General features: G+C 37.7%; 1 protein-coding gene across 2 annotated transcripts; it reads left to right on the forward strand.

Moving 5' to 3' along the window:
- Window positions 1–2,606: 2,606 nt before the first annotated feature.
- On the forward strand, window positions 2,607–29,464 carry LOC141647307 (tRNA ligase 1). 2 transcript variants are annotated; one of them, XR_012545714.1, is made up of 28 exons: window positions 2,607–2,891; window positions 4,275–4,649; window positions 5,983–6,033; window positions 6,152–6,234; window positions 7,019–7,118; window positions 9,833–9,911; window positions 10,042–10,165; window positions 11,002–11,108; window positions 11,509–11,637; window positions 13,311–13,375; window positions 13,467–13,631; window positions 14,230–14,390; window positions 14,499–14,530; window positions 15,756–15,919; window positions 17,597–17,676; window positions 18,373–18,438; window positions 18,537–18,820; window positions 20,423–20,530; window positions 21,468–21,565; window positions 22,810–22,870; window positions 23,775–23,851; window positions 23,929–24,000; window positions 24,669–24,745; window positions 25,817–25,897; window positions 26,381–26,483; window positions 27,207–27,365; window positions 28,560–29,121; window positions 29,339–29,464. XR_012545714.1 is itself a non-coding variant. In XM_074455439.1 (27 exons), the coding sequence occupies exons 1-27, from the start codon at window positions 2,757–2,759 to the stop codon at window positions 28,950–28,952; spliced, it is 3,429 nt and encodes a 1,142-aa protein (XP_074311540.1). In that variant the 5' UTR covers window positions 2,616–2,756; the 3' UTR covers window positions 28,953–29,464. The 2 variants fall into 2 exon arrangements, 1 of the variants encoding a protein (XP_074311540.1); XM_074455439.1 differs by having other exon boundaries at window positions 2,616–2,891; window positions 28,560–29,464.
- Window positions 29,465–72,089: the final 42,625 nt, after the last annotated feature.

Below are 72,089 nucleotides of genomic sequence, written 5' to 3' on the forward strand. Positions count from 1 at the left end.
GCTACTTACTGATGAGAATAGTTTGATGACAAGGCTGTTAAAAGGTAAATATTTTCCTTCTACTTCTTTTCTGGAGGCAGGTTTGGGAACAAATCCGAGTTATTCGTGGAGGAGCATTTGGGAAGCACGGTCTGTGCTGTCGTTGGGGTTACGGCGAAGGGTGGGAGATGGGCTCTCCACGTCGGTGTGGCGGGATCCGTGGGTGAGGGGAACTAGTTCGGGGATGGTAATTTCGCCTAGGGGGGAGGCTGATGTGGGGCTGCGTGTGGTGGATCTTATGGAGGAAGGGGGAAGGGGGTGGAATAATGAGTTGGTCGAGTCCTTGTTTCTCCCGTTTGAGAGTGAGAGGATACTCAGGATGCGTGTTGGTGATCAGCTGGTTCGGGATGAATGGTTTTGGAGTGGGGAAAGGGATGGAGTATATACTGTTCGGTCGGCTTATAGACTTTTGGTTAAGCAAGATGGGGATGTGGAGGGACCTTCGAGTTTTCTATCTGCTAGCTGGCTTTGGAATAAGATTTGGAAAGCACCTGTTTTACCGAGGATTAAAGTGTTCATGTGGCAGCTGTGTAATGAGGCTATTGCTACTAGAGGCAATATCTCAGCGCGGGTGGGTTCGATTGGGGGTGAGTGTGTTCGATGTGGGGATTGTTTGGAATCTTGTTTGCATGTGATTCGCGGGTGTGGCTGGACTGGTGGCGTTTGGGAGGGGCTGGAGGTGGAGGTGCCGTCTTGGTTAGGATTTGCCAGGGTTAAGGACTGGGTGGAGGTAGCTTTGACGGATCTGGCGATACGGGAGCAGGTGGTTTTCATGACTGGGTGTTGGGCTATATGGGAGAGGAGGAATAAAGCAATATTTGAAGATGGAGATTGGAGGGCGGAATTAGTGGTTAAACGGGTTGGGGATTTGGTAGCCGAAATGGAGGAGAAGGGGAGTTCGGAGGTGGCGGTGGGAGTACGGGGAGTGGCGGCTGAGGTTGGTGGGTGGAGAAAGCCGGATGACGGAGTGGTGAAGGTGAACGTGGATGCGGCTGTGGTGGAGGGTGTGGGGATAGGGTTAGGTGCGGTATGTCGAAACGATAGGGGGGAGGTTGAGTGGTGTAGTGTGGAACAGGGGTCGGTGGCGATGGAACCAGAAGAGGCGGAAGCAGCTGCTATCTTGTATGGACTCAAGGAGGCTCGAAGGAGGAATAATCGAAAGGTTATTTTGGAAGGTGATTGCTCGAATGTTATCCATGATCTACAGCTGAAACGGAAGGGACGCAGTAGTATTTTTTTGATTTATATTGACATTTTTGCCTTATGTAGTTTTTTTGACCTTGTCTCGTTTAAGTGGTCGCGTAGAAGTTTTAATAAGGTCGCTTATGAGCTAGCTCATCTGAGGCCATGGACGGTAGGTTCTCGTAGATGGTTGGCGTCTTTTCCGTTGGACATTTCTGATGTAGTTCGTGCTGATTCTGATAATATATCTACTTAAACCCTTGTGGGTTTATATCAAAAAAAAAATTAAAAAAAATGTCTGGATCCGAATCTGAATGGAGGACCTAATTATGCCCCAAAAAACCAAATTGACTCCAGTACTTGGCCCTATTCATCTTAATCCGAGTGTTTATTATTGTATATAGACCGTCATTCCCAAATAACTTGATGATAACCCATCTAAACATGACAAGAATCGACCTAGTCTAAATTCTTTCAAAACTGAATTGACCCGACTTAATTGACACGTTTTGTCAAGTTTAGGTTTAGGGCTGTGTTTGGACGTTGGTTTTGATTTGTTTTCATTAATCCATTTTGCAATCATTTGAATCCGATTTTAGCTCTAGAAACTTATTCTAAATTTCATAATGCACCATCATGTAAAATATACTCCCTCCATATCACACCAACGGTAACATTGACTTTTTTACATTTGTCGAAGCACGTTTTGCAACGTGAATATCTTTAGTTACACATTATTAAAAATTATAAAAATTTGATATTCTTATACCATTCATGACGATAATTCAAACAAAATCTCACATAACTATATTTTGTCTTATAGATTAAGAATAATATCGAAGATTCCCGACGACCATGAATAGTGCTAAGATTTCTCAATGTTTTTTTTTGGTACATATGAGGTTAAGCCCGAAGATTATCAATGTTACCATTAGTGTGGTATGGAGGGAGTACAAAAATTTGAAAGGCTGTATTTTATTAATTTATTAAAAATAGTTTAACTCACAATAAACCATACTATTCCACCATTGTTACCTCTAACACCCGCTAAATATGATGATAAGTTCCGATAATGATTAAGTTTTATATTTATTTAAGCCTACTTTGCTCCTCCATTAACACACTGTCTCTAACCACCACTATTCCACCGCCATTAACACAACCAAAAGCATCACACAAAGCAGATATCAATCAATTAAGGAGATCGCCTAAAAGAGTCAGAACTACTATTGTTAATTGATTGCTCAAAATTTAATACAGTGTACATATGTACTTGATTATTAGCTCCAAACTCAAAAACTTAGTCCAAAACAACAAGATTATCATATGTGCTTAATTAATTAATAACCCTAATAAATTAGGGTGTAAGACGGTTTTCTCCTCGTATAATGGTCACTCTCTTCTAAACCAAGCAAGAACTCCGCATGAACGAACGAGCGCGGAGAACAAGCCATTAGCCACGCCACTACGCCAGGCCTCAAAAAATAAAACGCGACGACGGTAACTGAACAAACCACCTAAATAAATAGCGTTGGATGTCTGCCTTGCATAAGGTTTTATTGAATTCTTCGCCATTTTCCAGAACTTTCATCTACTTCTCCTCTCTCCCTCGCCATCCTTCGTTTATATCTTCTCCTCACTTCTCTACCATGCCGCGCAACAACAACAAGGTTTCATTCTTCATCTTTACCTTACTTTCTATTGTTAATTGTAACAATTTTTGCTTTTGTGATTTTTGTTTCGAATTTTTTGTTGCGTTTTCGCGTTTTTGATTAATTACGGCGGATTTTTGGTGCGGTTAATTTGTGATTACTCCGGCGAGTGCATTGTTGAGTTAGTACTCCGGCGTTTTTGAGGTTGTTATTTTTTAACCGGATTAAATCACCTCAACAATGCACTTAATTATCTGCCGTATTTACCACTTCAAAAAACGCAAAACGCCGGACGAGCACGCTTACATAAAAAAGATTGGCAGTCTTATTGGTGATTGATGAGGAGAACGTCGTGGATTCGTGACGTACTTATTGCTGATAGTGTGATTGTTCTTTGCTGGCTTCGTATCGTTTCCTTTTAGACGGTTTTAGAGGTTTTGTTTGTTAGGAAGTAGCAACTTGAGTCTGCCTGTCAATTTGAGAATAAAAACTTGAATGAGACGGTCTCAGACCAACTCATTAACCATATAACTAACCTAATTAGAGTCTTATGAAATGAAGTGCAATACCTAAAAAGAGTCGACGGTTTTATTGGTGATTGATGAGGAGAATGTTGTGGATTTGTAACATGGACTAAGTGCTGATAATGTATGCTTCTTGGCGGCTTCTTATCGTCCCTCTTAGGCGGTTTATAGAGGTTTTGTTTGTTAACAAGTAGCAACTTGAGCCTGCCTGCCAATTTGAGAACAAAAACTTGTATGAGACGGTCTTAGACCAATTCTTTAACCATGTAACTATGAGTCTTACATGTGAGAGCGACTCACTTAATACTCACAGTATTGAGTATTATTGTGTCACTACTGGTGAGCCTCTTAGACTGGCAAGACAAATCGCATTGTCTCTTTAGGGTATCACATTGGGTTTCACCTCCTAGATTGAAGTATTTTGTTGCTGGGGAGTTTGGACTTGAGTCTGTTCGTTGTTTAGGATTATATTGTGTGAATGCGGGTAGCAAACCTATAGACAGAGAAGTTGATGAAATATAGTGTCCTTCATAGTTAGTCGGATGGGCTTCCATGTTTTTGTATATTGGTTAACCTTCTGCCTTCTGCCTTCTGCCCTAAGTTGTCTAAGGTGGTTTCTGTGTGAGTTGTAATGAAGTAGTGTATACTTGAGCTAGTGGTAGGTTCACTTTGACTGTTGTTCTGTTTAAAGGTATGTCACAATGTGTGTGTAGACTATATCTTCATGTGAATATTCTTTAACTCTAATCAACAATGGTTTTACATCGAGTAGTAAATTGTCATATTTTTTTTTTTTTTTTTTTAATATTATTATGGATCGTAGATGTTTATCGAATAAATGTGTTATTTGTTTGCTTTGTAATTGAAATATATGAAGGGGAAGGGCACACATCACAAAGAGGAAAGGTGGAAAGTTAAGTCGACTACTGGTGGATCATCTTCGAGCACACAAGCTGACAACCTCAGTGCAGCTAGCGTAACTGAACAGAATGAAGTATCTGGACAGAGGGCAATATGGAGGCCTAAATCTCATATAACTTCTAGTGATGTCACACTTAGTCAAGTTGCAGCTGCAGTTGGAAGTAAACAAATAGCGAATGAAACTGCTAGTGAGAAGTCCAAGACATCTTTGAGCTCACTACCCAAAGATAAATTATTCGAGAATTTCAAGGTTGATAACACCACCTATTCACATGCTCAAATCAGAGCGACCTTTTATCCAAAATTCGAAAACGAGAAATCTGATCAGGAGGTACCCTTTCCATTACCTCTCTTGATTTTCAGTATTTTGTTTGATTATTTTGCATCACTAAATTTCATTCTGTTTATTTATATCCAAGTTCCGAACACAACCCTTTTTAAGTTATTAACGCGTGGAGAAAGCACTAAGGTCAAGGATTTTTCACAAATATGTCTCATTTAAAAGTACCCACAACCTTAGCTCATTGAAATGGAAACAGTTATAATTGGCAAAAACATACTTTTAAAGGTAAGAAACCCCTTAGTATTCATTCCGTCAACCATTTCTCCTGGAACAATGCATTGCAAAATTGTCTAGTTTGATTTTTGAAATAACAGTTTAAAAATGTATATTTTGTACTCCCTCCATTCAACTCCAAACACAACATTTCTGTTTTTGACACTATTCATAAATGAGTAGAAACTTTACGATTCATTGGGATCTATAAGAAAAAAATATGGTCATGTGAGATTTTGTTTGATTCACCTTTAAAAGTACAATAATAACACGAAATTTTTATATTTTTTCATAATGTAAAACTAAGGATATTAACGTTACAAATCGTGCATTGACAAACGTGTAAAAGGGAAATGTTGTGTTTGGAGTTGAATAGAGGGAGTATATAATTGTTACCCCTCCCATTTTTATTATATCTTCTCATTTCCTTTTACGCAGCGTCCAAGATGGGACTTTGACCGTTAAATTTCCACATGTATATTTAGTTTTTTTTTTTTTTTTTTTTTTTTTTTTATTGTTGAAAATAATATTTTCTGAAACATTTTTTGATGATAACTCTAGAAAATTTAGTTTTATTTATTTATGGTCAAAATTTGTTAACTTTTACCCTTAGAAAGGAAATGTGAAGAAATAAAAAATAGAGGGGTATTTGACCACCCAAGTCAAACAAGGACTATATGACTGAAATGGAGCAACCCGTGACCTTTCTCTAGGAAGTTCTCTGCTTTTTTCCTTGCATGACTTAATATTGCTCAACTCTTAACTAAATTGAAATTTCAGCAATTTTATGATTACTATTTAGTTGTTGTCGTAGCTGTGGTGCTATTCCAATGTATCCGATGACCCTGTCTTTGAGGGGATTCACATGACAATGTATTGGGATCTATATTATACACTGATTTGACAATTATTAGTCCACATAAAGCCATACTAACTCTGTTACACTATTAGATGTGATGTATTACGCTATCCTCCTTGTGATATCTATCGGGTCCCTTCCATTTTCCACGTTATTTGTTGTTTGCTCATCAAGACTGGGATTATCCCAACCAAAAATGCACTTTGTTTCAGGTTTTAACTAATTATTTGATTTGTCACTCATATGCAGATCAGAACAAGGATGATTGAAATGGTTTCCAAAGGTCTTGCCACCTTGGAGGTAGGCAATAGTTTTTTGCCTGTTATGTTGTCCGTGAGCCCTTGTGTTTTAACAACTGCTTGTTGGAGGTGAACCTTAAATTGATATTTGAGTATTATACAATGTTCCTTTTACACAGGTGTCCCTGAAACACTCTGGGTCTTTGTTCATGTATGCGGGACACAAAGGTGGAGCATATGCTAAGAACAGTTATGGGAATATGTATGTCTGCCTTTTTTGTTTTTGCCTCACCTATATTCCATGGCCTTCTTCCATTGCTAACTTTTCTATTTTCCTATCTTGTTATCGGGTTTTGCTTTATATGAGAATTGGTTGGCTTAGGTGCTGATTAAACTGGTAGGTCTCGGTCAAGTGACTTGACTGTCATAACTCACAAGGATGAGGGGATATATGTTGCGTGAATAGGTTAGAGTAAAATTGATTTTGTAATAAGCTATCGTATTCCCTCCACTCCTTTTGTCGGAAAATGATTTGGTAGTTATCGACAAAAGAATTTAAATTTTAGATAGTTGACAAAAAAAAACATTTTAGGTAGTTTTTCCAAAATGGTGTAAATTTTAGGTTTTGTTTGATAGAACTCTAATACAAATGGTAAAACATGTTGAATGAAAATTGCTCATTATAAGTATTCAACCCCGTCATCTTCAACTAAGAAATACTACCCACAACCACTTGACCAACAAATTTAATGTGCGTTACTATTCTAAATTGTACTTTGGAAAAATAGGGGGTGCAGCTGCATGCTCTGCACCCCTTCTTAAAATACTTATGGTATTAGAGCAATATGTTCTGGTGTCCGAGTCTACGAGAGCCATTATTTTTGTGTATGGTATGTTTTTACCTTGTATTATTTTTCTTGTATTAGAGCAATATCGTATGGAAGGCAGCTCTGGTGTGATGTGACATCATGCTAATAAATGGCAATGTTCTTTGGATATCCTTTTCCTTATTCTTATACTCATGTAAGAGGGTTATTTTGTTACAGATATACTGCAGTTGGTGTTTTTGTTCTTGGAAGGATGTTTCGTGAGGCTTGGGGAATTCAAGCAAAAAGAAAACAGGCAGAATTCAATGATTTTCTTGAGGTAAGGATTGCCACTTCTTGATTGATGTAGCCATAATAGATGTTCCGTACCAATTATACTCTCACCTTGTAAGTCTATTACTTTTTCATATGGCTTCAAGTGTCGTATGTAAGAGCATGTACAATAGGCTCTACAAAGAGCTCCTTAAGTGCTCTTTTTCCCTTACAATATTGAGCTCTCTTCTGTTTTCACGTGCTCTTCAAGAATAAAATGGAGAGGAGCTCTCTATGTGCTCTTGAGGAAGAGCAAAGGAGAGTTAGCTCTCCATTCAAAGTGGGCCATAACATGTTAGAATGCGAGAGCAAAAACTTGTTTTTTCAATCTTCCTATGTAATTATGAAATTGGGTTTTGCTTTCTAGAGAGAGGGAGTGTAAATGGAGTGCAAAACAAGTGCTCTCGTTTTTTTGCTCATGTACATGCTTTAACACCGTTTTGGAGAGTTAAACACGTTTTCTGAAGAAGCTTCAAGTGTCATACATAACAACTTTCAAAAAGTCGTATCATGTCCAAATTTCTAACTTCTTGAGCGTTGGATAAAAGGGACGCCTCAATAGTGAAGTGTCAAAGTAACATAGCTTGCAAGTGGTATTTGTATTTTGCACATGTATCTATGTCAATGTGATTTTTGAAACAGCAGCATAGCGAGCTACAACCTATTACTATGCTCGAATGACATTGGATGTGTGAAATATTGCTTTTAGTGTTTACCTGATGAAATATATTCCTAGAAAAGATTTTCGTAAAAGGAGATAGATAAAGGTTTAATGTAGAAGTTAGGTAGTTAGTGTTGGCATCTCTCTTTGTCGTTTTTTTTTTTTTTGCACATTTGCAGTTGGCTCTTTTGCGTTCTTTGTTTTTTCAAGATATGTGAGGGTGATATGCTGTCACAGAAGGAAAGAGTGTATTTAAAGCAAGTGTGTGAGCATAATAGTGAACATGTTTTATTTCTAGTATCTTAAAAGTGCTGCTATTCTTAAGGGTTGGACAAAGGTGGTATCATTGGTAAAGGTGATACGTGGGAGTTGGGACACAGTTTCAGGTCTTGATTCTGAATTTCAGACCTGAGCCAGGTCCATTAGACTTTTGAGCTGCATTACGAGCAATTATCTGCATTAATCAGCCTTAATTTTCATCTATAGGGCCTACTGGTCTAGTACATTTTTTCCTGTTCTTAATAACTTTTAAACAATTACGCATTGCTGTCACAGAAGTTGCAAAAGTTTATATACGTAATAACATTACCTATTGCCTCACTGCCTCAGGGCTTTGCTGTATGTTGAATGGGGGTCACTTGTCCACAGTCTTGTCCTTGGACTTAAAACAGAGTGTTTTTGGATGACCCCTAAAATTTGTGTCCTTAACTGCCTCGATTGAATCCTACATAGGACCTGCATTATCAGGATATTGGTAGTGATTTTATATTTAATTCATCAAGTGTGCCTTTTAGATAACACTTTTTCAAAACTCCTGCTTTTTATAATTATTTTCGAAACTCTCTATCTTGTATGAACATCTCCTCCAAATCTTCTACTAAAAGTCACTTTTGGGCCAACAAATTTTATTTTATTTTGGCAAATATCAATCATTAATGATCTGATTGTGGGTAGGAAGGGAAGACCATTCACGAATCATGATTGATAGTCACCGAAAATGCCTTTTTGTTTGGCTATAACTGACTTCTGTTTACAGAGTGCTGGAAAAAGCGGTTGTCTATTAAATCTGAAAAAGAAATATAAAATCAAATTTAAGACTGATGCGAGGCCCATGGCCACTTTGATTATAAAGCAAGTTGCATAAAGACTTCTGCTGGTGAATCAAGAAATTATTGATAGGAGCCAGAATGACCATGAACTGAATGAAAAGTTGGAGATTTAGAAAAACTTACAATTGCTGACTAGGAGAACTAGAGCCAAAACCATGGGACAAATAAGAAATTGAAATGGGTGAAAGATACTGATGCTAACAGTTATCTGTTCAATGCTGTGAGTGGTAGAGTCGAGCACAGTCTAGGTTTATCTGATCGAGGTTGAGGTGGGGGTGGGCGGAGCTTTTCATCTATAGAGGAAGCTGCTTCTTTTTATGTTCAATTTGTGTTCCAACTATCACACACTCTCTTTCTTTCTCCGTCTTTTATCTTTTCCTGGCTCTTTGATTGTTGCTAAGATCTGTTTCCGCACTGCAAGTTCGCTCATTGTTCTTAAGTTTTACACGGGAGAATTGTACACTGCCTTCTCTTTTCTTAAAGAGGTATGATTGTTTAGCGGTAAAATAAGTCAATACTAGTTGGGAGATTAATACACTTCGTTTAGTTATTGCAGTAATTGAGAGATTAATGCACTTGGTTTCACTTTCTTTAGTTATTACATTCTTCTTCTTCTTGTAATAGAGCTTGTGCAAACCAACCTGATGGAATTTATTACTTTGCCGCAGTGTTAAGATTATTGCTAATTTGATACATGCTATAATACCTTGTTTCGTTGATAGTCAGTAGCTTTTTCGTTGTTTGACTAATAGCTTATACTCTTAATTTTTGTCTAGTTTCTCTCAAAGTTTGGATAGTGGTAGGCTTGTATGTGTATAAAAACTGCCTCCTTCACCGAATCTTAACCTACCCTTCTCTTGTTAACTAGAAGCACAGATAGGTTCTAATAGCCGTCTTATTATTTGGCCATCCAATTTGACTTCTAATTTGAGTAATACCATATTCTGCCAGAGGAGCCGCATGTGTATTTCGATGGAGCTGGTAACTGCTGTATTAGGTGATCACGGGCAGCGTCCACGTAAAGATTATGGTGAGATACACTTTCTTTGTCTCCTTGTAACAGGTTTTTATCTCTGTTTATGTTGCATAGCTGAAGAATTTGTCCTTTTCTGGCTTTCTTGAACTATGTACATCCAACTACTGACTGAATGGTTTTGTAGTTGTTGTGACTGCTGTTACGGAGTTGGGAATCGGCAAGCCTAAGTTCTACTCTACTCCTGAGATATTTGCATTTTGCCAGAAATGGCGGTTGCCTACCAACCAAGTTTGGCTGTTGTCCACAAGGTACTGAAGACGCTTTTTCATGATTTCCAGTCCAAGTGGTTAAATGCACTTTCCGTCATGCATTGTCAGTTATAACTTTATGGTGAGAGTTAGCACTTATGGATTTTGTGTTTTAGTGCTCCTTTGTTTGCCTGTTCCTGGAGTCATAAAATGCACATCTTTATTTGCTAGAATACACAAATAATCGCCATCATTTTTTACCTAGAAGGTGAAATTCATTGGCACAAAAGAATGGACAAGGGTTATCATTGGCCATACTGTCAATAAGCTTGATATGCTTTGAGAATGAAGCATCTGATTATTCCTCTTTCTCAAGAATGTGATTCCACCTGGATCACTCTATCATGTGGGCCGTGTGGCTCACAGCTGCATCGTACTGCGTGCATCTAACTAAGCCCTTAATATTTTTCACTAATCCAGCTGGATTCCTTTGATTCTCTCTCACAAAAAATGGAGAGTAAAACTAAGTTAGCCAAGACATCCAAATTTTAAGCTTCATGGGTCCTCACTAACCATCGATGAACTTGTATTCATTCGGTTATTGCTGATACTTGTTTGTTAAGCATATTGAATGATTTCTGCTGGTGGGTGTGGCACCAGGAGCAACAATTGCCTTGTTAATTCTATAGTCTCATTCTTCGATCATCAATTTCCCCGTTTTTCAGCAAATATATCTAATTCCTAGACACATTTTATTAGATTGCATATTTGCAGGGGTTTTCATTTCCAATCCCCTCATTGTTCATATGTTTTCATTTCAACAGTACTATTTTACTGCTTTCATTATTGCTTTACTGGAGCTGACCTCATCTCTCATTTTAACACTTTTTTTGTAGGAAATCAGCAACATCATTTTTTGCAGCTTATGATACATTATGTGAAGAAGGAACAGCAATTACTGTATGCAAGGCACTGGATGAACTTGCAGATATCTGTATACCAGGTGCTCGTCTTTATTTCACTTCTCTGTATATTTTATTTCGCCTACTTTGGAAAGAGTAAGGCACATTCTTTCATTATTAGGATGGGACATTTGGGCCCTGATATTTGGCAGAATAAAAGACTGCCATTGTTAAGTTTTTAGTTGGTTCAAATGATGTCTAACCCCTTACCTATTCCTTTCAACTACCCTAAAGAAACCATCGGTTATGTGGACATGTTCTTATGCAATTATTGACTTTGGATTCAGAATTGTATCTTTTCCTTCTCTCCTCCACTTCTGTTGCTGTGTTGCGTTTTTTTTTTTTTTTTTTTTTTGATTTAAAATTGTATCTAGTTCACTGTTTTGTGTTACCTTTATTATTTTGAGATGATAGTTGAGAAATTCTGCCTGTTGGTTTCAGGATCTATCGACCACATTAAGGCACAGGGTGAAATTCTTGAAGGTCTTGTTGCTCGGATTGTGAGTCCAGAAAGTTCAAGACGTTTGCAGGGGGCTCTGAGGGACTATCCTTTGCCATCTGCAGATGGGGGTATATACTGAACTTTCTGTATCTGATATTAATGTTGAATTTAGATTTTTTATGATTTTTTCATATTTGAGCTTTGGTAACCCAATAGCTAATACTCGTTTGACATTCTCAATACTTATTTTTATTAGAAACAAGAAATTTGTTTGGGCCTTTGGGTATAGTTGTATAAAAGGAAATTGTTGGATCTATGCTTAAGAGCTTAAGCATTTGGCTGTTCTTTTGTGTACGTGGCGTCATCCCCTTGGTGTCATTTTGTACATGAGCATCACCCTGGCATCTTTTAACTGATTGGCTATTACTTGTCAGAAAAATTGTTGGATGCATGCTTCCAAGAGACCTTAACTATTTTATTTCTATCTAGAGGAATCATGGTATCACTATTGAAGCCCTTTTTTTAGTTTGGGAAGAAAGAACATAGTCCTTAAAATGTGTATTGGCGAACACAGTCTGCACAAGTTAACTCAATTGGGACCTTGGTCTAACTTTACTTTTAAGACTTGTGCAACTCTTCTTCATTTTGGACTGGAAGGTCCTAAATGCTCTCATTAGCCTCCTTATCGCCAAATGGAACCAAACTAAGGTTGATTGCTTGTTGGATTGATCGAACTGCTTTCTCTGTTAGGCCTCTCAACCGTCAAGTCCTTAGTGTGGGTGTTGTTTGTATTTGTAAGTTTTTATTGCTGCAAAAGCTGACACTTTCAGATTCTTTCAAATCTCCATTGTCTGGCAAACTAATTTTTGGAATTTTAGAGAGGCTCACATTTTGTATTATTGCACCATCATGTTATCAGCCGTGGGTCATCTAATAGATGATTACCACCTCTGTGTAGTATAGGCCATTCTCGAAACAGCTCATAAGTCTTATTCTATTTTTGAGCTGCCAACATCTAGTTATCAATCCATTTAATAGTATTGTCTCCGTCAGCAAAAAAACAATTTGCTGTTAATTATATTTTGGACCCTCCTCCAATGCATTTTAAGCCCTTTTTTCTCATCCTCAGTGACAGCTAGAGTTCTTCATGGACGGGACGTCTCATTAGAGCCACCCAGTACTGCCCACTATCAAAGCGGGCTTGACAATGTATTTTCCAAAATATACAAAGGCCCGGCCCACAAACCTGCATGTCCGTGGGCCAAAAAAATAATGTTATCCTGGCCGAAACTGGCATTTGATCATCTCCTGTGACAGTCTATCAGACGCCACACGGCCACACATCCGTGAGTCTGACTACAGGAAGCTTGTTCGCCACCCTTCCAGTGAGTAGGATTAGAAGTTAGAACTAGGAATGCAACCTGATAAACAAAGTTAACAGTTTATCTCTACTTGCAGCTTTTATCCAATATAGAGAAGATTTTTTTCGTCTAATTTTTAAAAAAAGAGCACTGGACCCAAGTCATTTGCAATTTTAGATGATAAAATATTTGAAGGTTAGAGTTGTGAGGACCTATTGCTCCCTAATAACTTACACTTCTATTCTGATTAGTTTTCTGTTAAAAGAAGAAAGTTTGCTGCTTTCTGCCTTTATCACAGTATGAATTTGTGCACATGGTTATGAACAAGTGCATTCTAATGTCAGAGAACATTGTTTCCTCGTAATTTCTTTTGATAGAATCAGGGAGTCTGTCATGTGAATATATTGTGTGGAGAGCTTGATGAATGTTTATGTTTCCAGCTGAGCTTGAGTTGGGACCAACATTGCGCGAAATTTGTGCGGCAAATAGGTCTGATGAGCAACAGGTAATTTGTCAGATTTATATGCAAAGTGCAGTGCTGCTTTGTGTTTATTGTTTCTAAAGACTGATAAAAAGGTTCTGAAATTATGATGCAGCAAATAAAAGCTCTTCTTAGTGAAACTGGGACCTCGTTTTGCCCTGATGTTGTGGATTGGTTGGGAAAAGAACCAGGTGATCAACATTCCAGAACTGCTGATAAATCTATTGTTACAAAATTTCTACAAGCTCACCCTGCGGATGACTCGACTCGCAAACTGCAGGTTTAGTTTGATATGTTATTATATTTCAGTGTATTTTTCATCCTCATCCTCCTCACCATCATTAGTAACTCAATTTCATGTTAATTGATCAATAATGATCTTGTTTACTCTGGAGGGGCCTTTATTTCATGTGAATGTGGTGAAATTGATTTATTTATCATGTTACTTACTGATTCACCTTAAAATGAGTTGGACTAGATTCTGGATGGATAAAAGCTAACAACCCTATCAAAGTTTCTGGCCTCTTCTGTAATTTTATTGGGGTTGAGTGAAGGAATCAAACGTTCTAGTATATTAGGAATGGTACTGGATCTGTTCTTTGGGGTTCTCAATAGTTATATAGAACTTAGGATTTGTTCTTCCTTTCAGTGACTTCAGCTCTGTTGACGTGTTTGTAACTATATTTTCTCTTTTGTAATTGAGAAAAGAAAAGAAAAATTCTTTTTGCTGAGGCGTTTAGGATTTAATTAATCTATCGAGTGCTCAATCATGGGATATTCTGGTGACTGCTTTTTTTTTTTCTTTTTTTTTCTGTGGTTATCTTGGATCAATCTGTTTAATGTCATTGGCATCTGCTTGTTCTTCGTACGTGTTACAGGAAATGATTCGCTTGATGAAAGAAAAGCGACTCCCTGCTGCCTTCAAATGCTACTATAACTTCCACAGAGTAGACAACATGTCAAAAGACAACATCCATTACAAAATGGTTATTCATGTGCACAGCGATTCGTGTTTTAGGCGGTATCAGAAAGAAATGAGGTTATAATGGCAACTTCTAAGCAGTGTTTTCATGATTCCTTTTGTTGCATTTATGAAATTTCTAGTAATTGTATATCCTAACAAGAGCAAATGGTTGTATCTCTTCAGGCACAATCCTGCTTTGTGGCCATTATACAGAGGTACTTTTTTTTGTTAAGTTTTTGGGTTTCATAATGTAGGAGGCATCTTTGTTTTTTCGCATTAAAAACATTGGGTAATCCCAGTATTTGACCGTGAACCAGTAATTTAAAAGAAATCTACTATATCTCCATTCTTAAACATGTAAAATGTTATGGCAGCTCCCTGCTATAACATTACTCCTGGTCTTTCTATGGACCTTCAATGGTAGAGTTTGATGTGGTCCTGCAAATTTCTTGAGAGTTTTCTCCTACTTTACGTTTCCATTTTTCAGATCAAGTTCGGTGAGAGTGGGATGAGACTTTCTTGCCTTTTAGGGTTACCAGATATCGGCCATCTTGTCTACGTCTTTATCGTATACATACCAATAGCTCGAGTGTCTTAAGTTCTTACTGAGGGGGGCCTAAACTTTGTTTTGAATTGGTTTATTACCGTGGATTCTTGATCCATATTCGGTTTGTGAATTGCTGATTTGCCTAGTGAGTTCTCGCGAACCCTGTTTATAAACATGATCAAGGGCTAAAGTCCCTGAAGTGGCTAACCTTTTTTTTTTTTCAACTAAAACTGTGGATAACTAGGTAATTAAACGCTGCCTAAGACTCTGTCACCATCTGTCTGTTTGTTGTGCTTTGAGGGTAAAAGACTAGCTACACACTTGTATCAGCAACTTGAGGTTGGTCTGTATTTATGGAGATAGACGTTTTTGGTGTCAAGGTGTACAAGGTTTCCATAAACATCCCTTAAACTGCAAACTAGATTTTTGTGGTTTTTTTTTCTGCAGATAGGATTAGATATTTGTGTGGGACTTTGATTTCGGTGAAGGTTCTGTGGGTGATCTTGCTTCAAAAGAATGCATGCATCTTTCTCACTGAAGCACTTGTGTAGTTGCTATTCTACAGTTTAGGGTGTCCTTGTATTGTATGTGGTCTGATGTTTTAATATGGTCTCTACCCCAATGCTTTCCACTGTAGTTATCATTGTCTGATCTTCATGCTATCTTTATTCCTCTTTGTTTAGAGGATCTCTAGTCTCTCTCTCATTATGGAATATTCTTTTTTCTTTTATCAGTTAAGTTTTTCATCTGATAAGATATAGAAGACTTTGTTTCTGGTTACTTGTGTTTAATATCCTTAGCTCTCTAGTTGCAAAAATGAATTAAAGACTATTTGAGATTTGCAAAACTATTCCACTAAGAGATCTAGTCATCTAACGGTAATTTTTTTTTAGGATTTTTTGTGGATGTAAATTTGTTCAAAGGAAGGGAGGAGAGAGGTTCAGATATTGAGGAACACATGAGTGCTTCTATGAACAGTTTAGATGCAGTTGGAGCAGACTCGCTTGCTGATGAAGATGCAAACTTAATGGTTAAACTCAAATTCCTCACATACAAGGTAAGAAAAAAACGCTCAGCATCCCTCATACATGCACACAATGCCCTTCAATACTACTCTGTATGTAGACCTGTCAAAAGATGACCCGACCCGGAAAACCGACCGAAAATAACCCGACCAAACCCGACCCGATAATGACCCGCACATTTAGGGTTAGGGTAAGACCCGACCCGTTGATGGAAAATTTTATTAAAATTTAGTATTTAAAGCAAATTATACTAATATAAAATGATTAAAAATATTCCAACTTTCAAAATATTAAATAAAGCATGCTTATATATGTTTTAAAGCATAGTTTTAGCACATGATTAATTAATCAAATGATTAGCAGATATATAGTCGCTACTCACTATTTGTCACGCACCGTATAACAACTTATCAGTTCAACATTTCACACAAAGTTGAAATATTACATATATTAGACAAAAAAAAATATTCTTACTATACCATGTATCAAAATATATAATTGAAAAAATTAACAAAAACCATGTCGTTAGAACTAAAATTAAAGAAAATAAGCATATTTAAAAAGGTGTTAATTTAACCGGTTTCTGTCCCTAACCCGACCTTAAACCCGTATAAACCCCACCAGTACAAACCCGTATTTCACAAACCCGAATAGGTGGAATCATTGGAAGTTAGATATCAATCCAAAATCTTTTGAATCTATTCAGTATGTCTTAGAGAGCTTTTAAGAGATTGTGTCATTATCTATATGATATATATGTTCCATATTATATTCAACTGATGTTTATAATTTTTATTTTTATTCTGGTAAAAAAATGTTATCATTAGAGTATAAGTTTCATATTATTTGCACACATATTTTAATTATGATAAAAAAAAAATGTACGAATACTAATAGATAGTATAGTATTTGATTATTACTAAACCATGTTTGATGTCGAATTAGGTGCGAAAAATATGGTGTACTTCTAAGTATATTATTGTCCCACCTTGAAAAATTATGTAATTGTGATGATTATACAACATCTAGATAGTTAAATTGTCCCACACCAAAAGATTATTATAAGGTGGAATAATCTCATGACTATAAATAAGAATATCATTGAATTTAGGTATCAGACCAAAATATTTCGAATCTTCCAATTATTGTACCAATTGCAACACACAAATTTTACATTATAATTAAGTTAATTACCCCGTTGTAACGCACGGGTGTGAAACTAGTAAATATATTATATATGTTATGTAAAAAAGGGAGACTACTATATAGAAAAATAAAAGAGAAATTGATCATGAATTTAAGAATAAATAAAAGGATACAAAAAAAATCTCGGAAAAAGAGATGGAAAAATAATAATTTAAAGTACAATTATTTAAAAAGGAGTCACTAAGACCCGTTTTGACCCTAACCTGACCCGAAACCCGCATAAACCCGACCCGCCCGAACATGTATTTTACAAACCCGAAATTGACCCTAACCCGACTCGTATAAACCCGTATTTTACAAACTCGAAACTGTATGACCTGTATTTTACCCAAACTCAAAATGACCGAACCCGTAACCCGCCCGCCCGACCCGTTTGACAGGTCTATTTGTATGTGTTATATCGTTGCATAATTCTTATCCTCTACAAGCTTACACAGCTGTGGTTTTCAATGTCTCATATTGCGGTTATAATACTTTGCTTCCTATGTTGATAACTTTTACAGTTGCGAACATTCTTGATTCGAAATGGTCTGTCGATTCTTTTCAAGGACGGACCTGGTGCATATAAGGCATATTATATGAGGTGAGTTCTCTCTGTCTTTTCCTTGCCCGCCATCTGCACCTCTCACAAATTTAAAAGGGTGGATGGCAAGTTGTGCGTCATGGATGTGTTTTGTCAGTAGGAAGAGGCTTAAAAGAAAAACAGTAATGTTTTGCATCTGGACCAACAACATGGTGACCTTCAACTTTATTTTATTACCTTATTGTTTCGATTTACAAACCCCCTTTCTCTGGTATTGGTTTGTTTTTTAAATTTGTTTTGATCTACCAATGATGAAGAAAACTCAAAATTTCTTATCTATAGATTCTGTGAACGATAAAACTTTTTGAATTATTTTTTTGGAAAGGTCTCGATTTTTTCTCATTAGACTGGAAGCATAAATACTTCATTTTCTGGGGGTATTTTTTTCCCCTTTAAGTAAGGGTCATTCGTTCTGGGATTATTTTTTTACTGTCTCTATTGTAGTGAAATGATTGAATTTAAAATTTAAATATGATTGGCTGTAAGAAAATGCAGGGGGAATATGAATTTTGATTTTGATCTTTTATTTCGCATTTTTGAGGTATGCGTTCACCCATGGACGGTTCTAAAGGATGATTTATGTCAACCGACCCCAAATCATGTTGGGATTAAGGCTCTGATGTTGTTGTTGTTGTTGTTGTTGTTAGCTTACAAGTTACAACTACTTAATTTAGAAGAATGCATTTTGATTTGCAGACAGCTAAAAATATGGGGCACCTCAGAAGCGAAGAAAAAGCAATTAATTACTTTGCTTGATGAATGGTAGGTAGCATCATTGTACATCACTCTTTCTCATTTAACTTCTGTTTTTCGAGCCTTTTTCTGAACTACACTGACATTTACTGTTTGTTGTGTTCAAGGGCTGTATACATAAGAAGGAAATGTGGCCATAGGCAACTAAAGTCTGATGTATACCTCAGTGAGGCTGAGCCTTTTCTTGAACAGTATGCAAAGCGCAGTCCCGCAAATCAAGTGCTCGTAGGTGCAGCTGGAAACTTGGTGAACTCTGAAGAGTTTTTGGCGATAGTTGGAGGCATGGATGAAGAAGGCGACCTTAACAGAGACCATGAGATGGAATCAGCTGTTTCATCTCTTAGCGCAAGGGAAACCTTACAAAAAAATGGCCTTGTGGTGTTCTTTCCGGGTAAATATTGCGGTTACATTCCATTTTCGCTGGACAAAACCTTACTATTTATTCTTCAATCTCTTGAAATTTATTTATTGTTACTAGTTGGTTGACGTGAGCTAGTTTTGGATAACGTTTTTTTTTCTTAAATAAGAAGCATTAGGTTTTTTTTTTGGTGTGATATTAAGAGCTTTAGTTTCAACCAGGCAACATATAGATTATAGATTAGTCCTGGCTTGAATGCTGAATTTCTTTATAACAATTGCTCGCCCACTCTAGGAGCGATTGAAATATTAAGGACAGGTTAGGTTGTGTGCATATGATGATTTTCCCTAATCACGTGTAGACAAGTCTCTTGTTTGACGACATATTTACAGTTGAAAGCTCATATAAACAATAAGGGTTAAAAACTGTAAGCAATGAAGCTTGTAAACCTTATTTAATTTCTATGTTGATCCTAGACAAATCTAACTTGGATTTAAAGACTGCATAGAAACAATGATTTTGCCGGATCAATGAGCTTTTCTGTGTAAGCAATGAAGCCTTTAAACCTTATTTTATTTCTATGTTAATTTCACCTTGGATCACATCTAAGGTTAGCTGTAGATGTCTAGATGTCCATTGCTTGTTCCTAGGGTAGTCAACTTCCTGGTGCTCTCGAGCCATAATCCAATGAGCCGTTGGCAGTTATTAGAAGCTTTTTCTTCCGAATTTAAGATTCCAACTAAATCTAAAGAATACCTCTAAAACATGTCAAGACTCAAGTTCCATAAAAATCATGTGCCACCTGTGACCATTAGAGGTTTGTTTATAGGTATCCATTGTTGAACTTCCTAGCTTCTATCTCATGATGAACTTCTAACTGCGTAAGTGATGAATATTAGTGATGATGGTGAGATTATGAAGGTTGAAACGTGCCATTTGAGTTATGCTTTTGACAGAGGATGACACATGACATGGAAGAAAATTGTGCATGTGAGGGGAGGAGAGGTTGATGTATGCCGTATTGGAGTCAAATTTTATGTTAGGTTTGTGTTTGTGGTGCTTCAAATCACACAAATTTGCTCAGTTAGACAATCAGAAGTACAGTTCACTAGTTCAGAGTTCAAACTGGTAAAACCTTCTATTTTTCTATTGTAGCTTGAGAAATATCTAAATCATTTTTTTGGTTGTGGTTTATTCTCGTTAGGACTTCACCATTTACTAGGGGTTGCCCCATTGTATTATTTCCCAAAAGGGCTTACCTTTTACGTCATGAGTGTGTGTATGTGTGGTTGTATTTATGATGATACTGTGCTTGTTGTGGAGTAAAGTTGTGTTCTTTATTCGTTAAAAATGTTTGATGATGTTGGTTATTGGTAGTTATTTATATCTTGAGCCGAGTATTTAATCACTCAATAATTTATATTATCGTCATGGTACAATTATGGAAGAAATTGACATTAAAGTAAATAGGCGATTCTGTTAGAATTCATATCTGACTTTTGTGCCTGTTTGGACTGGTTGACATTAAAGTATCCTATGTATGGTTGCGAAACAAATCCACAAGACACTGAATTTACCCCTTTTGGAATTTCATTCGTAACTAATTCTATGTTTCTAATTTATGCCATCTTTCAGGAATACCAGGATGCGCCAAGTCTGCTCTCTGCAAGGAATTGCTAAGTATGCCTGGGGTGTTTGGGGATGATCGTTCTGTCCAAAGTTTGATGGGTGATCTCATAAAAGGTATGATAGTCTCGCTAAGTGCTCCTTTCTCAAAGTATTTTGTAAGCAAGTTATGCGAGTAAAATCTTAATGACTAAAAGTTTATTGAAAATCAAATATTTACCTTGATGTGTCAGAAGGTCGAATAAAAGAACCGAAGGAACTGATAAATTCACTATTGATTGCGGTCGTGTTAGCAGTCGTGAGATCGTAGTAATGGGTTTTGCATATGTAACTTCACAAATTGCAGCAAATGTGGTAAACTTCTGAAAAAAAAGGGTGCACTGAGATCATTATCTCACTTCTCAAACTTTAAAATTTGATTTAAATTTTTCATGTCGTAGTCTATGTGCTCTGTCTTTTTGCCTCTTTTTTTATAATACAAATATATACATCATTTGCAAATTTGTTCGTCTACCTTCTTTTTCAATTAGTAGTGGGTTGTATAAATTTATTTCACAGATATATCGGTAAAGATATTTTGAAATATGTAGTCACGGCCGAAATAAGATTGTGTATTTACAGAGGTATAATGGGAAATAACATAGTGGCCTAATCTCGTTGTATATGATTATGTGTATATGTGCTTATTGTGTCTTCTTTGCATGAACTGATCGCTTCAGTTATAAGTAATCAAGTACTGGTGCTAATTTTGTCATTAAAGTCTGGTCAGTATTTGAACCACTATCAACATATGCATTTAGTCATTATTTTCAGTGTCTGCTTTTTAACCTTTTTTTTTTGAGATTTATGAGAAATGTGGTAAATAAAAGCACATATTGGCTCTGGAAATAAGGAAAGTAGAGGGGTATTGGTTGTTTGGCAGTCCACACATTAGAAGCAGACCGTGATAAGTTGCAATGGTGATAAGTCTGATAAATAGAGTTGTTAGTTTTAGGCATTATAATTTAGAGTTGTTTGTATCTACTGACATATTCCCATTGTACATATTATGCAGGACGATACTGGCAAAAAGTTGCTGAAGTATTCAGGAAAAAACCCAATTCCATAATGCTTGCTGACAAAAATGCACCTAACGAGGAGGTTTGGAGACAGGTAACCTATTATCTCATATATTAAGGCTATTAATTAATTGATTCCAAATTTAGTTTTGATTTACTTACTGATTTTACTAGTTTGGGTTCCGGATCCACTCTTGAGTGACCGAAGTATATATTTGTAGTTTGTCTTCCACAAATTAGAACCTTCTCCAGTCCATTTGTATTGTCGCCTTTTCCCTCTTAGTTTATCTCAAATTAATTGTCCCCTTGCTAAATTTAGTAATCTATCCCAATTAAATTACTCTCATTTTCTTTAGGTCAAGGGGTAAAGTTGTTAACTTATCGCCCGTGCTTAAAAGTCCTTAGATGGAAACCAGGAATATGAATAGGGTGGAGTACATTGCTTCAATTAAAATTATATGGCCACCTCATCACACCACATTTAGTGCTAGTTTGGATCAATAAATCTGATTTATTATAGCATACATGGTGTGGGCTACCTATGTATAATTGTACTTCCTTCTTTCAAATTTAGTGTCCCCTAAATTAAAAATACCTCTCACGAGTATACTTACAAAGGGTTCCTTCTTAAGAAAGGTGGGATGGAGTAGTTTGGTGTTATTATATATAACAAGAAAGTAGTTAATTTGGACAATTTATTTCCTTTCAAAAATAAAAATAATTATGGTCACCGTTCCAAATGACAGTTGATAATATTTAATAAAATAATATCAAAACAACTTCAATTAGGTCATGTAGAAATAAATTTAGCAAACAAAGAAGCCATTCATAATGATGCAATTATTGTGGAAATAATTACTACTAGCAGTCTATCACTATTCCTATCATATTCATCACTAATACTACAACTAGTACTATCATGATTCATGACTAATAAATGAACATCAGATTTTGTAGAGAACTTTGTAACTTTTGGCTGCCAGTTACTTGTTTATTATGTCATCAATATAAAATATCTTCTCGTGAGGTCGTGGTTTTGTTCATTGAGCTGTCTTAAAAAGTCCCTAGCATTTCATACCTCTCTTGGTGGCTCGTTGACCCTTGACAGTTGAAATTGTATAAATGCATTGATATTCACAAATTACATCTCTTGCAAAATTCTTTAGTGGATTCATTATGATGTATTTTCTGGTTGATATGCACATGAGATCTGTAAGATTGTATGTCCCTATGCTCAGGGGACACTGATTTTAGTAACCTTCTGCGATCAATGATGTCTGACTGTTTATAAGCCACTTCTTCAGTATGTTAATGCGAGGTTTTTGTGCTTGGTTTCAGATAGAGGGCATGTGCCAAATTGGGAGGACATCTGCTGTCCCAGTTGTACCTGAGTCCATAGGTTAATAACCATTCTTCTCCATTTTTCAAACTCCTTGTACGGATGCTTTGAAAGCCAATTACGCATTTGTTACGTAACTATGACTGTTTCAGTTTTGGTTCACTTGTTCAAGGAGTGTCGGTTACTGTTGTTTGCCTTAATATTTGATAGAATAGTCAAGGCAGTTGCATATTCAATATGATAGTTTCAGAGTTTTTTTTTTCCTTTCTTTGGTATAACATGGAGTTAATAGGGAAGGAGATAAGAACTGTAAGATATGTTGTATCAACTCAACAGTTTACTTGTTATTTTGGAACCTGTTTTGCGGGGGTTTAGGATGTCATTGATCTTAACTCTGATGGATTTTAGTTGATTGTGTTTGGGAACACAGTATATAAGTTGAAGTAGGTTAGATTCTTTTGTATTATGTCACACAGCAACTTCGTTCTGCTGTGTTTTATATGTAATTTAGTTGGAACATTTGATGTTAAGTACATGTTCGAGTTATTGAGCGGTTTCTGAAGATGAAAGGATAGAGTTTTGGATTTTGCTGAAGATGAAAGGATAGAGTTTTGGATTTTATATTCAAGTCTAGTGGTCTACTCGTAGTATTGCCAATTGTTTTGATTTAGCCTCTCTCTCTCTCTCTCTCTCTCTCTCTCTCTCTCTCTCTCTCTCTCTCTCTCTCTCACTTTACATCAATGTAATGAACTTTTCTTATATCAGAGGAAAAAAATGAAAGTCATATTGTACTATTATGCTTCAAATCATGGCAGTGTTTGGTTAATCTTGAAGTGTACCCATCATATTCCAACATGATCTGGTGCACTTTTCCTGCATTGACAAACTGTTATTGGTTCTCTAAAATATCTCAATGAGTCATTGATAAATATGTGTGCCTCTTATGCTTTTTTTTTACATGCAGGTACCGACTCAAATCCTTTTTGCATGGATGCATTGGCTGTTTTTATGTTTCGTGTTCTTCAACGAGTCAATCATCCGGTATATATGTTTTAGATCTTTTTCCCCCTTCAAATCACCTTTGTTATCAGTTTATTCATTTTTCAATTTGGTGGCAGGGAAATCTTGATAAGTCATCACCAAATCCAGGCTATGTATTGCTTATGTTTTATCACCTCTATGAGGGCAAGGTATGCTTTAAATATGTCTCTGTAAAGTCTTCAATTTATTTGTTCACAAGCTTCCCCCTCCTCCATTCCGTAAGTGGTTTTTTATTCTCAAACCTAAGGCCCATGAGGCAGAGTGGTACCATATTTTGATTTTGGTGTCTCTAGTCTATGGGTGGCAACTAGGCCGCCATTGCAGCCCGGTCCAGCATGACCCAAGCACAAGCACGGCTCATGCACGACATAATTGCAGACCGGGCCGACCCATGACTTGGGCCGCAGACAGGTCTGCTTACTTTTTTGAAAAAAAGTAAGATCCAAGCAAGGGTTGGTGTGGTATCCCGGTTGATGGCCCTGTAGGCACGGCCCATTGTGGCCCAATAGGCCCATTTTTTACTAGAATATTACTATATGCTTTAGTTTTTGTTAAAACTTGTGAAGTTATTCACTTATATTAACTTGTGCAAATTTTTATCTTAAGAACCGAATGACAACTTTTGGGCCAAATTAGCTCAGCCCAGTAGCATCCCACGGCAACAGGCACGGCACGTTGGCCTAACGGGCCCGGGCCAAATCTGGCCATTTTTTTTGTATTAGGTAATAGGCACGACCGCACGACACGCCCAACTGCTACCTTTACTCTGGCACTGATCTACTTTTTTGATGATCTGTCTTCTCTACTTTTCCTCTAGACCCGTAAGGAATTTGAAGCTGAGTTGATTGAACGGTTTGGCTCACTTGTCAGAATGCCCTTGCTGAATTCTGAAAGGTATGCTTTACCTTAAGTATATTTGAATATTTTCTTCTGAAAATCAAATTTAGTTCAAGTTTGTATGAGTTAAACATTGTCCTTGGAAGCAGTGCTGATAAATTAATATGGCTAGCGCGTACTGGTGATTTTTGCCTTCTACTATCTTCACCGGTTGTATGTAGTATGTGGAAGTGTTGGAACATTTAGTTAAGGAGTAAACAACTTAAACATGATTAGCACCACAGGTTAATTTACAAAGAGAAGGAGCTTAAGGTGTGTGCAATCATGCAACCATAGGACACCGTCCACAATTACTAATACAGTGAGGGATGTAAGATCAGTGAATCCACTGACATCTTAAGTCTCCTAAGTACTGTACAAACCACTTACAAACCACAGGTTAATTTACAAAGAGAAGGAGCTTAAGGTGTGTGCAATCATGCAACCATAGGACACCGTCCACAATTACTAATACAGTGAGGGATGTAAGATCAGTGAATCCACTGACATCTTAAGTCTCCTAAGTACTGTACAAACTACTTACATAATTAGGGAACACGGGTTTGAAAGGAATGTGCATTAGTTAATGCAAGCAGAGTGATGTCATAGCTGGCAAAGTCACGACTCACGTGAGGTGGTACTCATGACTACAATTCAAATTCCCTTGGCATCAAAATTGCCCTTTTGGTCTCGTGTACAACCAATATAAATAAAGAAAGAAAACTGTTGAACTGGCGTTGCTACGTTATGAGGTGGACTGAACGGCCGCACAGAGAAGTGAAAGGGCTAACAAATGACCCCCGTGATTCTCTACTCTCTACCTTTTGTCAATAGAAATACCATGATACATAGAAGCATTAACTATGCTTAACTTGGAACCATTTGGCAGCCAAGGTAATATGATTTGCTTCTCATGTGAATTTTGAGATCCTTTCATTTGTGTCCTACTCACTGGATAGTTGTCAGTAGAAGGGAAAACTTCCAGAGAATTGTTTTGGTGTCTGCTTTGTTAATTGTGTAACATTTAATGTGTATTGTTTGCTCTGTCTTGTATTATTGAATGTGAGATGCGGAATTTGTTTGTTACAGGAATTGTCTACCTAATTCAGTGAAAGCTATACTAGAGGAGGGAATTAACCTGTACAGGATACACACAAAGAAACACGGAAGGTCAGCTCTGTTGTAATTTTGTTGTCAATATAGGTAGTGATCTGGCTACACTAAAATTAGGGTGTCACATATGCAGTATTTATGGGGTTTTTGATTAGGAGACTATGTAAGGTGACCAACTACATAAAAGCAACTGTGGTAATTGAAATAAAAGCAATTGCCCATACTATGAAAGTATGGAGTCAGCATCAACTGGATGTGATATTGCTGACTTGAATTCAGGAATCTATTTTTTATCTTTGTGTTTTACAGCATGATGGTTTAGTACTTAGTAGTATATTGTAATACCCTAAAAAATCACTATTATTGGGTCTCCCGCATGGAATTTATTTCTTTTATTTTGCAAGCTCTTACGTTGGTCAAGTAAGCAAATTGCAATATACTCGTGGCTGCTTCACTGCTTCGTTGTTGTTGTAGTACTCTCTTCGTTTCTCATATACAGTTACACACTTACTAAATAATGCATTCATATCGAAACTGCAGAATGGAATCAACTAAGGGAACGTATGCGAACGACTGGGCAAGTTGGGAGAAACGGTTGCGGGTGACTTTAATGGACAATGCAGAGTACCTGGGCTCAATCCAGGTAATATTTCTACAAATGTTGCTAATTTATTGGAATAATTAATTGCTGCTCCCTTTCTGACCTAAAGCCCTAGAAGTAAGGGAAATCGAGCTTTCAGCTCTTCTAACTGCAAATACTGGCTTAGGGTTCCATTTAAGTGGGAAAAAAAAACAGTTTAGTGACCTGGTGAGGTTTGGGGTTCATACCGTTCATTCTATCGCAGGTTCGCAGCTGGCTGTTAAAAGAGATTTGATATATTTTACATGAGAACTTGAATTATATACGTTTAGTCAAAGCGTATCCTATCATGAACCGTACCTAAAATACATATATCACACACACTATCAGGGCGAATCGCAATCGGATGGTACATATTCATTACGAATTTGTTAACCATGTCTTATGAATGTACTGACAATTGGTTGCTCCTGGCAAAAACAAACTCAAAGTAGCAATTTACGAGACATCAGTCTTAAACTATTCCCCAAAAACAGTATTGTGAGAGTTCTTTTTATGCTGTGTAAATCATATAGTAGGTATTAGCTATTTAGCTGTATTGATGCCTTGTAAGCATAGTAGCTGAATGCTTGAAATTTGTCGCCTACTAATTATCAAATGAAATGCAATGATGTTGAATCTTTACATCTTTTTGCAACATTGGGCAACATGTTCAAAATATAAATATTTGCACATTTTCACCAAGTTTTCCGAGAAGAAGTGGTGAAGTTGATTTGTATTTTGCAGGTTCCATTTGAGAGTGCTGTTAGAAATGTTGTAGATCAATTGAGGACAATTTCTAGTGGTGAATATGTTCCTCCGAGTACCGAAAAGAGAAGGCTTGGAGCAATTATTTATGCTGCTGTCAGTCTGCCAGTTACTGAAATCATTCAGCTACTCAGAAGCGTAAGTGCCTTCATACACTAGTTCAACACATCAATGCGATACTCTGTAGTTTTGATGATTGACAAAGGAATCGATCAACTTAAACATTTTGTAAACATTTCATGTTTTGTTCGATAATCTGGTTATTCAAACTGGTTTTCTCCAGTTCTATGAATCTTAGCTGCTGTGAAATTTTCCTGATTCATGCCCTTTCTACTCTTGCCAACATTTCTCAATGTTTTTCTCGGTCTATTACTGCATTTGGAGGTTATTAGGGTGTTCAGATAAATAAGTTTGGGATTAGTCATAGATGACCTCAAACTCTCAAAGACTTTAATAAGCTCCGATTTTCTGATGCTTAAACTTGCTAAAGGTGCATTATGTGGTGTTACACTGTTATGATGAGTCTCTTTGACTAATTGGCATTACGATACTCTTGGCTAGGGATGGCAGTGGGTCGGGGACCCGACCCAGACCCTGAGGGTCGGACCCTAACGGGTCGGGTATGGGTCTCATTTTTTCAGACCCAATGGGTATGGGTCGGGTATGGGTCTTGAGAAAATATTTCGGGTCCGGGTCCGGGTCTAAGTTATGAGACCCATACCCGACCCTTGGACCCTTTATTAAAGAAAAAAAAAATCAAAATTACAACTTTTCTGAATTCATACTAGCAGACTGTAGAAACCCAACTAAAGTCTCCCTCTTCCCTCATCCCATAAAGTGATAAAACCCAACCAAACTCTTCTGACAATACCAACACTCCACAACTGACACAAGAAAACCACCACCACAACACTGATACGCGACTGACAACCACATCTCTAATAGCCGGCGACCGACAACCACCATTAACGGCAGATTAATAAACTCATAATGTTAAAGTAGTATGAATTTTTGTTTTAATATTATAGACCCCATAGCTGTTAATCTTGTTACTAAAGTGGCTGAAACTCGGATCCGCGGGTAGACCCAGACCCTACCCTTACCCATAGGGTCCGGGTATGGGTCCTCAAATTTTAGACCCTTTCGGGTTTGGGTCGGGTACGGGTCCAAAGGAAAAATCACGGGTCGGGTCCGGGTCTAGGCGGACCCTACCCAGACCCTACCCATTGCCATCCCTACTCTTGGCAGCTCGTTGTTAATTCACTTATCCAGTAGTCCTTGTGCATTGTGTTGTGAAATTTGACCTTGCACGTTGCTGATTTTGTTATGCAGATTGGTGGTAACCACCCCGAGATTGAAGCATTTTTCAAAAACAGGAATTTGGCAGACAGTCTTACAAAAGCTCATGTCACTCTTGCTCATAAAAGAAGTCACGGTGTCATAACAGTTGCTAATTATAGCCAGTATCTCGACCGTGATGTTGACGTAAAGTTCACAGGTTTCTTATGGTCTGAAAGCATGGCTGCTTTGGAAGCACAAGTTGGTTCAGTTGATGGGGAAAAGGTTAACTCGAAGAATGAATGGCCTCATGTTACCTTATGGACAGCACCAGGAGTTTTGGCCCGGGAAGCGAACTATTTACCACAACTGGTCTCAGAGAGGAAGGCGTCTCGCATAGAACTTGATCCACCTAGTGTTGTATATGGCAAAGTAAACTTCTTTTGAATTTGGTGCTTTCAGGGTTGTTCTATACGGCGATCTCCAATTTTGACATATATTTAGAGGTTAAACATTTACTCCAGTTTGTGGCTAATAAATTAGTCTAATTCATGATTCTTCTTAGTTTTAATGGTGATTATGGTGGACGAGCTTTGGCATAGTGTTTCACACCGAGGTAAATACTCCCTCCTATTCCAGATAATCGTCTCATTGTTCATTTCCGTCTAGTCGGGTAACTGTCCCATTGTCTATTTTTGGTAAGTGTTGTGTGGTCCAAATTCAATTCCATTTCCGTCTATTCACATAACTGTCCCATTGTTCGTTTTGTGTGGTGTAAACTCACTTTCTTAATTCTTGTGTCATTTTCACAATGGGACGGTTATGTAGAATAGGAGGGAGTATTCATTAGGGTTGAATTCCTGAACATGTAAATGGCTGCTTTCGCAATGATTTTGAGTGAAGTATGTAGCAAACCCGCAGAAGCCTGATTTCTACAGTATTATACTCTCTCCGTCTCATTCATTTGTTTACCTTTTTTTTATTCTTTGTTAAGAGTATGTTAATCAAAGTTATACAAATGATTGTGGCAAAGGAGATACATACATTCTACTAGTAATACTTTTTCTTCTGCGCACTTTCCGTATTTGGCAATGATTTATTATTCAAAGACCGCATTACAGTGTGAAAGAGTCCCAGCCTATAAAAAAAAAGGTCTTAGGCCTTAAGACAAGTCTTAGACCTTATTCTTTTCGGCTTAATTTAAGTTTATTTTATTTCAGCTCAGTTCTACTTAGTTCAGTTTGCTTAACTTCAGTCAGTTTTGATCGGTTTACCTTGGCTCCATTAAATTTAGTTCATTTCAACTTAATTCCATTTAATTCTGTTCAGCTCGTTTCAGCTGAAAAGAACATACCTCATTCTATAATATGTGGGATTTGAGGGCATTGAAAATGGTAAAGAACATCTGAGATTCAAAATGGGGAAATGCCAACTACCCATCTTAAAGAAGTGAAGGAAGAAATAAACAACAGTTAGGTACGGCTAAGTAAAGAATTAAGGCAAAGAGTGGTGGGGGAAGGTGTTAAATACGGCGGTCAATTCAAGATGTTTAAATTAAAGAAAAAGACGAAACAAAAGAGTGGAATAGTGTGAAAGAATCAGACATTAAAGTGGAAGACCATGTGACTTGTCAGTCCGTCAGATGTCCAAAATTTTTTTTAAAGTTGAATGCCAAGAATCTAACGCCTAGATCTTACCGTAAGACCATCCCCAAGCAAAAGGTCGACTTAATCAGGTCAATTAGAATTTTACTCTTAATCACCCCTTATTAACTTGACCCATTTTCACCCTCCCAAGCAGAAGGTCACGACCTGGGTCAATTAATCCAATCATTTTCCACTTTCCAACATTTCTAATCATTTCCCACATTTTCTACCCCACTAAAACCTCACTCTTACTTTTTCAATTATTATTTACTAACTAATTAAACACAAATTTTTATTGTAATTTTTAAAAAATAAAAGTACTCCAATATTTGACGAATTATTGTCGTAATTTGAATTTAAAAAAAAAAAAAAAAAAAAAGGCAAGAACTTAAAATTAACGTGGTTTCACAAACCCAAAGGCCAAACCCCATCCAAAATTAACCCTTCCCTAATCAATATCATCAATCCCAGATCTCCTCCTACCATTTTCCCCTAAACCAAGAAAACCCAAATCTCCTTTCAATTTCTCTAAAAACACAAACAAAAACCATTAAAAAGGAAGAAAATACACAATCTGAATTACATCCTTGATCCTCCAAATCATAGCTTTCCCTAATTATAGCCCAGATCTCAAATTATAACACAAATTACTTTTTAATCTCAAATTACTTCATCTCTTTTAATGTGTCCTTAAAATCAATCAATATCATCTCCTTCCCCAAACTCGTTCGTGGACCGTCAGCGTCAGCATCAACATCATCACCATCTTCGTTCACCATCAGCATCATTATTGTCTTTTTTCATCTTGAAGAAAATATGTCAAAACTAAGTTTATTTTGTAGATAATTAAATAATATAGTCATTTTGGGTATCCTCATATTTTATTTTATTTTGGTTTAATATATAATTCTTACTTATTTTTCTTATTACCTTCTTTTTATTCTTTTGGTAGAGAGAGGAGATGAGAAGTGACAGGGACGATGTGTCTCAGTCCTTTTGTTTGTGTGTGTCCTTGTTATTTGCTCATATCCAATAGTATAGAGACACCTAGCAGGTCACCAACTGGGTCAAGCTTCTCAACCGAGGGTCACCAACTGACCTTCACTTGCAATGGGTCATGCTAATTTGCTCCTTAATTAGTGATTAAGTTGACCTTTCACAAATTGACCCCCCCAATTGGCCTTGCTTGGGGGTGGTCTAACGTCTCTTTTCCACTTTCAACACATTTTCACGTGTTGTCATTTCAAGCCAAATACCTTGTTTTTTCCGATTTTTTTCAAAATAGTTTCACAAATTCTCGTTTTAGAATAGTGTCCCTCTTACTCCTTCCCTTCAACTCCACTCTACCACTTTGTTTTTTCACGTTCGTCAACGCATGTTTTATGCGGTAAATATCGTTAGTTACGTATTTGAAAAAATTATAAAAATTAGATATTTTTAATGTACTCGTAAAGACGAATCAAACAAGATTCCACATGAATATATTTTCACATATGTATTGAGAGAAAATCGACATTAAATGTGCATTTGTGAATAGTGTAAAAAGTAGAAATAGATAGAGTGAAGTTGAATGGAGGAAGTATAATATAAGCGTAGATAGTGAGACTAGATAGTGTAAGTAGGTAGAAAATAGATATCCCCACTTGCTCTATCACTTGCATTTTGTGAGAGGGTCGTTAGCCGTCTACAACTTTAGACGGATTGTATAAGAGATTAGAGAATAAGAGATGATTAAATTGTGAAGAAATGAATTGAATTAAGGTGGTATTTATAAAGTTTGGAAATTATTTAAAAAAAAAAAAGCCAAAATACGGCTATATGGCTGCCAACAACAATCAACATTCATCATCTTCAACGGACAAATCCCCAACTGCCATTAATGGCTAGTTTCGTGCCAAACACTGAGTCGTGTTGTGCCACATTCGCCGTACCTGATTCTTGTCGAACCTACTCGTGCCTGAGCACGGGAGTCTGAGACAATTTCGAAAAGCTCACCAGGCCGTGTTGTGCCGTCCTCGGACTCGTGTCGGTCGCATGCTAAAATTTGAGCACGGCCCGCATTGCCACCTCTAGTGGTCGTATCTCTTAGTCACGAGTTCCAAACTCAACAAATAATATTTTTTTTCAAATCGTAATTCTCATAAAGATGAGCGGTTTGAAAAAAAATCGTCATGTTTTGAACTGTAAATACATGTTATGGACACTTAAATTTTTGCGGTTCGAAAAAATGAGTATTTCGTGCAGAGTGGCAAACATCAGGGGCACGTAGGGTTCTAAACGAGCCATCCCGAGCTCAAGCTCGGGAGGGCTCGGGCTCGACTCGAAATTTTTAGCTCGAGCTTGGCCTCGGCTCGAAACTCGTCGAGCCTGAAAAATTGAAGCTCAAGCTCGGCTCGAGTTCGAATTGAGCTCGTTTTGTCATTATATTATTTTTCACTTTTTTTTTTCTTTTGGTAGAATGTATGTTTCTCATTAAAACCAACCAACAAATACATAGTTCAGTCACATTTTACATAGATGACTCAAAACATTACATATTTAAAGCAAACGAATTTGTAAATATAAATATTTTTAAAAAACAAATATAACAACAACATTAGAGTCTTAATCCCAAAATAATTTGGGTCGGCTGACATTAATTATCCCTTAAAACCGTCCGGATTTCTTTTATAAAAACTTAGAATTTAACTCGAGAATAAAGATTAAAACGATTTTGAAAATCGAAATAAAACTTGAATACCTTAAAAGTTGTTGGTAAAAAGGTTATAAAATACTAAAAAATATTATATTATAATCAATATTATATATATATATATATATGGGCGGGGTCAGGTGAGAACCATACGAACTATGCCAGATCAATAAAATAAAAGATTCAAACATACGCAAATCAACCCCCAACATTAATCTCTCCTATATTCTTTCATCCACTACCACCACCACCCACTACCCTCCCTCCACCTACCCAGATCACCACCCTCCGACGACGACCTATTCGACGGAACTCCGACACCGATCACGCATACGCAACTCCGACCGACGACGGTATTGCTTTTTCTCTTCTCCATTCTTGTTTTTAATCTCTTCGTTTCTATAATTCACGCATTGTTTTTGCTCCGGCGACCAATTTTATTATCCGGCGAGTCACTCCAGCATATTGTCGCGGAATTTCCATTGCATCTCCCTTCCCAGCGATTTATTTATTTAAAACTCCTAAAAACCTTTGATTTTAATTAGAGATCTACTAAAAGGAGGTGGAAATTCGATGAAAACGATGTAAAAATGGCCTAGTCGGAACATTTTGACTCAGAAAATGTCTTGCTCAGCCAAATTTGAGTCAACTAGTGGTGACGAAGGAGAATGACAGTGTCGTTGAGGGGTCTGTGTTGATATTGGTGGTGATGGTTCATGGGTGACGTCAGTGGACGGTGTTGCGTGGTGAGTCAGGTGTTAGTCATGGGTACGGTTGGTCACTGGTGGTGGTTGCATAATATATGACCGCAGATAGAAAAGCTAACTTGTTAAAGACATGTATCTAGTAAGGTAGAGGTATGTATCTAGCAAGGTAAAGACGTATATCTAGCTTGCAAGATACAGACCTTTACTTGCTACACTAACATCCGAGTTCTCCTGCTCTGAAGATAAGCCTGTTATTTGCTGCGCCACTGTTAATATATACAGTAAAAAATCATCAAAACTTCATACTAACTTAAAGGGGTATTTCAAACAACATTTTGCGTTCATTAGCTACTCCCTCCATCCTAATCGTTGTTTACGTATTCATTTTTAGTCCATCTTACTCATTTGTTTTAGTTTGTTAAAATGATTTGTCTTAATTTATTTTCCTAGCTGTACCAATGTGACGGGTGGACACCACAATCATTATGTTCTAAACTAGCCATTTTGATTTGTAAATCCACCTTTCCCACTTACTGTAATTGCATAAAAACGATTTAAAAACCATGTAAGCAAATTGATGAGACAAATGAATTAAAATGGAAATGATGTTAATTTTTAGACTCCGCTTACTTGCAGGAATCCATTCATTGCCTGAAAATTTATGCTTGACTTGGTTACTTCTCAAGAAGTATATGTGCAGGTAATCAGGATATTGATAACGAGCGACAACAGAGAGGCGATCGACTATTCAAAGACAATATTCGAAAATGGATTGCTGAGTAGAATATTAAGCTCGACGGTTGTAAATGCAGGTGGTGCACAATGGTGGTAGGGGAGGTGCCGACCAGAGGAGTGCAGGGGTGCGACTTCGGAGATGGAGGCGATGCTGCTACTGATTTGTTCAATTGAAGTGGGAGTGGAATTCGATGCTTAAAGTTGGATCAGTGGTGATGTCTAGAGGGTGAATGACGATATTGATGAATGTGAATCCTTCTTAGAGGCCATGCATATAAAGATTGAGTCAAAGGCAACACCTCCTGCAGAAATCCGAAACCGGGTTCATCATAAGAAACCCAAGTTTGGTTATGATTTTACCCAGTTTCAGAAATTTTGATGAATGAAGTGAATGTTTGTAGATACCTCATTTATGCACCTCCCGCAAACCACCCGGTGATGATTGGGCCGCATGTTTGGTATGCGGAACGATTTGTGACAGTTCGTAAGTTTATCGTCAAGTGATCGCTCAAACACTTGTGTCCACCTCTTAATTGTCATCTACGTGCCGATACGGTCGTTTTGGCAGTAATTAGAGTACATTTGGAGTTCGGGTCAAAAAACCGTCTTCATTTTCTAAAAACCGAGTCAGAATGTTCTAGAATGTTCCGGATATTTCTATTCCATATTTTACAATCTTTTAATCTTTGGCAAATAATCTCCCGTAATATTCACACAAAATATTAAGGAAAACAAGATTAATCCGTTATTCCATAACCAAAACACGGAAATCTTTCTTCCGCATGAGGAAACCACTTGGGAAAGGACGCAGCAGGTGCTACGCCTCTTCCAAGAGACGCAGTGCCTGCTGCGCCTCTTCCCAAGTCCTTTTCTGCGTATTTTTCGTATCTTTTCGAGATTCACTTCCAAAGTTTCTCCGAAAACCCTATTCCGTCGTGTGATTAGTATAAATAGAGACCTTCGGTCTCGCATATTTCTCACGCGAATGTCCGCCCTTCTCTTCTCCCTTTGCATTCTAGACCACGTTCTTACTTTTTGGCGTCTACGTGCTTGAACATTCGACCACGTAAGCTCGGATCTTTATGAGTACCAGCCTCGTTTTGCACGACTGACCAATTTGACCAACTCCACCATAATCAACATTAATCAATCTGTTTTAATTCCTCTTACGAGGGCACTTTCGTCTACATTCGAGTCGAGCATCACTAAAACGTTAACTTAGTTCATCTCGTTTCGTCAAACATGTAAGTCTGAGGGTGTATAATCCCTATTTTATTATTGTTATTTACTTTTGTAATCAATATTGTAAGATTTATGTCGAAAGTATTTCTAAAACCGATTTCTAAAACCTTGTTTAAAACCCTTTTTTACGAGTTATCAGGAGATGACCGTCGAGAAAGGACGCAGCAACTGTTGCGCCTCTTCGAAGGGACGCAGCACCTGCTGCGCCTCTTCGTGAGGCTGCCGCAGTTCCTGCTTTCTTTCTTCTTCCTTCGTCTTTTGTCAATTCGTCTCTTTTATTTTCTTTCGTTTGTTCTTTGATTCTTTTGATATGATCATTTGAACATAATAACTCAAGCATAATAATCTGACATGTATCATCATTAATGTTTAATTCATCATAATTCCCGACTTAAATCCCAAATAATTCATATTTGCGGGTTTTCGTCATTAAAATCAAATTAGGTTTTTAGAGGTTCGATTCATCCATATTGAGTCTCTGGAATTCGTCATTGATATATTTTTTTACCTTTTGTTCATCGTCACCATCATTAATTTGTCATTAATAGCATTTTTAACCTAATTAATTTGTTTGGTTTGTTTAATTCGTTAATTTACCCTTATTAAACCTTGTAATAATTCGTTCTAATTAGTTCCATCCATGTTTATTGCTTTCATGACCCTCAATCATATGTAAATAACATGTTAATCACTTTCATCCGAGTCAATTATTCATAATCAATCACTAAATTAAGCCAGAAAGAACAGGGCCTAAGTTCAGCACATTTCATTTATATTTATCTTAAACTTATAGATTTTATTAATATTTTAATATTTATTTATTTATTTATTATCTATAAAATATTATTAAAAGGCCAGCCTAAACATGCCACGTAGACAATGTCACATGAGATGAAAAAAAAGCCACGTATACAATAACATTGTGACTTGGCAAACTAATATGACATGGATTATCCAATTTATTATTATATTGCATTAATTTAATTCGCTTATTTCTTTTAAAAATCCATCCATATTCCATTAGCTTTAAATTTAATTAACTCAAAAAAAAATACAAAAAAAAAAAACGCATTAACTATAAGTTAATAATTTCAAGACATTTCATATGGAGTAGTATTATATGTGATAAGGTTAAAGTCGTATCACCTTAATCAAAGTAAACCTAAACTACTACTAACAAAATAGCTAGCGGTAAGTCAGGGTCGAATCCACAGGAGGCGGTGATTATCTAGTTTGTTTATATTTAATTTCGTCTTAAGGTAACCAATTTTGGGGGTTTGATTATTTGTATGCTAATCAACTTATTGCAAGTAAATAAAAGATGAATAACAATAATATTAAAAGGTCTAGGGATCGGGTTCACTAGGTCATTGTCAAAGGGTAGAGTTTAATTCATTGATTGAGCAATGTATATTGTTGAAAGTCATATGATCGGTCGATTCAATATTTCTTTTAGATCTAATTTAACATGCGGTCGCTATCATTAAATTATCTCTATTCAATTATCGTGGCCTATACTAGTCTTAACCCGGTCGGTGATAATCCTAGTTTATGCAAGACTAATTAATCAATTCTGATCAGTAATTAACTAATTGGAAGTAATACGATAATCAAACAACAATTAAGAGCAATTTAACAATCAATTCATAATAATCCCTTTTCTAACAACCTAGATCCCCTTTCACCCTAGATAAGAGATTTAGCTACGCATAATAGAAAGAAGAACAACAATAACATTAATAAGAAACATGATTGCAAGCATAAAAGATGAACAATGAAATAAATGACTAATAATAAAGGAAAGATTAAGAACAATACCGTAAATAGCTAGATCCGGAAGTAAGAACAATAAATAAACTAAACTAAGTATTTTAGAGAGTTTTCTAAGGTAGCTATACTAAACCTATGTAAAATAAGGCATAAAATAACTTAGGGTACGAGTTTTGGTATTTATAGCAATAAATAACCGACTTAAGGAAAGTTACGGGAATTATAAAACTGGAAGGTTCCTCGATCGAGTCGAGAGTGACTCGATCGAGGCACCAAAGTTCAAGAACACCCAACTCTCGACATTGCGAAATTTAGTTGATTAGGTTGGTTCCTCGATCGAGTCGCGAGTGACTCGATCGAGCATGAAGTTCCTCGATCGAGCCAAGGTTGACTCGATCGAGGCACCAATTTCCTACTTCGCGCACTGAACTTCAAACGGCTGTCATTTCTTCGTTACTTGTCAGAAACAAGCGATTTTCACGGCGTTGGAAAGCTAAGAGGATAATATTTCACCTCCAATTGGAATCACTTGAAAATCCATTGTAGAACTCGAGATATGGCTCTTCAAAGTAGGCACTTGTAATAAGAAGCTCTTTTCTTCGTGTTTTCTTCTTAACTTCTCTTCCTTCATTCTTATGGATTCTCGTGCCATGCTTCGTGTATCCCTTCATGCCCACCCCGCGATGCTCATTTCATTCCTTTGCTCCTCAAATGCATCATTCCTGCATTAAACATCAAAAGGCGGAAGTATCGACATTCTAACTTAAAAGGCATGTAAATGCTATAAACTAGCACGAAAACCGTATCAAAAGCAATTAAGGGGAGGCATAAATATGTATATAATTATGACTCATCAAACTCCCCCAAACCATCTTTTTGCTTGTCCTCAAGCAAAGCAACACACAATACAAAAGACAATCATACAAATGGCGAATAAACGACTCAGAGCTAATGTTTAATGCACATACAAATCCCAAGCTATCCATATTTGTAACAAAGCAATGACTAAAGTGTACCAATAAAACAAATTCAAAGGTACGGGAAATAGAAAACATAGCTCAAGTCTCAAGTCACCATACTATAGACAAATGCCAAATACCTTTCGATCTTGCAAGACAAATTAGTTGGATTCTCGCGGATGTCACTCATGCACTCATAAGTATATATGGTGAGTTATATGTGAAGATAGAAAGAAGTAGAAACACTCACTCAACTTATGAAACATGCATGCAATCTAATGTGATAGATATTTATCCAACTAATATGCAATCATCATATGTAGACAAAAGTACATGTATCAAGGACAATAAGGGTGGCAAATGGGTTAAAGGGATAGAAATGGTTTGTGCCTAAGCACGTTATGGATATGTGGAGCTAAGACGGTAGTCGCAGCGCTAACCAAAACAAAAACCAAATCTTTGATAATAAATGAACCCAACTTAGAGAAATGATCTCAACTTTACAACATATGAGAGCTAATCAATTACTCTCCAACTATGCATTAGACTCTAACAACCATCTTTTTGATCCTTGACAAAACCAAATGAAGCAATCTCTTTTCTTTTGTTTTCTCTTTTTTTCTTTTTCTATTTTTCGATTTTTCTGTCTTTTTTTCTTTTTTTTTTTTTCCGCTTCATATTTTTCTTTTCCAACACAAGGATACAACACAATTGCTAAAAGTATTTTGCTATACCCACAGGACAACAATAAGTCCCAAGCCAACCATAATAGCAAAATAATTATGATAAACAAGCAACTGCGACTGTCCCGAAAAGGTAGGCAAATTCTGAATTGTAGCTCATAAGATGTAATTAATATTGGCTACAAGGGGTCAAACGGGGCTAACAAAAGGTAATGTAAGGCTTATTTGAACGATAAGAATCGCCTATCCACATGTACTTAGTCAAATGAAAGCAATAAAAGTATCAAGAAATCAATGTCACACTTATGCAATTTGATATTACACATTCCACAAGGAGAAACCACACTCAAGCCTAATTGACAGTGAGACCAGTTTATTGATGTTCCTGGCCTTGGAAGCTCTATAGACCTCAGAATTTAAGTAGTTTACCAACATAATTGTGTCAAATCTAATCAATATAAGGCATGTCAATACGGTAAAGACTTGAATTATAAGCTTTGTTTTCATGGCTAACGAGTCAAAACAATGTACATGAACAACTAAATGGGATTCAAATGCAAAAACAATGCAATTTAACATCATTGTTATTCAATTCACCAAGACTCGACCTAAAACAAAGGTAAAAACATGTTTTTGTATTTTGAAATTTTTTTAATTTTTATGGATTTTTTATATAAATGCACACAACATAAATAAAAAGCATACAACATAAATAAAGACTCCTCCCCCAAACCTAAATGTCACAGTGTCCTCATTGTGACGCCTACAACATATCAATCACACAAAAATCCAGCAACCTAAAGGACACAACTAACAAAAAGAATGGGAAATAACTAGATAATACAATAAAAGAAGGTACAAGGGAAGAGAATACCGGGTAAGAGCTTATGATTCCCCCAAACCAGCTGCAAAACAGGGGTAAATAATCATCCTCGCAAATCCTATCATCGTCTGGCTATGAATAAACCCAAAACGTGGTGACTCGATCGAGCCCCATGACACTCGATCGAGGCACCTGTTGCCGTCCTCTTACTTTCTTTATATATCAATTACCCGCAATTGGGAACAATCAAAACAGCTCAAAGCTCTTAAGAGTCGATCATAAATCTGCGCATGTGCTACACAAAAGCATAAGTAGCACCAAGATATAACAAGAGCATATAAAATCAATGTTAAAGACCGTCTCAGCATATCAAATATTTGATGACAATTATAGCAAAACCGCATCAAATTGTTAGTCCAACCAAAAGAGTATGGAGTATGAAAGCACAAAGTAGAGGTCATACGAGGTAATTTATCACTCACTACACCAGTAATCCTCATGAAATTATCGTCAACAATTACCTCTTGGTCAGGAGGTCTACCACTCTTAATATAAGAATCGGTGGCAAAAGAATATACTACCTCTACCAGGCTAGGAGTATTCATTGACTCATATGCCTTCTCATTCCCTTTGTTTATAAGCTCTATCCCATATACTTCAGCCTCTAAAGCATCCAACTCGGCTTTCCAAATGGGAGATTCACCTGCACATGTCTCAAAAGATATCAAAGCATCTAAAGGGTCCATAGTAGGGGGCCCTTGTGTAGAGTATTCATTAATATCATCTTCAACATCAGAAACATCAAAATATGCATTCTGCACGGGTGTAATAAAATGAACCTCACTAGACTCAAAATTAGAATCAAATTCAACAATTGAAGGGGAAGTATCCAAAGAAAGAGTCAGCATATCGTCACATGAGTCCCATTTAACCTCAAGATCTTCGAATCGCGCATCCTCACTCTCCTGATCCCAAGACTCATCATAAAAGGGGTAATCTAAGGGGTCTGTCAAGTCTTCCTCATGTGACTCACTTTGTGCGTAAAATAGTCATAGAGGGGTTCTTGATTGTCGTCAAAGAAGGGGTTATCAACTGAGCATATGGTCTCATCCTCTATGTTTCCCTCAATATCCTTTTCATTCTTTAAAACGGTTTCTATGGTCTCACCCACACCCTCATCCATGTATGGCTGAAATGAAAAAGTGGGTTTAATACATTCAATAGCAAGCCATTCAAAGAAAGAAAGGACATCTTCAATATTCTTACCACCAAAATCTCCATACCTATGGAGTCAATATAGGCTTGGGTTTGTCTGTTCATACCTTTTATGATGGTAAGACACATAGTAAGCCGCGGAATTTTAGCCTCGTAATTATGGGAACGAATCCAATCATTCCATCTAAGCATGTAATCATGAAAGTTCTCATCTTCATCCTGTAGAAACTCGATGGAAAACATTAGAACGGTCTCAAGGAAACCGATGTTCCCGAGACAAAAGACAAACTAAACAAAAACAAACGAGAAAATTTGTTGCCTCCCAAGAAAACGGCGCCAAATTTGATAAGGTTAAAGTCGTATCACCTTAATCAAAGTAAACCTAAACTACTACTAACAAAATAGCTAGCGGTAAGCCAGGGTCGAATCCACAGGGAGGCGGTGATTATCTAGTTTGTTTATATTTAATTTCGTCTTAAGGTAACCAATTTTGGGGGTTTGATTATTTGTATGCTAATCAACTAATTGCAAGTAAATAAAAGATGAATAACAATAATATTAAAAGGTCTAGGGATCGGGTTCACTAGGTCGTTGTCAAAGGGTAGAATTTAATTCATTGATTGAGCAATGTATATTGTTGAAAGTCATATGATCGGTCGACTCAATATTTCTTTTAGATCTAATTTCACATGCGGTCGCTATCATTAAATTATCTCTATTCAATTATCGTGGCCTATACTAGTCTTAACCCGGTCGGTGATAATCCTAGTTTATGCAAGACTAATTAATCAATTCTGATCAGTAATTAACTAATTGGAAGTAATACGATAATCAAACAACAATTAAGAGCAATTTAACAATCAATTCATAATAATCCCTTTTCTAACAACCTAGATCCCCTTTCACCCTAGATAAGAGATTTAGCTACGCATAATAGAAAGAAGAACAACAATAACATTAATAAGAAACATGATTGCAAGCATAAAAGATGAACAATGAAATAAATGACTAATAATAAAGGAAAGATTAAGAACAATACCGTAAATAGCTAGATCCGGAAGTAAGAACAATAAATAAACTAAACTAAGTATTTTAGAGAGTTTTCTAAGGTAGCTATACTAAACCTATGTAAAATAAGGCATAAAATAACTTAGGGTACGAGTTTTGGTATTTATAGCAATACATAACCGACTTAAGGAAAGTTGCGGGAATTATAAAACTGGAAGGTTCCTCGATCGAGTCGAGAGTGACTCGATCGAGGCACCAAAGTTCAAGAACACCCAACTCTCGACATTGCGAAATTTAGTTGATTAGGTTGGTTCCTCGATCGAGTCGAGGGTGACTCGATCGAGCATGAAGTTCCTCGATCGAGCCAAGGTTGACTCGATCGAGGCACCAATTTCCTACTTCGCGCACTGAACTTCAAACGGCTGTCATTTCTTCGTTACTTGTCAGAAACAAGCGATTTTCACGGCGTTGGAAAGCTAAGAGGATAAGCTTTCACCTCCAATTGGAATCACTTGAAAATCCATTGTAGAACTCGAGATATGGCTCTTCAAAGTAGGCACTTGTAATAAGAAGCTCTTTTCTTCGTGTTTTCTTCTTAACTTCTCTTCCTTCATTCTTATGGATTCTCGTGCCATGCTTCGTGTATCCCTTCATGCCCACCCCGCGATGCTCATTTCATTCCTTTGCTCCTCAAATGCATCATTCCTGCATTAAACATCAAAAGGCGGAAGTATCGACATTCTAACTTAAAAGGCATGTAAATGCTATAAACTAGCACGAAAACCGTATCAAAAGCAATTAAGGGGAGGCATAAATATGTATATAATTATGACTCATCAATATGTATTCAAAAAAAAAAAAAAAAAAACTGAATACATAAGAAATTAAGAACCGAAGAAGATTAAATGAAGTTGAAAACAAAAAAAATTTGTATTGTCACTAATTCACTACTTTTTTTTTTTAAAGTCATTAATTCACTATTGTTGTTACTATAACTTTGTTGTATATAGAAGATGTTTTACAGAACTAATTAATCGACAAATAAGTATTAAATATCATATAAAATATTTTCTTAGGAAAATATAAAATATATGGAAAAAAAATATTTATTTAATTTAAGTAATTTACAAATAAATTCCGTAAATACTTAAGTGAAATTAAACACAAATAATAGAATTTTAAAAGGGTAGTAATACCGTGTATTTAGTTCATGAAATTATTTCACGTAAAGAATAAGGTTTTGGAAAATATAAAATATATGGAAAAGAAAATAATTATTTAATTTAAGTAATTTACAAACAAATTATTTAAATACTTAAGTAAATCTATACAATATAGATAAAAGGCCAGATTAAAGCATTTAATTTAATTCGACATGACATTAGCATTTAATATTTTATTCCCCGTTAATTTCTATTAATTTTTATTGATTATTTAATTATTATTTATTAATTATTATTAGATTATTGGTTAGTTGATATAATTCTTAAAAAAAATGAATGATTCCTAAAAGCCCTTACAAAATTGTCATTACATATTGTGTGACATACAAATAAAGAAAATCAAAAGACATCATTAATATTCTAAAATTAAATGTATATATTAAAGATTTGATGAGCTAAAAAAATCAAAAAAAGATGTAACTTACCAAAATTCACATAAAAGTTTCATAATTTACAATTATATTTCATATTTTAATTGAAATTTTGGAAGAGAACATAGATGTTAGTGAATCGGTTAAATTGTTTCATATTAACACAGCTCATAAAATTAAATTATACATTTATTTATTTCTTTAAAATCTATATAATAAATAGTATAAAAAGGCTAACATTGAGTACATTTTTAAATGACATGTGATATAACCACATGATTTCAAAAAACCATATTACAAGTCTCATCATATCATAATTATTCTCTTTTATGTCCCCTAATATTTATTCTTACAATTACAATATTAGAAAAAATTAAAGAAGACAATAAACTTTTTATGTTCTTCCACTTCAATACTTTATTCAATTCACCACAAGCATTTAACCATACTTTTTATCTTCTTTCTCCATAACTCATTTCTCAAGTTCCTTTATAATGATTCATATTTTTAGTTTACCTTGAAACTTTTGATGATATTATGACTTCTTAATTACTACTTTTTTTTCTTGATATGATAATGTTTATTCCATGAACACAACAATAGACATGCATTTTTAATATAATTTTTTATCAGCCTACAGCTCATTTGTTTTTCTCATGTTCTCTTTTCCATTATAAGATTTTACTATATTGGTCAAACTCATTTGATAATATTTTAAATATATTCGGTATATCTTATGCAATTTTGTATTTCATGTACAATTGATTTTGGTATAATACTAATTTTTACAATTTATTGAATTTTCATGAGCATGACATACTTGGAGATCAATACGTGCAAATGACAATCGACAAGTATGTGGATTTTTTAAGAGGTAGCATGATGTTTCTCATTTTTTTTCTTGGAATTTCTTTTTTTTGGGAGATTTATCTATAAATTATTAATACAAACTCATTTGATAATATTTTACATATACTCGGTATATCTTATGCAATTTTGTATTTCGTGTACAATTGATTTTGGCATAATACTAATTTGTACAATTGATTGAATTTTCAGGAGCATGACATACTTGGAGATCAATACGTGCAAATGACAATTGACGAGTATGTGGATTTTTTAAGAGATAGCATGATGTTTCTCATTTTTTTCTTCGAATTTCTTTTTTTTTTTTGGGAGATATTCCTATTTTAATTATTAATACATGATCAGAGAGTACAAAACATAATTTAAGAATTATCAATTTTTTTAATTTCAGATATTAGTTCAATATCAGTTCAAACGATATTTGATGTTGGAGGATGTGTTCATATGGATGATCAAATCTGAAGCTCTTGAATGGAGTAATCACCATATTGAGGATGTATTTTTATGTCGTTGATCATTTTAATTGATATTAGCCTATCTATTTTTGTTCCAATAATTATGTTAAGGTTTTTAGCCTATTAGTTATTCTTGGCCTTTTAGTTATAGTGATATCGTCACAACATTGACGGATAATTCTTACAAGAGAAAAAAAACATCAAATGATAATTAAATTTGAATTGGAGAGACACATATTCAATGTATTCAATTACTATACTAGTCTTACTTCATTCACTTTGTTAGGCTATTTTTCTTTTACATATTGAAGGAGAAAAACTTGACCGCCTTTGGTAAATTGGCGGCTAAGAAACTCATCAATATCCAGAGCACCAATATCTTGAAGTTACATAATATATAACCCATGTATAAGTATTAATCATTGATTTCTATATAAACAACTGATGTCTATATACATGTAATTAGACTATTTAATTTGAGTATAATGAATTGAGAATGCAAATCATTACTAATTTACGAGTTAGCATAAATCATGAATCATCAAAGCAATGAGCAACGTCATCCGTTCAACATATACATTCAAAAAAACTATCTATTAAATGCCTAAATTCCATTAATTTACTAGGTTGTTAATATAGGAGAAGAAGAGTTAATCATGATTAGATTTTTTTTTTTGTATCTTTTACAAAGACCCACATTTTAACAACAAATTCAATACCTCTATTCCCCACTAATCTCATACTATTATTATTATTATTATTTTTTATACTACCGTGTGTAGACACCTCATTTCTGCACCCCCCGCTGTCCACAGTTTGGCGACTCCGCTGGGGATAATACACTTACGTGTAGCAAGGGTGAAACTTGAACAAGGTTAGGGAATAGTTTGTACAAGACAATTGTCGGTTTTCATAACTCGGTCTTACTAGACCGTTTTATTCGGCCTTCCTAGGCCCAACCCAACCCATTCGACCAATCGTCCCGTCTAAACGGTCCTAATTCTTATTTGGGCCTAAGGATGGATAGCGATTGACGTCATCCATACCATGATGCTTACTCTTGTTTGTATCAAGGGCCTTCGCTACTTGAGGAAATGACTAGGAATCGGCCTTACTCTTGTTTGGTACGAGCCTCTCCACAGACTTCGGGTTTGATGGTTCGGTATGGCAACCCACCCTTCAAACCAAAACCCTTTTTAAATGCACTCAACATCCCGTTATAATGCTTGTATGAATGTTTGTATCTTACGTGATCACCATTTCTAAACAAGACCATGACGATTTTGCAAAAATCAAAACCCTTCTTTTAAATCAAAATTTCGGAAAAAAAAATAGGCCTCCAATTAGCGCAAAACCAAGTCAAAACTCGGGTCACAAGCCAATTTCAAAACCTCACTTTGAGTCCACTCCTACAACTACACTATAGTTGACTAGGACACACATTCTCAAAAACCTTGTCTCTCTTCAAAGCTCACTCAACACAAGTGGCACACACCCACTTCACGAGTCAAAACATTTCTTCTTTTAGCAAGTGTGTTAGAATGGTCGATCGTGTTTTGATACGTCCTCGATCTCCTATCCAGTTTTCAAGATGCCTGGATCCAGCGAAACAAACCTCCATCAACTGCAAGATGGTAATGATCGAATCCTAGCCGCGCTAGCCCAAATGCAAGTTACCCAAGACCAAGTCTATGATCGCTTTGAGACCATCGAGGGCCGGATCTATGCCGTAGAGGGGAGGTTTCCCCCTCATGAAAGTGAAGTAATAGGTGACTCTGCGGATGAATCCAATGAAAATCCTCCCACGGGACTAACTGTAGCTGAGAAAAGACTCCAATACTTAGAGGAGCAATTGATGTACCTTAAGGGGGATGACATTTATAGGGAGAACAATCGCAAGTATGAGGCCGTCAATTCCAAATTGCCAACCAACTTCAATATGACGGATATCCCTAAATTCAAGGGGCATGAGAACCCTTTGAACCACATCCGTGCCTTCAAGGATTACATGTCTATCAAAGGCATCAAACCTGAGATGTTCTTAAGGATCTTTCCTTCATCTCTTGATACCATCCCGAAGCGATGGTTCTACTCCTTAGAACACAAGAAGGTCGCTACTTGGGAAGATGCCGCGATCGAGTTTTCTAAACAATATGCGGATAATGCCGAGATCCAAGTTAACATGCGCACTCTAGAGGTTCTTACCCAAAATGACAAAGAAGGATTCACCGACTTCCTAAGTAGGTGGAGGAAGACTAGTACCCAACTAGTTGAACGTCCGGATGAGGCCACCCTAGTGGAGAAGTTTGTGGACAATCTCAAACCCATCTATGCCAGTCATTTGAGATACCAAAACATCAAAACTTTCAAGGACTTAACCGTACTAGGGACAAGGATCGAAGATGACATCCGTAAAGGACTCTTGTCCAAAACGGTAGGTCGAGGATATCAAGGCTCAACAAGTCGTTCATACGGCTCCACTAGCAAGACCGATGAAGTTAACCTTCTCGAGCCATCCAAGAAAAGTACCCCACCAAGGAAATTCACAAATCTTAGGGACACTTACTCCAACGCTCTAAAAAGGTTAATGAAGCAAGGTAAACTCCAACCCATTGGGCCTACTCCCGAACCCGAAAGTAAATCCAAGTTCTGGGACGAGAGTTCGTACTGCGAATACCATAGGGGCAAGGGGCACGACACAGAAAAATGCTACAAGTTGAAAAATGTGCTTCAAGACATGATTGAAGATGGTCGATTGCCAATACCGCCGGGAGGTAAACCCAACAACACTCAGAATCCTCTTGGAGTTTTAGTGATTACAAGTGACGAACCTACCTTAGATTGCTCACACCTCATTTCTCCAGTCGAAAATGATATCCATGCCATTGAGAATGAAGGGTTCTACTCTACCATCTCCCCTACCATTTCCGACTTCATCACATGGGCAAGGAGTGTAGATAGGCAAGTGTGGGAATTAGAAAATGTGGTGATAACTCTACGCGATCCCAACGCAACACCCAAGGAGCATATGCCACTAATCTTCTCTAAAGACACTACTATGCAAGAAATAGTTGTCGTGGTAGATAAATTAGTCGACCAAATCATACGGCTAGAAGATGAAATCATGAGAATGAGAAGACTAGCTACAATCAATGGAGTTTGGGCCGACGATGACGAGGACGAGTATCTCGTTGAAAACTCTCTAGTCAAAGAAATAGTCCAAAATGGCGAAGATCAATATGTGGACCACCTAACTCGTTCGGGTCGCCCATATCAAAGCACTACTCAAAACGGTCCAACCAACGTTGTCACACCAAATGATAACGAAGATGACTCCACTGATCATTTGCTCAAGCAATTACAGAAGACAAAGGTCGATCTTTCGATCGGCAATTAGTAGCAAGCTCGTTCCCACATCGCCAAGCTTTACTGCAAGCCTTGGCCAAGCTAAATGTAGCACATGACTCGACACCCGAAGATGTAGTCAACTTGGTCTTCCAAGAATCACCGAAACTAAGTAATCCTATTACTTTCTCAGACGAAAATTTGCCACCTTTTGGCGCAAGTCACAATTTAGCTCTTTACATCACTGTAATTTGTCTAAAGAAAAACGTGCCAATGACCTTGGTAGATGATGGCTCCGCGGTCAACGTCATACCCCTTAAAACGGCATACAAATTAGGCATGAAAGAGTCGGATTGGACCCCTACCAATCAAGGTGTACGTGCATATGATGGTACACGACGAAAAGTGGTAGGACTTGTTAACCTAACCATAGCCACAGGGCCAGTTGAGCGAAAGGTTAATTTCCAAATAGTGGACATCGAAGCTTCCTTCAACATACTTCTAGGAAGGCCTTGGATTCATGCTTCCAAAACGGTAACATTCACCCTTCATCAAAAGATCAAGATCCCAATAAATGGCAAAGTAGTGACGATCACTTCGTCACCCATCAAGGCGATAATCGAAAAACAATCGAACAATCAAGCTCTTGCAGATCCCGTATATGAACTTGGGGGCTTCCAAAGCATAAGTGTCAAATTGGCACCCTTATACTATGATCCCTACTCCAACTTGGTGGTCAACCACATGCTCAAAACTCAAGGATACTTCCCTGGAATGCCCTTAAACCCTACCCGAAGAAATACCTTCGCACCATATAAGGAAGGCAACTCAAAGAGGATACCACTTGGACTAGAGTACAAACCCACTAAAAAAGAGGTTCTCGAAATGCTTGCTCAAGTCCAAAACCGTAAACACGTAGGAGTCCAAATGCGACCCTATCTCCCTACTTTAAATGGGTACTTTGTTCAAGAAGGAAGCCTAGAACTCTTTCACGGATTTCCCGAGCCTTGGCATTATCTCAAGAGGAAGCTAGCCGGAATCGAGATCTTTCACGATTGCTACTTCATCCCTCCAGAGACGGTTCCTACCGTCAAAACCCGTCAAACACCTTGCTTAGACGAACAAGCTGTTAGCCTATTGTTCGGAGAAGATCGATTTGTTAGGGCTGCGCAGGATGAGATCATTACCATGATACTTCAAGACGATCGCTTCAACCCCACCGCGTTAATCACAGAAACCAACGCAAGTCAGCAGAAAGGATGGAGAAAATCAATCAAGTGGACCAACAATCAAGGAAGACTCTTCAAGCTCACCACTGGAGAAGGAGAGATGTTCAAAGGAGAACCAGAAGACGATGAGTTCAAGTCAGAGTCGGAGTCAGAGTCGGAGTCTAGAGAAGTCATAAGAGAGTCTCCTCCTGTCGTCATCCCCACTCCCTTTGTTTCTCCTAGCTTAGCCTCGAGTAGTCACAGTAGTTCGGGAAATGTCCCAACCACTATCCCTTTGCCGCCACTGACCATGGATCAGTTGGCTTCTTTGTTTCAACTCTACTCAAATTTTAATATAAATAAATCAGGTTCTGCTTACTCTTTGTGTTATCTTGAGTGCAATTCTGTTTACGATGATACTGAGGATGACCAAGACCCAGACTCGATCGAAATACCTCCCTACGTAGCCAAAGAAATATTGTAGGAAGGGGAAGGGGGACCAGTAATAGAGGACACCGAACCCATCAATGTAGGAACCGAACTAGAACCCCAAGAACTTAGGATAGGGACTACCTTGAGCTCTACCGAAAGGGCCGATTTCATAGATCTCCTAAATGAATTCAAAGACGTTTTCGCTTGGTCCTACAAAGACATGCCAGGGATCGACAGGGATATCGTTGAACATAGGATTCCGATTAAGCCAGGTTTCAAACCTGTAAAACAGAAGCTTCGACGAATGAGAACAGAATGGGCTCTAAAGATTAAGGAAGAAGTTGATAAGCAATTCAAAGCCGGGTTCATCAAAGTTTCCGAGTATTCTGACTGGGTAGCCAACATAGTACCCGTACCCAAAAAGGATGGAAGAATCCGTGTTTGTGTTGATTTTAGGGACTTAAGCAAATCAAGTCCCAAAGACGACTTCCTTCTACCACACATCGACATATTGGTGGACAATACTGCAGACCACGCGTTACTATCCTTCATGGATGCATATGCGAGTTATAACCAAATCAAGATGGCCATAGAAGACATGCATAAGACCGCCTTCGTCACTCAATGGGGAACCTATTGCTATACGGTCATGCCATTTGGATTGATCAACGCCAGGGCTACATATCAACGCACCGCAACTACACTCTTACATGACATGATGCACAAAGAAGTTGACGTATACGTAGACGACATGATTGTCAAATCCAAGGATAGAAAAGGGCATATTGCGAACCTTCGCAAATTTTTCACAAGGCTACGAAAGTACAATATGAGGCTCAATCCTCAGAAATGCACATTCGGAGTAACATCTGGCAAACTCCTAGGATACGTCGTTAGCCAACGAGGTATAGAAATAGACCCTTCAAAGATCAAAGCTCTGATCGAAATGCCACAACCTCAAACAGAAAAAGAAGTCAGAGGATTCCTGGGAAAAGTGCAGTATATAAGTCGATTCATATCGAAACTCACCATGATTTGCGAGCCTATCTTCAAGAAACTCAAGAAAACGGACCACACCATGTGGGATGATGATTGTCAAAAGGCATTTGACCGAATCAAAGAGATATTGGCTAAACCACCAGTGCTCATGCCACCTCAACGAGATTAACCTCTTGATTTATATCTCACAGTAACCGAAACATCCATGGGTGCCATGTTAGCTCAAACTGTAGGAAGTGAAGAAAGAGCTATCTACTACCTTAGTAAGAAGTTCTTGGAGTACGAGTGCAAATACTCTCAACTCGAAAAGACATGCCTCGCTCTTGTGTAGGCAACGAAGAAGCTACGCCATTACATGCTTAGATACTCCGTCAAAATATACTCCAAAATGGATCTAGTCAAATACCTCTTCGAGAAACCCGTCCTCAACGGACGCCTAGCAAGATGGACTCTGATGCTCTCAGAATTTGACCTCAAATACGTGCCACTGAAAGTTATTAAAGGGCGCGCCGTCGCCGAATTCTTCGCAGAGAATCCCATCAATGACGCACAAACGATAGACACTTGGTCATTTCCAGACGAGGACATACTCCAAGCTGATGCAGATTCCTGGGACTTTTATTTTGATGGTGTAACACCCCGTAATTTCGGACCGTTAATATATTTCGAAAGTAATTTATTAATCAAGTTGAATTTAATATTAATGTATTTGAAGTAAAAATAATTTAAAGAAATATAATTTTATTATATTTTGAAGTAAAGTATTTATTTAAATAGTTTCGAAATGTTTAAAAATAGTTTAAACCGTGTAAAACTTTTTATTTCGAAATAAGGGCGTATCGGGGGGAAAATGACAATTCTTTTGAACATTGGGTAAACGAATTTGGAAATGGGTCGTATGAGTATTCAATTTTCTTGTAATCTCGTGTTTAAGAACTTTGGTCTTGTCGGAATTTGCATTTGACCTACGGTTTTAATTATTATCGAAACGAGCCAAAACCGACTCGTAAAATCCCGACTCAAACCCGCTCTCCTCCTTTCCTTTCTCCCTTTCACGCGGCACTCCCCCTTCCCCTTCATTTTTTTCTGATTTTATTTATCTTCTTCAACATTCTAAAAATCAAAACACCATTTTCATATACAATTCCAAGCTAAAATCGTCACAACTTCCTCATTTCTTATCGGATTTTCACGAAATTTACATTTCCGGAATCCCCTCGTCGAGATCTACAACCTAGTATGTTTTAATTTCTGTTTTCTTGAAGTTGTTTTAAGACGAATTTTCGGTATTTCGGTATTTATGTACTTATTATGGTGTTTTTATTGTTTAATTAGGTGAAGAATTGGAGGACGAGTTTGGGGACTCGTATATTGTCGAGGATAGCGGCTAGTGCTTGTTAGGGTTTGGGTTTAAGGTGCTAATTGCTCTTTTTCTAGCTTAAGGTAACATATTTCGAGTTACTCGACGAAAGATCGTCACATGCTTTGTTGTTTTTGGATGTTTTGTGATTTTTGGTTTGAGTAGAAATTTTCACATGTTAAAATTTGATGCATGCATGCTTAATTTATACCTTTTGTTAGTTTAAGTTAACAAAGTTGAATTGGGAACGATTAATTAGTGTTCAGACGATGTTATAATGAACAAAAATGGAAAAAAAAAAAAAAGGTGTGGGGGCGGCAGCCGGCGGCGAGCAGCGCAGGCCACAGGCAGCTCGAATCGCCTCGGCCCCGTTGCTTGTTTGCGGTTTTCCATGCATTGTTCGTCATTTTAGGTTCATTAATGAGATAAGTAGAATAAGTAATGTATGGGTAAACTTTTGAATTAAATCAAATTAGTAGTAAAAATTATGTTAAAGGTAAAAATTATATTTATTTTGGTAGTTGCACATGTTAGTATAGGTTAGAAAATGAATTTGTAAAGATTAGGCTCAGAATGAATTATATAGCGATAATTGTAATGTTTTGTTGATTGTGCCGAAAACTGAGCCTTAGTCCCTTTGATCGATGCGATGTCGATTAATTGAGTGATTGGTCACCGCAATTTAACCCGCACTGTCGCGCAGGTGGGGTTGCGGGTAAAAATTCGGTTGAATGAATTAGATAATCGGCCTTTTTCTTGTTTTAGGCCATTTATTATATCTCTATCTCACATGTGTAGTTAGTTTAATTTAAGTAATTTCTTATATTGTAAAAACGGCCCTAGATTCCCCGAAGCCTTTAATATGGTTAATATTGTTAGAATTGGAAATTGGTATTGAGGATTCTGTTGGTTTATCTCATTTGAATAGACATTTATATAGCCTTTCACATGATAGAATGTTAGCATTTAGGTTGGTAAGTTGGACTTTTTGTCCTCTTATGGTTAAGTGAGTGTCTTACTTGTCTTGTGTGGTGTGGGCTAAAGTATTCAAGTGGGACTATTTGGGACTAGGTCCTAGGTGAGTATTTCGGCCTTCATCATAGATAGGTCTTTATAGTCTTTGACGAGTATATATGTTCACCGCTTGATAGCCTTTGTGTTTCGACTAGTGGATTTATATCCAAGTTGGGGCATGACCTCGTTACTTATTTTGATAGTAAGTGGTCAACTTAAGTACTAGCCAACCCTTTGGTGGACTCCTTAGGGTACTCACTTTGTTTTTAGAAAAATTGTGGGTCTTGGGTGCGGTGGTGTGTATCCGCATGTCTAGGTCTGCGCAGATTTTAGGCTAGGGTTGTGTTGTGTCTTGGCCATGTTTTATTAATATTAACCGCTGAGCCAAGATACCGGTTCGATTACCTTCCCTACCTCGTGGTATAGACTCGAGTTACAAAGTGACTATTGACCGTACTAAGAACTTATGCCTGTCTTTGATATATTGCCCTTTCTTGTATGGTGACTTTATGAATTGTAATAGGTGAGATGTGGTTTTACAATTGATAAAGTTTGGATTACAATTTGTTATATGTTTCACATGATAGCTTAATTGGGTCAATTTAGTATTCATATGTTATAATACTTGGAAATTAGATTAATTATCATCTTGTTTACATGTTTTACTACATGTTACATTAATTTTGACGATTCGTGGCTGAGAGGACTCGAAGTTACTCCCCACTGAATTGTGGCTTTCGTGTTTGTATAAAATGCGATTGACAGGTTGTTGATGCTTTGTTGGGGTCACAGACGAGCTAGTGAGCATAAGGAACCTTGGACCTAGTTTGACTATTCCTATAGTAAACCTTTTAACTTTTGGTTTTGTATATAATTTGAAGGGACATATGTCTCCCTTTTCTATTTTGGGTTGTATCATTATGTATTTTCTTACCTTTAGCGGTGTTAAGTAAATTAGATTGTTAGCAATTGCAGGTTTTGGCACCCGCCTATTGGGAATGTTGGAGATGTTGTGATTGGTTTAGAAAAATTTTTGAAATTACAGGTTTTTATATAGTTGGACCAATTACAAACATATCCTACCAGTTTTTCCGTAGAATTTACGCGTTTAATTATCGGGTTATTTAAGGGTGTCATAGTTGGTATCAGAGCTTGTTGCTCCCGACGCACGTTTGTGCACCCCACTTAAAATCACTTGACCTTTAAATAATGAACTTGAGAGATGGGTAGGATGGATAGATTTAGGATTTTATGTGGTAGTCTGTTTGTGATTGCTAATTGTTAGGTACTAATTAATTTTCGTCTTTCAAATTTCTCTTCTCTCGCCTTGGTAACTACTCTTCAATTCTTTCCCCCGATTCATCCTTAGTTCGTTTCCTTCTTATAATAAAAGTCCATGTGGACACCTTCCTTTTATTCCGCAGGATAGTTCCCTTGTTCAAGAGAACCCGGTTTTGAGAGAATGTATCATTGGAGGGCGTGAACGAGTTGAGAAATTGATTGTTTAAGGTTTGGGTTGTATAGGAGAATATAACTTGGGATCCTTAGGTTAGTCTTGCTTGTTTGTTATAGATGATTGAGCATGGGTACTACCTTAGCAAATAAGATGGAATGAATCTGAGCTTCTTCATTTGAGAGTCTTGATGTTTCTTGTGGAAAATTAAAGGAATGATAGTTAGCCCTAATCCTTGAATGCCTTGAAAGAAATACAATAGGACGTTGACGTTGCTTAATGGATTGGTATCGTACTTTGGAATTAGTTAGTTTGTTAAACCTTTCGAGTTGACCAAATCTAGTATAGAGTAACCCTTGATGACCTTTCGAAATTTGGGAACATGTGGTTGATTTTATTAATCATATCCGAATTTGGGAATTTTGGTGGAATGTTGTTCGATGTAGTTCGTAAGTTCAAAGATGTGATGCTAATTTATGGTATCGGAGACTAGAAGTATTAAGTGGTGAGATAAAGGGTAGACAAGCTATGGTACTTGGGGATGACATAGTAAGTGAAGTTCAATGACGAGAATTGTAAAGGAGATACTTTGTGACATGGGTGGTAACAAATGAATTGGTGTGGTAAATTGATTTTGGCTCTTAGAACCAATTGAGTTGAGGAATACCTACCTTTGTGGAGTCCTTGTTAGTCTTATAATTTGGTAGACTTTTGGGGCTTGGTTGAGCACCTTAGTGATGTAACCTTATCATAGCGATCATAAGCTTTGATGAGTGTTTGGTAAGCGGTAACCCTTTCATTGTGCCGCTTCTATTCTCCTTTCCTTCTCTTTAACGTTCGTTGAACCTTGTTTTTTTATGCCAAATTTTACGTATCTTCTTCTTGCCCGAGATATCTTCTTAACTTGAATACCTCTTATTTATGTCAATCGTTATCTTTACGGTCCGACTCCTTATTTCCTAACATGTCATTTGTTCCTTGCTTATCCTTCCTTAACGCCTTTTTATAATACTAATTCTTTTGAGAAATGTTGGCCTTGGTTGGACATCATGACCTTTGAAGGGATTGTTGTGTCTGACCCTTTCCTGGTTTTGAGAGGATTTGATATTGGAAAGACTTAGGTAGTGTGATGAGATATACTTGATGGTTCTTATACCTATAGATCCTTGATAAAGTGAGTACGTTGGATTGGTGGATGTTGTGTGTCAAATGTGAGTTGCATTGGTTACTAAGGGTATGGAACATGGCATTGATTGATTATGTTTGGGTACTAGTGCCTAGTACTTGACTTAAAATGGATGAAACTGAATGGTGGATTTGAGAATATAGGATTGACTAAGTAGACGAGTTTTTGATTGGCTTCCATAATAACTTTGGATATGAGGGTTTGATAATGTATATGTTACCGTGAGAGAAATGTTAAATGTGGGATTATTAGTTGATTTTAGTGAGTGATATTGATTACTACTTGAGCTATGGTATGAGAGTGAGAGTAAGCTACATTATTGGGAAGTCTTAGCACTTGTTTTGGTAACTAGAAAGGGTAATGGTATGGTTGGCACCAATTGTTAGGTTAAAGAACATAGTTTCAGCTTATGGTTTTAGGAACTCTGAAGTGATAAAGTGTGGTTACAATTAAGACCTTGTTCCTTGGAAATTTGATGGTAAGTAAGTTTTAGGATGTCAAATTTGAAAGAATATTCCTTGAAATGTTGATGACCATAATGGATCGGTGATGTGGTTATGAGTTTTGTTGTTAGGAAGTTGTTGGAACCGTTTTGAGTGATGTTGTTGTTTGAGATAAAAGCGTCTGGCGTTTCCTTGTTGATTAATTTTTCCCTTTTTCTTTGATCATGAGCGTTACCGCTCATACCTCTCTTCCTTATTTTATCATACTCCTTTCATAAGTTTGATGTTGGTAACCTATGAAACTCCATCCTTGACACCCTTTTAGGTTCGACTTCAATTCTTACCCCATGAAATTCATACAGCTCTTTTGATTAGTTAAGCTTGAATCCTTTTAGCATATTTGTTCCTACGATGTCTAAGTTACTTTTTCCTTCGAGGAATTTCTAAATATTTCAAGCTACCAGTTTCGATTCATTCTTGAAAGCTTATGTCACTTCTGCAAACCTAACCTATTTTTGAAGACTTGAAAATGAAAATTTGATTTAGTTCCCTATTCCTTTCTTGATTATAAACTCATTTATCGTAATTTTAATTTCTAGACCCGAGTTTTTGTTAAGATTTGTCCGATTTCTGTTAATTTTGATCCATTTATGACTTCTTTGTCAAGGTTTAATGTTACATTTTTAGGGATTTGACCCCAATTGGGTTTAAAAGTGAAACCTTTACTTTTATTTTGGCTTTTTGCAAAAGAAAATTTAAGTAGATTACCTTTCTCTTACTTTGATTTTAACATTAATGAGTGTTAAATCTCGTTGTTGGAGACGTCCCAATAATGGGTTTTCTCATTTATTGGTGTAGAAATATTTATATATCTTGATATGAAAGTGGATGTTCTTGTCTGATCAACGAGAATATCACCGTTTCATTGAAAAGATACCTATATTATCTTATAACTATATTATTAAAATGTTGTTTACTATAATTTCTCCTTCTAAGTTTCGAGGACGAAACTTTTTAAAAGGAGGGGTGATTGTAACACCCGTAATTTTAATCGTTAATATATTTGAAAGTAATTTATTAATCAAGTTGAATTTAATATTAATGTATTTGAAGTAAAAATAATTTAAAGAAATATAATTTTATTATATTTTGAAGTAAAGTATTTATTTAAATAGTTTCGAAATGTTTAAAAATAGTTTAAACCGTGTAAAACTTTTTATTTCGAAATAAGGGCGTATCGGGGGGAAAATGACAATTCTTTTGAACATTGGGTAAACGAATTTGGAAATGGGTCGTATGAGTATTCAATTTTCTTGTAATCTCGTGTTTAAGAACTTTGGTCTTGTCGGAATTTGCATTTGACCTACGGTTTTAATTATTATCGAAACGAGCCAAAACCGACTCGTAAAATCCCGACTCAAACCCGCTCTCCTCCTTTCCTTTCTCCCTTTCACGCGGCACTCCCCCTTCCCCTTCATTTTTTTCTGATTTTATTTATCTTCTTCAACATTCTAAAAATCAAAACACCATTTTCATATACAATTCCAAGCTAAAATCGTCACAACTTCCTCATTTCTTATCGGATTTTCACGAAATTTACATTTCCGGAATCCCCTCGTCGAGATCTACAACCTAGTATGTTTTAATTTCTGTTTTCTTGAAGTTGTTTTAAGACGAATTTTCGGTATTTCGGTATTTATGTACTTATTATGGTGTTTTTATTGTTTAATTAGGTGAAGAATTGGAGGACGAGTTTGGGGACTCGTATATTGTCGAGGATAGCGGCTAGTGCTTGTTAGGGTTTGGGTTTAAGGTGCTAATTGCTCTTTTTCTAGCTTAAGGTAACATATTTCGAGTTACTCGACGAAAGATCGTCACATGCTTTGTTGTTTTTGGATGTTTTGTGATTTTTGGTTTGAGTAGAAATTTTCACATGTTAAAATTTGATGCATGCATGCTTAATTTATACCTTTTGTTAGTTTAAGTTAACAAAGTTGAATTGGGAACGATTAATTAGTGTTCAGACGATGTTATAATGAACAAAAATGGAAAAAAAGAGAGGTGTAGAGGGGCGGAAGAGCGCAGAGAGCGAGGCCAAGAGCCCACTACGGCTCGAGTCGGCCCGTTGCTTGTTTCGCGGTTTTCCATGCATTGTTCGTCATTTTAGGTTCATTAATGAGATAAGTAGAATAAGTAATGTATGGGTAAACTTTTGAATTAAATCAAATTAGTAGTAAAAATTATGTTAAAGGTAAAAATTATATTTATTTTGGTAGTTGCACATGTTAGTATAGGTTAGAAAATGAAATTGTAAAGATTAGGCTCAGAATGAATTATATAGCGATAATTGTAATGTTTTGTTGATTGTCGAAAAACCGAGCCTTAGTCCCTTTGATCGATGCGATGTCGATTAATTGAGTGATTGGTCACCGCAATTTAACCCTGCACTGCCGCAGGTGGGGTTGCGGGTAAAAATTCGGTTGAATGAATTAGATAATCGGCCTTTTTCTTGTTTTAGGCCATTTATTATATCTCTATCTCACATGTGTAGTTAGTTTAATTTAAGTAATTTCTTATATTGTAAAAACGGCTCTAGATTCCCCGAAACCTTTAATATGGTTAATATTGTTAGAATTGGAAATTGGTATTGAGGATTCTGTTGGTTTATCTCATTTGAATAGACATTTATATAGCCTTTCACATGATAGAATGTTAGCATTTAGGTTGGTAAGTTGGACTTTTTGTCCTCTTATGGTTAAGTGAGTGTCTTACTTGTCTTGTGTGGTGTGGGCTAAAGTATTCAAGCGGGACTAGCTGGGACTAGGTCCTAGGTGAGTATTTCGGCCTTCATCATAGATAGGTCTTTATAGTCTTTGACGAGTATATGTTCACTGCTTGATAGCCTTTGTGTTCCTGACTAGTGGATTTATATCCAAGTTGGGGCATGACCTCGTTACTTATTTTGATAGTAAGTGGTCAGCTTAAGTACTAGCCAACCCTTTGGTGGACTCCTTAGGGTACTCACTTTGTTTTTAGAAAAATTGTGGGTCTTGGGTGCGGTGGTGTGTATCCGCATGTCTAGGTCTGCGCAGATTTTAGGCTAGGGTTGTGTTGTGTCTTGGCCATGTTTTATTAATATTAACCGCTGAGCCAAGATACCGGTTCGATTACCTTCCCTACCTCGTGGTATAGGCTCGAGTTACAAAGTGACTATTGACCGTACTAAGAACTTATGCCTGTCTTTGATATATTGCCCTTTCTTGTATGGTGACTTTATGAATTGTAATAGGTGAGATGTAAGCCGGTTACAATTGATAAAGTTTGGATTACAATTTGTTATATGTTTCACATGATAGCTTAATTGGGTCAATTTAGTATTCATATGTTATAATACTTGGAAATTAGATTAATTATCATCTTGTTTACATGTTTTACTACATGTTACATTAATTTTGACGATTCGTGGCGGGAGGACTCAAGTTACTCCCCACTGAATTGTGGCTTTCGTGTTTGTATAAAATGCGATTGTGGGTTGTTGATGCTTTGTTGGGGTCACAGACGAGCTAGTGAGCATAAGGAACCTTGGACCTAGTTTGACTATTCCTATAGTAAACCTTTTAACTTTTGGTTTTGTATATAATTTGAAGGGACATATGTCTCCCTTTTCTATTTTGGGTTGTATCATTATGTATTTTCTTACCTTTAGCGGAGTTAAGTAAATTAGATTGTTAGCAATTGCAGGTTTTGGCACCCGCCTATTGGGAATGTTGGAGATGTTGTGATTGGTTTAGAAAAATTTTTGAAATTACAGGTTTTTATATAGTTGGACCAATTACAAACATATCCTACCAGTTTTTCTGTAGAATTTACGCGTTTAATTATCGGGTTATTTAAGGGTGTCATAGATGGAGCGTCAAACTTAAGAGGATTTGGAATAGGAGTGTTGCTCATTTCTCCTGAAAGCGAGCATACACCGATTGCTGTCAAACCCGACTTCGAGGTGACAAACAACGCTGCAGAATACGAAGCTTGTCTCATTGGACTACAAGCGGCAGTAAGCTTAGGCATTAAAAACCTCCGGGTACATGGGGATTCATCCTTGATCATCAACCAAGTTACAGCATCTTGGAAAATTCGAAGCGAAAGCCTCGCACCTTATTAAGCCAAGATAGACCAAGTTGCCCAATTCTTTGATCACGTGACGTATCTACACCTGCCTCGGGAAGAGAATCAGTTTGCAGACGCTCTTGCGAAACTTGCATCATTGATTAATATGCCAGATCACATGGTGGAAATGCCTTTGTGCATCGAACGACGGTCAGAGCCGGCCTATGTCCACCATATCACCAATGAAGAGGAGATCGCGCGGGAACCCTGGTTCCAAGCAATCCTGAATTTTAAGCTCAATGTTACCTATCCACCCGATATGGATAAGAGGGGACAACATGCTATACGCCTACTAGCTTCCCAATACGTTCTCATGCAAGGAGAGTTATACAAAAGAACACCTCTTGGTGTAATCTTACGTTGCCTTGATCGTTCACAGGCGCGAAAGGTGATGGAAGAAGTCCACGACGGAGAATGCGGTCCTCACATGAGTGGGCCCATGATGGCAAAGAAAATCACACGTTTAGGGTATTATTGGACCACAATGGAATCCGATTGCATCAAATATGTAAGACATTGCCATAATTGCCAAATCTTCGGGAATGTACAACATGTCCCTCCTTCATTGCTCTATACAATGACATCTCCTTGGCCATTTTCTGCTTGGGGAATTGACATAATCGGGAAGATAACCCCAGCCGGAACAGGAGGCCACTGTTTCATCCTAGTGGCAATCGACTATTTCACCAAATGGGTAGAAGCAGCTTCCTACACCAGTCTCACGGCAAAAAATGTGGCGAAATTCATACAAAACAACACCATCTATCGATACGGTTGCCCACATGAGATCATTAGTGATAATGGATCACATTTCCAAGCTGAGACTGAGCAATTGCTAGCCAAATACAAGATTAGGCATCACCACTCTTCGCCCTATAGACCACAGACTAACGGCGCGGTAGAGGCGGCAAACAAGAATGTTGTCACGATTCTCAAGAAAATGATTGACAACTATCGAGATTGGCCAAGCAAAATACCCTTTGCTTTGTGGGGGTATCGTACATCTGTTAGGACGCCCACTGGGGCTACTCCTTTCTATTTGACCTACGGCATGGAAGTTGTACAACCAGTCGAACTAGAGATACCATCCTTGCGTATTTTACTCGAAAGTCAAATCCCGGAAGCTGATTGGAAAAGGGAAAGATATGAAGAACTCATCCTCCTGGATGAACGCAGGCTACACGCCTTGCATAATGTCCAAACATACCAAGCCCGTATCGAACGAGCTTTCAACAAAAGGGTTAAGCCCAGAAACATCAAGGAAGGAGACTTAATACTTAAATCGGTTAGAGCTCTTCTACCTGTCGATCCACGGGGAAAATTCAAACCTAATTGGGCCGGACCTTTTCTAGTCAAATCCATACTTCCGGGGGGTGCAGTTAGAATCACAGACCTAGATGGGAATGAGTTCTCCAACCCGACAAACCTTGACCAATTGGAACGATACTATGCCTAGAATATGAACAAAAACGCGCCTCGCGCAACCCACGTGTCGCTCTTGTGGCACTAAATAAACCGGCCCCTGACCAAGCTGAAATAAGCTAAATGTCACTGTGCTCTTACATTTTGACAAATTTGTCATCCTCATATCATCAAATAAACTAAATTTGCACCTTCAGAGTAAGCAAAAGCTCATGCTAATTTTCTAAGTTCATTACAAGCTCTTGCTTAGAACAATTATTCTTTTACATTTACTCGAACTACGCGCAAGGGTTTGATTTCATTTTTTTAAGTGAATACGTAGGCAATCCTTCACAGGATACAACCTATTATATCTAAAATGTAAATAGAAGGACATTTGCATTGCATTTGGAATTCGACAAGAATAATAAATAGAAAATCACAACGGTTTCATAACCATTTAACCTTTTTATTCTTATTCATTCTAATAATAATAGTAAGCTACATAATAAAAATAGAATAGGCTAGGATTCTAAAAACCCCACCATTTTATTACAACAATAAATAATAATAATAATCAAACAATAAATAAAGACTCGGGCTATTCCTCCATCTTTCCCTTGCCCTTGTCATTTTTGTCATATTTCTTGTCACGATCTCGAGCCGGACGCTCTTGCGCCACCTCAGACCTAATCACCAAAGGTCTTTCTCGAGGCCTAGACTTTCCATTCTTGCCAATCATCATTTCTACGGCAGTAGAGGTCTTCGGTTTCTTCGAAGGATTAACGACTCGAAACCCGGCTTATTCCTCTCCCTCGGTCAAATGCTTCTCCTTCTGTTTCTCTACCTCATGCACCTTGTAGTCAACAGGCCCGCGTTTCCTCAATCTCTCGCGCTCTTCCGGAGTAGTAGCTTTTCTCCATCGCAGATAAGAATCCGACACCCACAAGGCATTTGCAGAAGAGTTCAAGAACCATACATTTCTTTGAGCCCATTTAATGGCCCACTCCCTTCGACTCTCTGTAGTAAGCGCCATAGCAGTCTGCGGGACGGTATCAAGCTTCGGGATCGTCTGTTTTAGTCCAACTTGTCTCATCAGCCTCTCCGGGAAGATTCACACCATAAACTCCAAACCAGGAATGCGCACAGATCGAGTATGATCCAAAGAAGACACCCAGTGACAGATTTGAGATGCCACCACGGAACAATCCACCTAATCAAGGGACCATCATCGCTCTTCAGTTTGTTCTCCCAATAATTGCAGACTCGGGTGAAATCCACCATGTAAAGCCTAGTCCTTATTGCAATGGAACGAGCATGATAGGAAGGAACATGAACTGGGGGCTCGATCAATCGGAGCCGTTCCATAAGCCAAACCTACCAAAAGCGGGTATTAGACATCAAAAAAAAAACGACAAAAAAAAACGAAAAAAAAAAACGAAAAAAGAAAGAAAAAAAAAACGAAAAAAAAAGGAAAATGAGAAAGAAATGTCTTTTACCTGCAGAATGACGGGACTTCCCAAGTACGGTAGGTCACGGTTGGCTTTCCTATTATCCAAGCCCAAAAGAATATCTCCTAAGCATAAACAAGCTGGGCTCCTGCACAGCTCCATTTGCTCAACAAGGCCCAGAAGACGGGGATCACCTCTCAAATCTTCATCAATATGCCCTTGGAAGACATACACATGTAACAAGCAAAAGCCAAATGCCCTCCGCCTAGCGACATAAGAAACGGTGGGGTCGGCCCTGTTGATGAATCGATCTATGAAGTCCAACATTCGCACTCCCTTCGAAGTCACTAGACGGTCCACCTCAAGTCTAGTCAACCCAAGCAAGTCTCTAAATTTGCTCTTGTACCCTTGCGAAGTAGAAGGAATGGCAGACAAGTGTTCGGGATCTCACCCACCAATAGCGGCAATTTCTTCAAGAAATGGGCAAATATCACCTCCAAGGAACGCAAAAACATGGTAATTCGGGTCCCAATAGTCAAGACAAGCATCAAAGAACGGTTTAACAACCTTGATGAGTTTTAAACTCAACAAAGACCCAAGATTATAAGCACCCATATCATATTTCTCCATGTTCGAAAATTCGTTGGTCCATTCCTTCAAACGAATCTCCAAAGTATTCATTATGAAAAGATTATTTTGAGAATTTTATGTAATTAGACGAAGAAGAGACGGAAGAATTGTGTGAATAAAAGCTCCATCGGCGTTTCTATTTATACTAATTTCTGTTTCCAAAAATCCGTCGAACAGACGGCTTAGGAACAGCGCAGACTGCTGCGCCTCTTCAAAGGGACGCAGCTCATGCTGCGCCTCTTCCCCAGCTTCACTTCTGTGATTCTCCGCGTTGGATCTTTCCTAATCCCACGACGAATAATTTCCTATTCCTACGGGTTATTATTTTTGGTAAATACGTGAAGATTACCATGTTTCAGGTTTCCTAATTCCACGGGCACGCATTTCGAGGCGACATCGACATTTTCGCCATTTTTCCGCACTTGCACATTTTCATTTTAGGAAATAATCTCCATTTTCATTTTAGGAAATAATCTCCATTTTCACTTTAGGAAATAATTTTCATTTTTCCTTACTCCGTTTTAAGACATAACTATCATTTCGATTTACGTTTATTGCATTTATTTCCTTTCATCTCACTTCTAACTTATAGATTTCTGTTTTTTTCTTTTTTTTAGGGAGTAACCCTCCCTACCGTCCGGTCATTTCCGGCAAAATTTTTGCAAATTTTTTGCATTTTCTTGAGTCTTTTGTTTTGCGCTAATTAAGGCCATATGTATATACAAATGCATGTTTTGCGTGATTTCTATGTAAATTTCGGCAGCATGACGGCGTAAACCGTCATCTCCAAACCTGTCCAAAGCTAACCTGCAGGTACAAGCAACGCAACCCAGCAACAAAGGCTCTCAGGCCATCTTATATACACCAAACAAGGAAATGTACAGCAAACTGGGGGCTCTCGCCCCAAACAAAAGTCCAAAAATGTCCAAAATCAAGGTCCAAAATGTACAAGTGTGCAAATCTACAAAAACAAAGCAAAGCTACTGCTGGTCGTCCTCCAGCTCCGCAACTCTTGCCGCAAGAGCGGCAATCTCGGCGTCCCGAACCTCGAGCTCCCTCAACAAGCGTGCTGTCTCCTCCCGAGACTGGGTCAACTCTCGCTCTAGCTCGCGGTCACCCTGTAAACAACAAAATGGCTCATGTCAATCGTTTCAAGCAAAGTCGGAAAATCAAAATTCAAAAATAGAACAAGCACAAGGTTCATACCTGACGACCTCGACCGCCGACAAGTGCCTCGACGGCAGTAGCTCGCAGCCGGTTGACCACCCTCCATAACGCCACGAACCGAGACGGCGCGACCTGCATTTTCAAAAAGAAGGAGTTCTTAATATTTGAATAAACTCAATCAAGTGTGTTCTTACACAAAAAGTTATGCAAAGTTAGAAGCTTACCCTCCGAATCAGATGCTGCCAGTCGTCCAGGCCAGCATCCGTCACAGCCACGTCAAAGTCACGCAGCTCGGAGATCGTCGTCCTCCCAGTCGCGTCAGTGTACTCGAGGGTCTCGGGGTACTCTGGGGGCTCGATGCCCGCTGCCTCAACCTCCTGCGAAGTCAAAAGTCTCGTTAATCGCTGATCTTTCATCATAATTCTCAAAAGGAAATCAAGTAAATAAGAAGAGTAAAGATGCTCACCACTACCGGCCAGTACGCCAACCTCCCGTAGAGAAAGGCCGAGTAGTCCTCGCCAGGAAGAAGGAGGGCGTCACCACTGGCACCAGCCAAGTCCGCCTCCCTCTCAGCCTCAGAAGACTCCCTGAACATCGTCCTGGGAAGATCGACGGGAACCGTCAACACGTCCCGAAAGCACCGACGAGCCAAGCGCTCGCCCAAGTACCACACAGGACCCATCGACGTCCTCAACAGCAGATGGCTCGAGCTCCTAGGTCGAAGGACCTCGGCCACGAAACGAGGCACGTCAGCGTACTCCGCCCAAGGCCTGGGCACCCACTGGGCAAGATAAACAAAGGAATCATTCTCATGATCAATTTAAAAGCAATGTAGAAGCAAATGGATATAAGTGAGATACTTACGCTGTCCAGCTGAAGAGCGTTCACGTCCCGCCGGTAGACACTGTGAGAAGAACGCTTGCTCTTCGTCCTGCACATCACCCAATCCCTCACCACGGGATAGGCCTTCTCCAGCGGATCCGTCCTCTTGGGCGCAAGGCTCGGGAAGTAGGAGTAAACCCACGCCTGCAAAACAGGATAGTTAATGACGATTTTTCATAATTTGATAAAGAAAGGAATTGATTTCGGTCTAAAGGAAAGTTCATACCTCCAAAGAGTAGTCCGAGTCGACAGCGGCGCCGGGGAGAAGTCCCCTTCTCCATCAACTCCCGGACGAACCATGGCCCTCATAAAGCGGATGAGGACCGCAAAACCAAGAATGACCCGGTCCCAACGCCCTAGGGAACTCGGGTCGAAAGGAAGGGAAGAAGCTTCATCGATGACCTCTCACCCTTGTCTCCGAGGTAAATCGAAGACGAAAACCACGAGCCACAAACGGACCCTCGCTCGTTTGACAGGAGGAGGAGGAGCCGTCTCCCTCCCGTCAATCGTCACCAGCGCCGGATCTTTCCCGCAAAGTAGTCTCGAACGTAGGAGCCGGGCACCAAACCGAAGATCTTTGTGATGCCCTCGGCGATTAGTTCCAGCCGATCAACCTCCTAGCCTCGGCCGATTCCGCCTTCATGGCAGTCTCCGGCCACTCCACGGACTCAGACCCACACGGCAGACCAGAAATCATGTCGTAATCCTCCAGAGTGACTCCCACCTCACCAAAAGGCATGTGAAACGTAGAAGTCGTATTCCAGAATCGGTCCAAGAAAGCGCGGACCAGGCTAAGGTTAGCCCGCAGCTTCCTTTTCGCGATATCCCTCCAGGCCTGCACCAAAGGACCGAACGCTCCACGCTCGATCATGGCCCGCTCCTCCGCCGACGACCGCTCGTAGTGCTCCATCATTTGTCGTATAGCCCGAGAACGACCTGATGTTCCCGGCCTCCTATTATGATTTGAAACAAGAGCTATCTTTAGTTTTGAATGAAAATTGAAAGAGATATGAACAAATGAATGAAAGAGGATGAATAATGAGTAGTGAATTCCTATTTACCAAGCTCTTCACCATCCTGTAGGACAGGTGACCCTCTGCAGCCCACAGCAAGTGCCTACTCTCCTAGGTCTCAGCCCACGCAGGAGCTCCTCTCAGCTGACGACCTCCCCGTCCAACGTTGGACCGTCTCGGGGCCTCCTCCTCCTCAACAGCCTCCTCCTCATTGATCTCGTCCCCAGCAGCCATCACCGCGGCGGTAAAGGCCTGCTCTAAAGCCTCCTCAACGGTAGCAACGTCTATCTCCATGGGAGTCCTCCCAGAAGTAGAAGCCACATCACCTGCAACATTAAAGCAAATTTAGGCCGCGTCACGTGACGACAAGCCTTGGTTAAGGGATTTTCAAGCCTTTGGAAGCCCTGAAACCGCTTTTTTCTCGTCATCTTTGGCCATACTCTCACTAACCCGACCACTCATGTGATAACTTGGGTCAAGTCAAGCCTAATTTGAAGCCTAGTTCCGGGTTCAAGTCGAAATTTCGGCAGCATTTCGCTATAACAACGATTATGCCCTAGAAAAGTGTCCTGAAAAAGCTGTCACAAACCAAAATTCCGAGATGGTAGGAAGTTTACCCATCATTCAAGGATCCCAAATATCAAGTTTCATCGCAAATGGACAATCCTAAAGCTATTTTCGAAGCAATTTACGGTTTAGCTGTGAAACCGTCTTAAATTTCACTCAAAGGCTCAAAAACTCAACGAAAATTCGAGACAAATACATGGTTATGTTCCTTATACTACCAATTATCCGTTTCCAATGTCAATTTGACAAGGCAAATGCATTTGGGGGAAAAGCCCCAAATTTTCGATCAAATGGGTCATAAACCCTAATTTTTCGACCCCAAAATTGAGCCAATACAGAAGATTAATGCAAGAATGAGACACATACCTCGATTAGTCATGATTAATGCAAACTTTTGGATCAAACCTTGGCGGAAATGGTGAAGATTTGAGAGAGAAATGTGTAAATTGTGTTTCAAAATAATGATTTGCAAAACCTCTGATTATCGCGTTTTTACGCAGAAAAGACACTTTGGGGAATACACGCAGCAGGCGCTGCGCCTCTTCCTTGTGTTCCCTCCATACGAATTTTCAAAAATTCGTTATGAGTTCGTTATTTGTGGGCCCATCTTTGGTGCGCCTTTTCCCCGATGCTATTTTATCCTTTTGGTCCGTTTGACGATTTTCTTTCGTTTCGGCCCGTATTTTCCAAGCCAGCAGCAGATTGTTGCATATTATTTATTTCTTCCAAGACCTTTGCTCGTCGCAACGAGCATTTATTCCTTTACAGGTGTTTCGACACGCCTTCATTATGTTTCCCGACGAGAGTAAGCGGATACACTTTTCCTCTCAAGACATGGAGAACAACATTGTTTCCTCTCAGCAGTTCCCGCCTGTGTCCTGCTATTCGCAATTATTGCTCGAAGACTACCCAAGCAGTCTTCTTTCAGCAGTTCCCGCTTGTGTCCTGCTATTCGCAATTATTTCTCGAAGACTACCCAAGCAGTCTTCTTTCGGCAGATTCACTTTGTGTCCTGCTACTCACCTTATTTAGCCCCTACGCTTGATCTTCGCTCAATAGCTCCCATGTACCTCCGGAAGCATCTCGAGAAGAAGTCTCAGGTATGGTCTCTTCTTATGGATGGCGAGCCTCCTTACGTAGTTTAATGGACTTTAAACGACCTTCCCCGATAGTCGACAGACTCTAAAATGTTCCTGACGACAGGTCCTTGGCTCAGACCCCTTGAACCACCTCGCGTCGCCATAGTCGTCAGGTTGTAATCTTCGATTGACCTGATGGCTATACTTTGACTTTCGCCTTGTCCAAGCCTCAGTCAAAGTGGGGGCTTTGTAGACACCTCGTTTCTGCACCCCCCGCTGTCCACACCGTGTTATTATGTTCAATCTCATAATTTTCATTGTAACACCCCGTAAATTTGAAGACCTTTATTATATTTTAAAAGTAATATTTTAATCTATTTTAATTTTATATTAATTTATTTGAAATAAAATTTATTTGATAAAATATAATCTTATTTTATTTTGAAGAAATGTAATTATTTTTGATAGTTTAGAAATGTTTAAAAGTGATTTAAACCTTTTTCTTTGATAAAATAGATTTCGGATAAAAGTCGTAAAATTGGGATTTTCCCATTTCTTGCGGTCGTTGGGTAAACGAGTTTGGATATTGGGCATATGAGTACTTAATCTTTTAGTAAAATCGTGTTTAAGAACTTTAATATTCTCGGAAATCGCGTTCGACGAATATTTCTAATTATCGTCGAAGCGAACCCAAAACGTAAACAATTGACCACCTTCCCACACCATTTGGATCGACCACCTACCCCCATTTGTCCCCTCTTTCAATTCTCATTTCCTCCATAATTCACTCTCTCTCTTCCTTTCATCAAACACCAAATTCATCTCAAAAATCCTCCTTATAATCCCTAAATCCACCATAAATCCTTCATTTTTCCACCAAATCTCATAAAAATTATATATTTGGAATCCTCTCATCAATTCTCATCTCCTAGTAAACTTTATTTTCATTTCCCCCAATTTTGTTTTAAGACTCATCTTTTAGGGTTTTCGAATTTAAGCTTAATAACTGTGTTTTTGTTGTTCTTATAGGTGAAGAATATGAAGATGAGTTAGGAGACTCATATATTGTGGAAGATGATGCATAATTTTGGGTTTTAGAAGCTTTTTCAAGTTATTACGTGTCTCTTTGCTAGCTTAAGGTAACTATTCCGAGTTACTCGACGAATTAATGTCACATTAGTAGTTGTATTTGTTGTTTGTTGTTGTTTATTGTCGTTTGTTGTTGTTTGTTGTTGTTTGAGACGATCTTGTTGATAAATGAATGAATGGAGTAGTATGCTTATGTTTAATTTATGTTACCCATTTGGATGAGGAATTATGTGTTGTGACAAGTCCGTGTTTTGGCTGGAACGCGTCAGTACCGAACCGAGACGGTTTCCAATGTTTCCAAAAATATGACAGATTGAACGTCATCGAAAAATTAGGTGGTTTAGCCATTTGAATCACTCAATTCGGAGTCCGTATGAGTAAATGGCGTCGTTTTATCGATTAAAAATTTATAAAAAAGTTTACCCTTGTGTGAGACGGTTATTTATGCTATTTCATTATGCGAGAATTTTGTGGAATTAGTTATTTTGTAAGTTAGAATGTTTTCTTTATGTTGATAGTGTTCACATGATAGAAATTGGAATATTGCATGAGAATGATATTGTAATGAATGTTGTGATTTGGGCCAAAATGGGCTAAGACTCTGAGCTGGCCCAGTTTGACCGAATGAGTTTGGTCAAACTAGGTTTAAACCGGTCAACTTCAATTTGACCAATGACCCGTCGTGGGACTCGGGTCGAGGGTTTATCTTTGAGGTGAGATTGGTTGTTATTGGATGGTTTACGTTATGCCTTGATATTTGTAATTATCATTTCACATATTGGTTGTTGGATGCTTTGGATGCCTTATGCTTGAGTCTTGTTGCCTCTTTGCCATTTTAGCTTGTTCTCATGGATTATGGTACCGTTGGTTAGCTGGAATTTGGATTATTATTGATATTTGAGATATTGTTGGATTGTCAGCTGAATATGCTCTTGCGTACCCTTTCATATGGTAGGGTGTGTATGATCTTTTGTGTGTGCAAGTTTGGACTCTTTGCCCCTCTTATGGTTAATTGAGTGTTCTACTTGTCTTGTGTGGTGTGGGCTAAAGTATTCAAGGTCCTAGGTGAGTATTTCGGCTTTCATCATAAATAGGTCATGATAGTCTTTGACGAGTGTATATTCACCGCTTAATAGCCTTTGTGTCTTAGCTTGGTGGGTTTATATCCAAGTTAGGGCATGACCTCCTGACGTACTCTTAGAAGTATGTGGTCAGCTTAAGTACTAGCCAACCCTTTGGCGGACTCCTTAGGAGTACTCATGTGGTGTTATCATGGGTCTTGGATGCGGTAGTTTTCCGCATGTCGCTAGGTCTGCGCAGGTTTAGGACTAGGGTGTTTACCTTACCTCGTGGTATAGACTCGAGTTACAGAGTGACTATTAACTGTACTAAGAACTTATGCTTGTCTCTAGATATATTGTCCTTTCCTGTTTGATGATTCTATAAATCATAGAAGGTGAGATGCAAGCCGGCTATGGTTGATAGAGTTTGGATTCCTAGATGTTATGTGATTCACATGATAGTGTAGTATGAGTCGGTCTAGTTTTCACATGCTAGGACTATGTGTTGTTATATTGTTGTTCACATGATAAGCACGATTGTCTAGCATCTATAAGCTAAGACTATGTGTTATTCATATTCATATTCTTATGTTTACATGTTATATTAATTATGATATTTCGTGGCTGGGAGAACTCGGAGTTACTCCCCACTGACTGTGACTTTCGTATTTGTATAAAATGCGATTGACAGATAGGTGATGCATATATGGGGTACATGGACGAGCTAGCGAGCAAAGTAACCTTGGGACCTATATTGGCTTTATTTTATTGTGACCCTTAAACACTTTTTATGGCATATACTTTTTAGGGACATATGTCTCCCTTTTTCATATTTGGGTTGTATAACTTTATTTCGCGACTTTAGCGATGTTTTATGTATGAGATTTATTTTAGACCTTGCATGTTTGACACCTTCCCATTTGGATATTTTTATAACAGGTTTCGTTTTCGGTTTTAAAAATTACAGGTTTTTACCCAAATGAACCTATTACAAACATATCCATGCAGTTTTTATCTAGAATTATGTGTTTACTTTTCCGCAATGAATGAGGGTGTCACATCCATCCTATCTTATCGTCTGCAATGTTTCCAACAATATCTGTTTTATACAAGTAGTATTAACAAAAAAAAAGAAAATTTTTATAGGACCCGTGATTTTTTACGGGTTTCAAAACTAGTTATTATATTAAAATTGTTATATCAATATTATTAATATTTTTATTATTGTTATTAATTAATTA

The sequence above is a fragment of the Silene latifolia genome, chromosome 3 (genome assembly GCF_048544455.1).
Source record: "Silene latifolia isolate original U9 population chromosome 3, ASM4854445v1, whole genome shotgun sequence".
Classification (NCBI taxonomy): Eukaryota; Viridiplantae; Streptophyta; class Magnoliopsida; order Caryophyllales; family Caryophyllaceae; genus Silene; species Silene latifolia.

Bases quoted from the DNA above. Each gene is read 5' to 3' on its own strand.
- LOC141647307 (XM_074455439.1), top strand. From the start codon at position 2,757: ATGTCTGCCTTGCATAAGGTTTTATTGAATTCTTCGCCATTTTCCAGA. The intron at 11,638-13,310 runs GTATATACTGAA...TTATGTTTCCAG, and splicing joins TTTGCCATCTGCAGATGGGG to CTGAGCTTGAGTTGGGACCA. The intron at 21,566-22,809 runs GTAACCTATTAT...GCTTGGTTTCAG, and splicing joins ACGAGGAGGTTTGGAGACAG to ATAGAGGGCATGTGCCAAAT.